Source organism: Bos grunniens, chromosome 7 (assembly GCF_055505025.1).
Source record: "Bos grunniens cultivar Pamir isolate PY7600 chromosome 7, Bosgru_T2T1.0, whole genome shotgun sequence".
Classification (NCBI taxonomy): Eukaryota; Metazoa; Chordata; class Mammalia; order Artiodactyla; family Bovidae; genus Bos; species Bos grunniens.
The window spans coordinates 62,372,175-62,433,455 of record NC_141171.1 but is presented as its reverse complement, the minus strand read 5'-3'; the positions used below and the strand labels follow the sequence as shown (position 1 = coordinate 62,433,455).

The 61,281-nt window shown below is 46.1% G+C and overlaps 1 protein-coding gene across 3 annotated transcripts; it reads left to right on the top strand.

Moving 5' to 3' along the window:
- Positions 1-16,461: 16,461 nt before the first annotated feature.
- On the top strand, positions 16,462-51,867 carry CCDC69 (coiled-coil domain containing 69). 3 transcript variants are annotated; one of them, XM_086412507.1, is made up of 9 exons: positions 16,462-16,625; positions 32,068-32,137; positions 37,195-37,301; positions 37,824-37,911; positions 46,230-46,303; positions 47,216-47,317; positions 47,807-47,926; positions 48,854-48,951; positions 49,585-51,867. In XM_086412507.1, the coding sequence occupies exons 1-9, from the start codon at positions 16,578-16,580 to the stop codon at positions 49,760-49,762; spliced, it is 885 nt and encodes a 294-aa protein (XP_086268633.1). In that variant the 5' UTR covers positions 16,462-16,577; the 3' UTR covers positions 49,763-51,867. The 3 variants fall into 3 exon arrangements, with proteins under 3 accessions (XP_086268633.1, XP_086268635.1, XP_086268634.1); XM_086412509.1 differs by lacking the exons at positions 16,462-16,625; positions 32,068-32,137 and adding exons at positions 34,340-34,398; positions 34,986-35,043; XM_086412508.1 differs by lacking the exons at positions 16,462-16,625; positions 32,068-32,137 and adding an exon at positions 34,943-35,043.
- Positions 51,868-61,281: the final 9,414 nt, after the last annotated feature.

Here is a 61,281-nt window from a genome sequence, read left to right as displayed (position 1 = left end):
CCGCTCAAAATAGTCTGTCACCGTTTCCATTGTTTCCCCATCTATTTGCCATGAAGTGATGGGACCAGATGCCATGATCATAATTTTTTGAATGTTGAGTTTTAAGCCATCTTTTTCACTCTCCTCTTTCACTTTCATCAAGAGGCTCTTTAATTCTTCTTTGCTTTTTGCCATAAAGGTGGTGTCATCTGCACATCTGAGGTTATCAATATTTCTCCCAGCAATCTTGATTCCAGATTGTGCTTTACCTACCCTGGCATTTCACATGATGTACTCTGCATATAAGTTAAATAAGCAGGGTGACAATATACAGCCTTGACATACTCCTTTCCTTATCTGGAACCAATCTGTTGTTCCATGTCCAGTTCTAACTGTTGCTTCTTGACCTGAATACAGGTTTCTCAGAAGGCAGATAAGGTGATCTGGTATTCCCATCTCTTTAAGAATTTTCCACAGCTTGTTGTGATCCACAGTGTCAAAGGCTTTAGCATAAATGAAGAAGAAGTAGATTTTTTTTGAAATTCTCTTGCTTTTTCTATGATCCAGCAAATGTTGGCAATTTGACCTCTGGTTCCTCTGCCTTTCGTAAATTCAGCTTGTACATCTGAAAGTTCTCAGTTCATGTACTGTTGAAGCCTAGCTAGGAGAATTTTGAATATTACTTTGCTAGCATGTGAAATGAGTGCACTTGTGTGGTACTTTGAACTTTCTTCGGCATTGCCCTTTTTTGGGATTGGAATGAAAACTGACCTTTTCCAGTCCTGTGGCCACTGCTGAGTTTTCCAAATTTGCTGGCATATTGAATGCAGCACTTTAACAGCATCATCCTTTAGGATTTGAAATAATACAGCTGGAATTCCATCACCTCCACTAGCTCTGTTTGTAGTGATGCTTCCTAAGGACCACTTGACTTTACACTCCAGGATGTTTGGCTCTAGGTGAGTGATCACACCATCGTGGTTATCTGGGTCATTAAGACCTTTTTTGTACAGTTTTTCTGTGTATTCTTGCCACCTCTTCTTAATATGTTCTGCTTCTGTTAGATCCATACTATTTCTGTCCTTTATTGAGCCCATCTTTGCGTGAAATGTTCCCTTGGTATCTCTAATTTTCTTGAAACGATCTCTAGTCTTTCCCATTCTATTGTTTTCCTCTATTTCTTTGCATTATTCACTTAGGAAGGCTTTCTTCTCTCTCCTTGCTGTTCTTTGGAACTCTGCATTCAGATGGGGATATCTTTCCTTTTCTCCTTTGCCTTTCATTTCTCTTTTCTCAGCTATTTGTAAGGCTTCCTCAGACAACCACTTTGCCTTTTTGCATTTCTTTTTCTTGGGGATGGTTTTGATCACTGCCTCTTATAAAATGTTATAAACCTCCATCCATAGTTCTTCAGGCATTATATCAGATCTAATCCCGTGAATCTATTTGTCACTTCCACTGTATCATCATAAGGGATTTGATTTAGGTCATACCTGAACGGCCTAGTGGTTTTCTCTATGTTCTTCGATTTAAGTCTGAATTTTGCATTAAGGAGTTCATGATCTGAGCCACAGTCAGCTCCCAGTCTTGTTTGGCTGACTGTATAGAGCTTCTCCATCTTTGGCTGCAAAGGATATAATCAATCTGATTTCAGTGTTGACCATCTGGTGATGTCCATGTGTAGAGTCTTCTCTTGTGTTGTTGGAAGAGGATGTTTGCTATGACCGGTGCCTTCTCTTGGAAAAACTCTGTTAGCCTTTGCCCTGCTTCATTTTGTACTCCAAGGCCAAACTTGCCTATTACTCCACGTATCTCTTGACTTCCTATTTTTGCATTCCAGTTCCCAGTGATGAAAAGGACGCCTTTTTTGGGTGTTAGTTCTAGAAGGTCTTGTGTGTGTTCACAGAACTGTTCAACTTCTTCCTCTTCGGCATTAGTGGCCGGTGCATAGCCTTGGATTACTGTGATATTGAATGGTTTGCCTTGGAAACGAACAGAGATCATTCTGTCATTTTTGAGATTTCACCAAAGTACTGTATTGTGGACTCTTTTGTTGACTATGATGGCTACTCCATTTCATCTAAGGGATTCATGCCCACAATGGTAGATATAATGGTCATCTGAATTAAATCTGCCCATTCGCATCCATTTTAGTTCACTGGTTCCTAAAATGCCAGTGTTCACTCTTGTCATCCCCTGTTTGACCACTTCCGATTTACTTCGATCCATGGACCTAACATTTCAGGTTCCCATGCAGTGTTGTTCTTTACAGCATCCGACTTGACTTTTGCCACTAGACACACCCACAACCAGGCATTGTTTCCGCTTTGGCTCAGCCTCTTCATTCCATCTGGAGCTATGTCTCCACTCTTCTCCAGTAGATATGGGACACCTACTGACCTGGGGGGTTAATCTTTCAGTGTCATATCTTTTTGCCTTTTTTTATTGTTCATGTGTTCCCAAGGCAGGAATGCTGAAGTGGTTTGCCATTCCCTTTTCCAGTGGACCACGTTTTGTCAGAACTCTCCACCATGACCTGACAATCTTGGGTGGTCCTACACGGTATGGCTTATAGTTTCATTAAATTACACAAAGCTATGTTCCATGTAATCATTTTGATTAGTTTTCTGTGATTATGGTTTTCATTCTGTCTGCCCTCTGATGGATGAGGATTAGAGGCTTAAACAAGCTTCCTGATGCCCTTAACTTTATTGGGCCTCAGTTTCCCCATTTGTTAGAAAGTAAGATCAAGCTAGATGATCCCCAAGGTCCCTTTCAACTTTGAGAGTCTGTTTATACATGTAGATTGAGCTTCCCTAATGGCTTAGCTGGTAAAGAATCTGCCTGCAGTACAGGAGACACAGGTTTGATCCCTGGGTTGGGGAGATCCTCTGGAAGAGGAAATAGTGGCCCACTCCAGTGTTCTTGCCTGAAAAATCTCATGGACAGAGAAGCCTGGCGGGCTACAGTCCAGTCCAAAGGGTCGCAAAGAGTAGGACTTGATTGAACACCTAAACACACATACACATCAGTGGACCTGTGGCTGATTCATGTTGATGGTTGGTAGAAGCCAACACAATACTGTAAAGCAATTATCCTTCAATTAAAAATAAATAGATTTTTAAAAACACATACATACATACCTGTAGAAAACTGGTAGGAATGCTCTGGAAGTCATTTCAATCCCCTTTGGCTAGCCCATTTTAGAGATCAAGAAATTGAAGCCCAGAGAGGGACAGACCTTGCCCAAGGCTACCCAGCAGAAATGGGATGATAATCCAGGTTTCTGGCCTCTCGCTCAGGCTCGCACCTCTGGGTGGCATTGCCAAAGCACAGCCCCTTTCTCACTTCATCCTTCTGAACCAGGAAAGCAGATGGAGGCCTGCCAGGGCCTTGGGGAGCAGAGGCTGGACTGCTCAGGCAGGCCCGGCAGGGCTGGGGAAGGTGCCGCAGGAGTACCCAGGGTGGGACGCCCCATTCAAATTTGCATTGCTTTCATTCCCCCAAATTTTCATCTCATTACAGCCTTTGCCTAGAGCTGTGATTCTCAATGCTGGCTATACACTGGAATCACCAGGAGAGCCTTAAGGAAACCACCTAGGAGCCCAGGCCCAGGCTGCACCCCAGGGTAGGACCCAGGCAGCAACATTTTTTTTAAGTAACCCCCAGATGATTCCTAGGTGCAGCCAATTTGGAGAACTACTGGACAAAAGCAGCTTTTCTCTAACAGTAATAAACATGCACAATACCTGGGATCTCATTAAAATGCAGATTATGCTTCAGCAGGTCTGGGTAGAGCCCAAGAATCTGTGCTTCTAAGAAGTTGCTGATGAGGCCAGGGTTATCCAGGAGACCACAGGGAAGCAATGTCAGGTCCAGACACTCTCTCCAGCCCTGAGCTGTAGGAGTGGGATACAAATGGAATCTCTATTTCCTCTCAAGAAAGGCGTCTGGTGAACTTACTTCCCCCTCCTCTGTTTACTGAGACAGAGCAGAAAGGACAAAGCCTCAGCCGTTGCCAGATTCTCACTCTACACCTCATTGCCCTGCTACATGTTGAGGCAGGATGGACTCCATGATGTCTGAAGGTCAATGCAGATGTAGCGCCCTTTGGTTCTGTGAAGTGTCTGGCTCCAGTGAGCTGCCCAAGGGGAGCTGGGTGGATCCAGGCAGTCTGGCCTAAAGCCTGTTCTTTGAACTGCTCTCCTCAACCTTTCCTACCCTTTCTCCCGACTCCTTCCCTGCTCCTTCACTAGCCTCCAAAGTGGCTCTCAAAATAGTTTGAATCAAACAGACCTTGGCTGTTTTTGCCAGTAACCTTCCAACCAAGGACAACCCCACTGACTTATGAGGAAGGAGGGCAATGCCTAACTGAGGGGGAGAGTATTAGGAACTTTGTCCCTTCTAAGGGCTTGGGACATGAACTCAGGGACAGGGTCACAATGCAACAAATTTCAGTTGAGCGGCACCTTGGTCAAAATCCCTGCATGTGTGCCTTTACAATTGAAATTGAGTCCCCCTAAAACTAACTCCCTCTCTATCCACAACTTTATTCTCTTTCTTGTCCTCTCTGACCTCAAGCCTGTACTAACTGAAAACTAATCAACTAGAGTCAGATAACTAAAATTGCTGTTGTCAATAACATGTTAATGTACCAAAATTACTATTGTAGATATCATTATTAATGTACAAACTCAGGTAGTTTTTTGAGGGGCAAGATGAGCTAATAGACCCCTGAGCCATGGATCACCTGGCTCGAGAATCATAAACCAGAGATATCCTGACCTCCTGAAATGACGATTAAGAAATGTCACAAGGATAATTATTCCCAACCTCTTTGTTCCTCCCCTTACAGAAACCCCTAATCAGTGACTGCACTGGAGTGGATCTCTGAGGCTCGTCTCCCAGTTCTCTACTGTGGCACCCTGCAGTAAGTGCTGTTCTTTTCTTCACTACCACTCTGTGTCAGTACATTGGCTTTCCTGCGCATTGGAGGAGCAGATCCGAGTTGGTTTGGTAATATTAATGACAGTTTCCAAAGATTTCTATCAGCTATCTAATTCATTCATTCATTCAGCAAGCATTTGCTGGGCAGAGCAATGCCAGTGTCCCAACTCTGGGATGCAATCTGCCGGCACTCAGTGTGCTCACTTCTATTGCTTCAGGCACATCACACCCTGAAGCTACTGCTGCTGCTAAGTCACGTCAGTCGTGTCCGACTCTGTGTGACCCCAGAGACGGCAGCCCACCAGGCTCCACCATCCCTGGGATTCTCCAGGCAAGAACACTGGAGTGGGTTGCCATTTCCTTCTCCAATGCATGAAAGTGAAAAGTGAAAGGGAAGTCGCTCAATCGTGTCCGACTCTTCGCGACCCCATGGACTGCAACCTACCAGGCTCCTCCATCCATGGGATTTGCCAGGCAAAACTACTGGAGTGGGGTGCCATTGCCTTCTCTGCACACCCTGCAGGGTTGGTCAGAAATGAGTAGCTGTCAGCAACTACCTGTAGTACATTCATGCCGCCAGCAGGGGGAGACCGCCACCCAATTTGGGCTCCTTGTTACCTGACACAGTGGCCCAGTGTGGACAGACCTAGTTTTTCAAGAGAAGCTGGGAGTCCAGATTTTTATGTGAATGTTTCAAATCGTTAAGGATGGGCAGAGAATTCAGATCGTAATAAAAAACTGTATAAGTTAAAAATAAGTCTTTAAGACAGATATCCCTAAATAACCCGAGTGGGCACACTCTGAAGTTGACCCCAAAGCGTGGGATCCTGAAATTCATTCAAAAATGCCAGGGCTTCACATCATTCATTTAATGCTTGCTTTTGACATGTGGGGAGACTGAGGATCAGAGAAAAGAGAGACTTGCCCAGGTTTGTTAGGGCAGAGCCAAGAGTTGGTGCCCGGAGTCCTACTTCTGGTCCAGGTCATCTTGCCTTGGGAAGCATTCCCACCAAAACCCTGAGGTCCTAAGGGAGACGAGACTGGCATGCTCCGAGAGCTGGTCCTGACCAGGGGAGCCCTGACAGGACGGGGGAGGTCGCCAGAGCCCAAGGGCAGGAGGGGGAGCTGGAGTTTATTTTTAGCTGCCTAGAATGTGCCTCTAAGCCTTATTTAGACATCAGGCGACAGAGTGAGCTGGAGGCAGCAGGGACGGGGGAGGAGAGAGCCCCCCCCTCCCTGGGCTCCTCTTACAACTGCTCTTCCCTGCCCTGCCCCTTATCATCCTTTCTGGGGGCTCTGGGGCTGCTCTAAATAGCAGCCCTTGCTGGCGTGGGTGCTGTCCTGCTCTGGCTGGCTGGCTGGCTTCCTCCTCCACCTCCACCCTTCTTCCCATTCCCCACAGTCCCGCAGAGAAATAGAACTCCAGGATCCTGGGATGTTTTTTCTTCATCTTCTGGGGTCACAGATCCCTTTGAGAAGCTGTAGTAATTTACTATGGTGGTTTAGAGCTTACATTGTGGAGTGTGATGGACCTGAGTTCAACTCCAGCACACGACCCTAAGCAAGACCTTACACTCCCCAAACCTGAGCTTCCACTTCCGTAAAGTGGAAATAGTAACCCCCTCCCACCCCTGCCCACAACCTCCATCATGGTTCCTGAAGATTAAATGTGATAAAATATGTACAGACCTTAGCCTGTCATAACAAATCCTTAGTAAATTATGGCAAGAGTGATTAAAGCTACAGATTTTCTACCCAGAAAAAACAGAATTGCTCATACATGTACAGTTGTGAATGTAATTTCAGGAGGTTCAGGTAGCCCCTGAAGCCTGCTGATCCCAGTCCAACTTTGGACCCAATTCAGCTAATTCAACCATTCATTCATTTGTTCAACAGATTTTGCTAGAGTTTACTCCATGCCTGGCACTGGGTAAAGTGTAGGGTAGGGGGATGTGAGGCCTGAGAAGGGAATGTATGTGAATTATCCAGGGTTAAAAATGGAAACCAATAGCAAGTTAAAAATTAGAATGAAAGTCTCTCTCTTTTTTGAAAGAAGTTTCTTAAGGTATAATTTATAAGCAAAATTTTTAAAAACTGTACATATTTAACCTATATGACTGAATGAGTTTGGTCATACGCATGCACCCCTGAAACCATCACCACAATCAAGGTAATAGACATGTCCATCACTTCCAAAATTTTCCTTTCTCCCCTTTGTTTTTTGTTTTTGTTTGTTTTGTTTTTGTGGCAAGAACACTTACCATGAGATCCACCCTCTTAACAATGTTCAAGCGCACAATACTACTGTTAACTCCAGACACTGTGTTGTTCCACAGAATCTCTGGAACCACCGAACTCCTCTCTGCTTCTAAGACATTATTTGAGATACCTCATATGAGTGGATTCATGCAGTATTTGTCCTTCTGTAACTGGTTCTTTTTGCTTAGCACAATATTTTCCAGGCTCAGCCATGTTGTCCCAAGTGGCAGAATTTCTTTTTAAAGGCTAACTAAACTTTGATTGTATGCATACAATCATTTATCTGTCATCAGACCTTTGGCTGATTCCAGATCTTGGCTTTTGTTAATGTTACAGTGGACATTAGGAGTACAAATAACTCTTTACCATCCTGATTTCAATTCTTTTGAAAATATACCCAGAAGTGAGATTGCTGGATTATATTACCATATTTTTTCATTTTTTGAGAAACCTCCATACTGTTTTTCATAGCAACTGTACCATTTTATATTCCCACCAACATGTACCAGAATGCAAGTGTCTTGAGTGCCAATCTTGATTTCTTTGAGGAAGAATTTCTGTGTCTGGAAAAAAAAAAATTAGTCACTCAACCTTGTCTGACTCTTTGCAACCCTGTGGACTTGTAGCCCATCAGGCTCCTCTGTCCATGGAATTCTTCAGGCAACAATACTGGAGTAGGTAGCCATTCCCTTCTCCAGGGAATCTTCCCAACCCAGGGATCGAACGTAGGTCTCCTGCATTGCAGGCTGATAGATTCTTAACCCTCTGAGCCATCAGACGGTGTCCCCATGTCTGAAAGGGGACCACAACGAAGACTTCAAGTCACAACCACAATGGATCTGAGCGTCCATTCCCTCAGCACCCCTACCCCAGCAGGCCCTTGCGTGCTTTTTCCAACATGCTTTACCTCCCAATGTTAGCCTCCCTCAATGGGGACCTCACTCACTGCCAAGCTGGACCCCTGAATCTTGGACCAGCTGGAAGGTCTTTCTTCCCAAGGAGCTGGAGCCCCAACAATCCCTGATTGCTCTACCCACTGCTTCTAGTTTTCCAGGAACACTGATGATCTTCAAGTGCTTGAGATGCAAAAGTGCCTTGAAAAAGGCACAGTGGCAGTGGGGTGACCTGAAGATCTGGTCTCCTTCCCACTTTGCCCAACTTCCAAGACCTTCCTGACCTCGGGCTCCCCCAGCAGTCCAGGTTCCAGCTCCCTCCCTCTGCAGCTGCTTCTTTAAGACGCATCATAGGAACTGGTCCTGCTACTGTCCTTGGATCCTGTCCAGGGCCCTGATTTAAAAGGTATTGCAACGGTTTGAAAAAAAAAAATATGTGTTGTAACCCAAGGCCCTGGTAACCACAACACTGCCGGCTGCTACAGCCGCCTCCTAGGCGAGAGGAGAGGAAACTGCTCCCCGCCTACCCGCCTACTACGGGACAGACACTCATGCTCAGCCTCCGTGCAGCTCCCGCCTCCCTACCATATTATCTCTGGCTGGAAGCTCAGCGGGGGCGGGACCTGAGCCGGACCCGGGGGCTGCAGGCCTTCTGGAACCTAGTGCTTTTGGGAAGCGCCCCCGTTCCCTCCTGAACAGTTCCAGGAGATGTTTGAGAGCTTCGGAAGAGCACTTTCTGTCGGCTCTCCACCTGAGCCTCTAGAGTGACCGTGAATAATAACACCAATCCGATTGCGCCGCTCTCACTGTCCACATGATTAAGTAAGAACGTCTTGGCCAAGATGTCAATGTTCTCTGGTCTCTCTCCGTCCCCCACACTCCTTGCTCTCGCCAGACACACGCAAAGCAGCCGAGCCCCTCTGAAAACCCACCCAGCTCTGTGCACTGGGCACGCATGTTCTTCCCCACTTTCTTTTCATTTTATACATGTATGCTGCTGCTGCTGCTAAGTGGCTTCAGTCGTGTCCGACTCTGTGCGACCCCATAGACGGCAGCCCACCAGGCTCCACCGCCCCTGGGATTCTCCAGCCAAGAACACTGGAGTGGGTTGCCATTTCCTTCTCCAGTGCGTGAAAGTGAAAAGTGAATGTGAAGCCGCTCAGTTGTGTCAGACTCTTCGCGACCCCATGGACCACAGCCTACCAGGCTAGATTGCAGAAATATCAGCACAATAAGGTTAGTTAACGCAGCCATCTCCTCACAGAGCTATACTTCCTCCCCACTTTTTTGATAAGAAGAATCCGTGCTTAGTCTACATAGCTCAGGTCAAATATGACATCCCTGGGGAAGCCTGCCCTTCCTTTTCCTCCCAGATAGTGTTGGCTACTCCTTTTGCTTCCATGGTATTTTTCCATACCCCTTGTTGCATTATCTGCCTACCTAGACTAGAAGAGATGTAACCGCCTGAAAATATTTTCTTTAGTTTGCCTGATGGTGTGTGTGTGAGAGAGAGGAAAGAAAAACCAGATTTTAAAAATCCCCCAAGATTTCTAGTTTCTCTTGAAAAGGAAGGTCAGGCCAGCTTGGGGTTTCATTTCCTTCTAACACCATCCACCCCAACACATCCACTTGTGCTTCTTTTAGAGGGGTATGTGGTCCCTGATATACGCCCCCTCCCTGTCTTATGCCTCTCCTCATTTATGTACCTTCCCAGTCTCGTAGACAGGTTTTAAGCCTTGGAGCTGGATCATACCTCTCATATGTTCTGGGTTACTCCTGTTTACAAAATATTCTGCATCCTTGTCCCCATAAACCATTTGGATGCCCTAGAAATTCCAGTATGTTGGCAAAGAGTAAATGAATAGAATCAGGTAAATAAAAAATGTACATGTCACAAATTCCTTTGCTAAATCATGTGTTCCAATTTTTGACTCAGAAAACAGTCCCTGCTTCACCATCTTCCAATTCTTGCTCCTGTTAGTTCCCTGTGGGGAAGATGCTCCCATTGGAGTTGAGCAAGGAAGGAGGCATCAGGGCAGGAAACAGATTTTCCAGGAAGGAGGGATTTAGGGCAAGTTATCTGTTAGAAAAGGATTGCTTAAATTTTGATTACATAGCAGGTGACATAGATGAGAAAATATGGAAAACGGGGCACCACTCGTGGACTCAGCCCTGGACCCCACTCAGTCTCTCGTCTCTGTGCCCATTAAAAAATGGATGTCAGGAAGACATAAGGTTGAAAGCAGTTCAAACGTAAGCACACATCAGAATTATCTGGAGGATTCATAAAACACAGATTCCTGGGTCCCCCACCCAGAATTTCTGATGCAGCTGGTCTGGGTCAGAGCCCCAAAATTTGCATTTCTAACCATTTCCCAAGAAATGCTGATGCTTCTGATCCCCAGACCACATTTGAGAACCACTGATGTTAAAAAAAAAGGGGGAGGGGGTTGCTACTGTTCATTACTAGCAGCCTGCAGACCCTAGAAAGCACTTAAAGAGGTAACGTCTATTAATAACTTTCCCTGGACTCCCTTGGCGATGCTGTCTACCCTCCTACTCTGCATCACCAAAGAAGCCCCTTGAGGCCCCTTGAGGACCTCCATCCAAACTTCATCAAACAGAGAAAGCAGCAACCAATGATGATTGCTGTTGTTTAGTTACGAAGTCATGTCCAATCATTTGCAAACCCCGTGGACTGTTCAGGCTCCTCTACCCATAGGATTTTCCAGGCAAGAATACTGGAATGGGTTGCCATTTCCTTCTCCAGGGCATCTTCCCACCCCAGGGGTCGAACTTGCTTCTCTTGCATTGGCAGGCGGATTCTTTACCACTGAGCCACCAGGGAAGCCCCTAAACGATGATTGTGGCATGAAATCATTCTTGGTTTAAAGGAAATGGTAAAGTGAATCTTGTTGCCTCTCCCAAGGCAGCCCCAAGTCCCAAACCACTGGTCTTCTGGGAAAATAGGCAGGGATGGCTTCTTGCTAATTATCATTACTCAGGCTCACTTCTCCTTTCCAAGGAACTCCCCATTAATTCAGTTCAACCCAACTCAATATGATTAATGTAGCAATTCAATTCCCTGGAGAGATGACCCACCACAACCATTGGAGCAATCAGGTTCAAATTTTAGTGTGAAAATGCCTCAGACTCAGCCCTGCAGAGCCTGACTAAATAGATAGCAAAAGGATCCAGATGATTCTGTAGCACACGAATCTGCCCACGCCTTGAGAAACACTCCAATGGAAGCCTAAGAATTCAACAATTTTAGGACCCCTCTCATTTATTTCTCTTATATATATTTCCAAGAGGAAGCTGTCAAAACTAACATTTCTGTCAATAGTCTGGCAGATCCAGGATACCTTTTCAGCAGGTCCTCCTGTTCTGCCCCTCGAACTGAAGCTGGGGTACATGCAGTATCTCTAAGAGTAAACTATTCTAATTAAATTAAATATAACAAACTTTAATTAGTGACTTATGAACTGATTAGAAATGGCATTCTACTGCAGAATCTCAGTGGCAGTAGCTTAAACAAATATTTTATTTATTCTATAATGTGATAATATTAGGAAGAAATTGATCAAAGCTGGCCCTGAGGCTGCATCAATTCAGAGATCAAGGCTCCTTCCACCTTTTTGCTCAGGGTAATAAAATGGCTTCTGTAATTCAGCCATCATGTCTATTCCAAGCAGGAAAAGCAGGGGCAAGGAAAGGGGAGTCCTGCTCCCAGCTGAGTCATTCTTCTATGACATGTTTTCCTGGAAGCTCCAACCAGTAATGTCCCCTTACCTATCACTGACTAGCTGAGTAAGTAACGTGTTCTCCCAGCATACGGCTGACCCAGAGAATATCCGGATTCCGTCACTAAGGGAGGAGGAAGAATGGAAGTTGAGTAAGGTGACTGGAAGTCTCTGCCACGACCCACTAAGGAGCAGGGGGTGTGAGGAGGGAGGAGGCAGAGCTGTGTGACCTGTAGTCCCTTAGGGAGGACTCACAAAGCACACAAACAAGAGTTGTAGGGCAGGAGCTGTAGGGCTTTGGGAAGAAGAGGGGATTTGAGCTGCTTGCTGCTGTGCAGGTAGAATGATAACCACACAGACAGATGGTGAAGAAAGTCACTCCCAGGAGACAACATGTTTGGGAAACTACTGGGCCCAGTCGGAACCCACACAGAGAAAACTTTCAGGGCTAGAATGTGGTTAGCGATCACTGCATTGAGAGGTACTTAACCCAGTATCCACACACAGCCCCACTGTGTGTGGGCTGCAGGGAGCCCTGAGCTTCCTGAAATTCTAGGCAAAACTTGTTATGTGTGAGTATATTGTAATTTTCATATGAAAGATGTTCAAGATAAGTCCCATATCGGTCTTTCCAGTCTTTCCCCAAAATTGTTCACTCCAGTCTCAGCTTTTGTTTCTTTACACCAAGTTAGTCACCAACACATTCCTCCTTCCCCAGCTCCCCAGCCTCCACATTTATCCTGACTTGACCCATGCTCTTGATCCTCCCCTTTTTTTTCCTCTCTTTTATTTTTTAAATTATGAAAGTATGACAACACGTTTACAGGAGATATGGAAAATGCAGAACAGAGTTATTTATAGTTCCACTGTATATTACAGTTATTTTAAAGTAGATAAAATAAGATTTTTAGTTAGAGTTTCCATATCAAACTCTGAAAAATTAATAGAATGAATATACAGGAAAGTAGACGGACATAGTAGACCTGAAAAGCACTGTGAACCAATTCATCATAATTAAGAATTATACAATTCTCACACAATGGTAGGATACAAATTCTATTCATGTTCCCAAAGACTATAAGCTGATCCTCCCTCTTGTATTTACTCCTTCTTGCTTCTCCTCTTCCCCCTAGATATGGAAAATAGGTAATCACTGGAAGTATTTTAATGTAGACTTCACAAACACAGTCAGAAGGGTAATTATAGAACAGAAATTATAAAAAAAGATTTATCTGAGTTGCAAGCAATGAAAGCAAAGCATCAGATTCCATCTCAACCTGAGACTCTAGGATTCCTTTTGCCATGAAAGCCCTTTGGCTTTAGTGTTTCTCCAGGAAATGCCCCTTCCCCATCCCCATCCACCATGGTCTCTTATCTCCTTATAATTCTAACATTGCCCATGTGGATTATGCCACTTTACATTTGCTTTATAACCTGTTTTTATATTTTCCATCTTTTACTATGTATAGGTCTAATACCAAGAAAATAGGTTATAACTAATTCAAGACAAAAACTGAGTCTTCTCTATGCCTTGCCATAGGGTGACCAACCATTCCAGGGTACCTAGTACTGAGTTTCCTGGGTTGTGGGACTTTGAGAGCTACAAGTGGGAAATCCTGAGCAGACCAAGATGAGCTTGCCCAAGAAATGGGCACATCATAGTATTTGCTTGTTGACTGCTGTCTATGATAGACATCTCTGCTGTTCACCAGTATTTCTGGTTCTCCTCTCCCTCGGGGCACACATTACACGTTTCCATCCCCTTGAAGTTACCCATGGCCGTGTGCCTTGCTTTAGCCAATAAAATGCGAGTGGACTTAATGTGTCGCTCAGACCCCAGCACCACTCTCCATATACTGCCTCCTCCTGACCTGAAAAACCGTGCAGCCCTGGTGTGGGGATGGCTGCATCCTGGGATGCTGTCGAATGTCTCTGTGAAGCACAGCCCTCAGCCTCCGCATACTGGCCTCACATGGTATGAGCAAAACTCCACTTCACTCATGATAAGCTGCTGAAACTTGTATGTTTTTCATCACGGCAGCAAAACCTAACCTAACCTGACTGGCTCAACAACTTCTAAAAATCTCATTAACAGCTTATTCAAAATCAAATTCCTAAAGGGAAAAAAAAAAAATACTTAGGGCTTCTTTCTCAAGCGGAAACTTCAAAGCATGTAGCCAAAAAACCAGATTTCCCACTGGTTGTGTGAAAGTGGGAAATCTGAACCTGGTCTCCCAAGAAGTTTAAAGAAGCTGGAGGCAAGAGCTCCTGAGAACAGAGGCTTCAGAAACAGAATTTGCCTTCCTGGTTCCTACCCACCCAGCTCAAGTTATTGATTTCAACTCCTGATATTAAAATTGGAGATCCATTTTAGAAAGCTCAGTTGTTTGATGTTCAGACAGGAAACTCTCCCAAAGGAGAAACAAGAGGCTCAGAATCACGCAGGGCATTGCCAGTTAGGATCTCCCTACACATTTTTGGCCCTGTTGACCCTTTACGTGGTTTTTCTACCTAGTTCGTTCAGAATCATTGTCTATTTTTTTGAGATTTCACATATTTATACTTATCACTTGCTGGTGGAAAACTAGTCTCAATCTCATGCCTGGGTTCAAAAACATAGTTTTTAGAAAACTTTTTATCACAATAAATTTTTTTATTATAGCAAGTATGTACTCATTTTTTTAAAGTATGTACATTAAAAAAAATGAGTAATCAAAATCTCACCCTCATCTAGAGGTAATCACTATTAACACTTTTTAAGTATATATAGATTTATTTATTCATTTTTGGCTGCACTGGGTTTTAGTTGCTGCCCATGGGCTTTCTCTAGTTGCAGTGTGTGGGCTTCTCTTTGTGGTGGCTTCTCTTGTTGCAGAGTAGGGCTTTAGGGCTTGCAGTCTTCAGTGGTTGCCGTGTGTGGCTCAGTAGTCTCGACTCACCAGCGTAGTTGCCTGCGACATGTGGAATCTTCAACCAGGGATCGAACCATGTCCCCTGCATTGATTGGCACTAGACCACCACAGAAGTCCAATTTTTTTTTTTAATAAGAATGAATTTTTTACATTGTGTGACATTTTAAAACTTTATCCTTATCAGTATGTTAGCAGGTTACATGATAGTCATGGATATATCATAATTTATTAATCAAGCTCCTTTTCTTGGATATTTAGATTGTTCTAGTCTTTTGCTGGTTTGTTGGTTTGGATTTTTAGTAAATCAGGAGCATTGCTTCACAGTCACTGATAATTTAAGTAGACACTCTTTCCTCATTACCTGTTCAGCATGTTCTGCAGCAGTGGTTCTCACACTTGAGCATGGCTCAGAATCACCAGGAGGGCTTGCGAACCTGGAGGTTGCTGAGCCCCATCTCAGGTTCAGGATATGTAGGTCTGGGTGGGGTCTGAGCTTTTGTATTTCTTTTTGTAAATATTTATTTCTATTTATTTATTTAGCTGCAGTCAGCTGCGGCTCACAGGATCTTTAGTCGCAGCATGCAAACTCTTAGTTTTGGCATGTGGGATCTAGTTCCCTGAACAGGGATCAAACCAGAGCCCCCTGCACTGGGAGCGTGGAGTCTTAGCCACTGGACCACTGGGAAGTCCCGAGCATTTGTGTTTCTCACTAAGATCTCTGGTAGTGCTGATGCTGTTGACTTGGAGGCCACACTTTGTGAATCACCATCTTCTATTATTCTTCTTTCCAAGGACCTAACATAACCTGTGTCCTCAGTTTCCTTTCTTGGAACCTACTGTGATTGGTCTACTCTGGAGGGGAAGTTCTTTTGGGGCCTCACGTTCTTTTTCCATTCCCGACCGTAAGTCCCTTTCATCAACACATCTTTCCAAGTGTCTCTGGGCTGTGTATCATTTTCTAACATACACACTCACACTGACTTTCAAAGTTGCCCTGCATTGCCACTCCCAGAAACCTCAGCTAATAACAAAGCAAGGGTAAACAGAAGTTCTTTTTCCTAGGTTCTGACATTGTATGTCCCTTATTCTCCCTGCATCTGCCTATCTACCTCACAGAGTTGTTGTGATTGGTAACCTCTATTCAAAATGGATACAGTAGAATACTACAGATGAGTGTGAGCTGGAAAGAGTTATGGACCCAGAGTGAAAGATCATTACAATTAATTTTCACATTATTATGTATTTGTAGGGAAATGGCTGAAAGCTTAGGTTCTGGAGTTAGAACTGGTTTTTATCTGGGCTTTGGTTCTGACTAGTTAGGTGAGTGTAAGCAGATCACATAGCTGAGCCTCATTTCCCTCACGTGTAAAGTGGAGGAACTAATAATACCTATGTGGCAAGGAGATGGCAAGAAACAGAAATAATATGTGCAAGGAAGCCAGGACAGAAGCAACTCTTTAAAAATGATAGCTGTTTTGTTTACTAAATAGTTGTTTTAATTTTTTTCCTAGCCTTTTCTCTGCTGCGAGTCTGGAAAGAAATCCATTGTTCATTGGGACCTTTTCGGCCCTGACCCGAGTTTTCTGTCATTTACTAAGTTTCTGATCACCTGTCTCAGGCGGCAGCGCAGCGAGCCCCACGGGCTTCCCTGAGGCCCTGCTTTTCGGGTATTTACGGCACACGGCCGCCCCAGCTCCGGCTCAAGTCTGCGCTTCCAGGTTCAGTTTCAGGGTCTCGCCGGCTGCCCCGGCCGGCGGGCGCCAAGCGGGCAGCGGGGCTTGGACGGCAGGGTTCTCCGGGGGCCCCAGAGTTGGGAGGCGGAGTCCGGGAGCCCCCGGAGGAGGATGGGCTGCGGACACAGCAGACTGAGCTGCTGCAAACCCCCCAAAAAGGTAAAGGGCGCCGGCGGAGAAGTTTGCCTTCGGAAAGGAAGGCGGGTGCGGAACCGCTCCGCTGCTGGGGACCCAGGGCGCCCCGGGTGTACTGGGGATGCCGGGCTGTGAACACTTAGAGGCCGGCAGGCAGGGAGGCGGGTAAGGCTCGGCCGGGCAGCTCTCTCTTCCTGATCCAGGGCTGAGCCACGCGGGGCAGCCGAGTTTACAAACACAGCCCCAGGGCCGGGACAGGCAACTGATCCCAGCTGGCGGAGGTGGGAACTGTCTAGCAGCAGCTGCAGCAGGTGCCCTTTTCCGTTGGTCAGGCGCTGCTCGCTTTGTGGCCATGGACGTTTGACTTGACCTCTCTGGGCCTTTGGCTTTCCTACCATTAAGAGGCAGATTCTCTCTAGGGCCGCTACTTGCGCGGCAGAATGGCCCACAGATTTACATCATCGGCATCACCTAGGACTTGCAGAATCTCGGGCTGTGTTCCCGACGTGCTTAAATAGAACTTGTCTTTTAATAAGATGCCCAGGTGACTACAATACGCTTTAAAGTTTGACAAGCGCTGGCCTAGAGCCTCTTCAGGCCCTAGAGCCGGTGCATGTGGGCTGTCCGCGGGGGAGCTGGGAGGGGCAGACCAGGGAGGAGATTTGCGGCCTTCTGCTGCCCTTCCCTCCCTTCCTGTCGCTCCCCCAAGGGGCCTCCGAGCTGGGTTAGGGCCCAGGAGACACTACTCGGGTTTCTAGCAGTGGGACCAGCTGCCCCTTGGGTTCTGACAAGCCCAGAAGGTCAGAGCCTAAAGCCAGAGGATAACCTGAGGCACAGAGAGGGAAGGGCGGACCCTCAAGTCCTGAGCCTTCTTCTTACTTCAGTCAGGTGGGAAGAGGTGGTCCTAGGAACTTGAAGATCAGTCCCCTGAGGCCCCGAGAGGCCCCACACTGTGACACTATTCAGTAATTTTTCACTGAACTTGAGCCTCTGCTGCTTTGCTTGCGCCTGAGCCCAAGCTTTTCTGCCTGTTGGGCATGCAGTACTGTCCCGAACCTGGATGATTCTATTTCTGCTCTGTGCCTAGTCCAGGGAGAAGGACTTTTGTCCCAAGTACAGCGCCTTCCCCCTTATCCTTGCTCCTCCTTAATTCCCAATTCAAAATACCTCATGGAGCTTTGACCCAGAAGCCCTCCTGTCTTCCTGGCTCCAAGAGGGAAACTGAGGCTTGCCTCCATCCGTGGAAGCAGAAGTCTGGCTGATGGGATGATGAACAGATACACCTGAGACCTGCCTGAGACTTATAACAAAGCTGGTGATCGATTCTCAGTGTTAATCCTGGCTCTGCCACAAACATGCCCATAGTGCTCTCTGTGCCTCAGTTTCTCCCTCTATATGGACAGGGAGGGCTTTGAGCAGGGTGATTTCTAGGAGTCAGAGAGCCTGTGTTCTCTGCACCTGTGTTAACCACTCAGCTTGCAAAGTCCGCCAAGGGTGAATTCCATCTACTCGGTGGCGGGAAGAGACTGGAGTAGCCCTGTTCCAGGCCTTGACTCTTCGGTAGTCTGGGAAAGGAGCCCACAGTGAGCAAGGATTCCCCTGCCTGTCTGAGAGCCTTGCCAGCTGTCCCTGTCCATCCCTGGCACAGCCTGAACTGGACCCCCTGTCCCAAGCTGTGAAGGAAGGGCAAGTACAGTCAGCAGAGACTATCCCAGAGGGAAAGGACCTTGGGTACCACCTGTGCTGATGCACGCAACATGCAGCTGGGAGGTTAAAGCCTGGAGAGGGAAGGGTCTTGACTGAGGTCAGAGAACAACTTAGAGCAGAACCCAAATTCCCAATCCCCAAGCCCCGTGTCCTTTGTCTCTGCCCCTACTCAGTGCTTCCAGTGGCTTCTTGTTGATTCCAAAGCCCTTTGGCATTAAAGCCTTTGCCCTGTTGCCTCAGAGCAGCCTGGCTTGCCTTTCTGCCCCGTCAGTGCCAGGCTCCTGCCCCTGAGTGGCAGGATTTATAAGCTGATTTTGTTTAAAGTTCATGGTAGTTTCCATCCCTCTGTGCTATGCTTCTGCCTGGTTTCTCATCCAGGTGACAACCCCTAAAAGGCCTAAACGTCCAAGCTCACCCCCAGCAGGTTGTCAGCCCCCTAGGAGAGAGGAAACCTCTGAGGATGGGATGTACAAAAATGAGCTCAGACCCCCGGAGGCTCAAGTCACGACAACAATGACTCACCCTGAATGGCAGTTTACAGGGTACTTTCACATCCTGCCGACCTCACTAAAGCCTGGAAGTCAGGCTGAGCTGTGGGATCTTCTCCACTTTATAGATGAGGAGACTGAGGTTCAGGGAGGAGTGATGTCATTCAGTAGGTTGGTAGCCAAACCATGTAATGGAGCCTGGTTTTTCTGCCCTCCCCGTTGGTACTTACTGCCTTGCACAGAGCCCAGAGCTGGTGCCTCCTAAATATTTGAGTGTGAATAAGGGCCACATCAGAGCTGGACTAGAAGTTAACCCAGTGTGCAGCAGGAGTATCTCATCTATCCTTGAGAGACACAGGATGGCCTCTTGGCTGAGGGCTGGGCATGCCTTGGCTGGGTGATGAAGGTTTGGTAGGAATGACCCAGTTGAGGCAGAGAGGACAGCCTGAGTGGAAGCTGAGCCGAAGAAGCAGAGTGATGGTGCTGGTTGCGGAGAGTGGGAGTGGCCAGCCGTGAGGAATGAGGCCAGGGCTTTCAGGGGGGACTTGCCCAGCTAGGGATAGGGGCTTGACCACTAGGACTTCTCAAGGTCCCTTCCAGGGGCCAGGCCCTAAGGGTTTGCTGAGTCCTGTGGTTGGCAGTGCCAGTAGCCTTAGCTGGCCAGCTGTCCTAGACCCCACTGAGAGGCCTGACCTGGGGCCAAGTGTTACTGGGACTTTTGGTGACAAGTTGAAATCCTGGTGAAAAAATGAGTGGAGATCCCTAGCAGGTTGGGTGTAGATACTGAAGAATCATCTGTGTGATATGGTCCTTCCTAAACCCTTTTTAACAAAGACTATGGCTGTTGTGGCCACATCAGGAGGATGTGGGAGAAGGCCAGACAGAGAGGGCGTGGCCAAGGAAACAAGCCCTCCGTGGACTTGCCTATAGGATGACATGGAGGTTTTTAGGGCCCTTCCATCCCCCAAAAGTTACCAGCCCCATCTGGGCCAAGGTGGGAAGGGAGACCTAGCGCCTCATGGTCAACCCTCTGAATGTGCCTCGTGTGGCCCAGGGTTCAGAGCTTTGGCTCTGGCCCCCATGCCACAGCCCTGAGCACCACACCTGAGACCTGGGCTCAGTACTGCTCCAGAGCGGGGCCTCGGGCAACAGGTTCTCTGGGGTCAGTATCCCTTCATGAGTGCTTCCAGGCAGCAGGCCAGGTGAAAGAGGCAGAGATACAGAAGTGAAAGACATGGAAGTTTGGCATGGGCACAACTAATTCCAAAACAAAACCGTGGACACTAAGGGCCTGGGCTTTAGCACTGAGTCCACGTATTCATTTATTGGAGCATCCCTGGTGGCTCAGTGGTAAAGAACGCCTGCCAGTGCAGAGAAGCAGGTCCAATCCTTGGGTCAGGAAGATCCCCTGGAGGAGGAAATGGCAACCCGCTCCAGTATTCTTGCCTGAAAAATCCCGAGGACAGAGGAGCCTGGGGGGCTACAGTCCATAGGATTGCCAAGAGTTGGACACAACTGAGTGCCTGAGCACATTCATTTATTAACTCTGCTCTCCAGACTCTGGGCCAGGTGCCACTTCAGTCCTGGCACCATCGTGGACCCATTAAGTGACCCTGGAAGGAATTTGGGTTTTCCATGCCTCGATTTCCTCATCTGTAAAATAGACGTGATGTAGCTCCTGAGTCATAGGGTTCTGAGATTAGATGAAAGAATGCATGTGGTAGAGTCCCTGGTACACTGACTGGTTAGCAGGGAATGTAGGTGAGGGACATCACCACCTGGATTGGACCCAAGGAAAGCAAAAGGGATGCGGGAGAAGGCGGCCATGAATGTACTTGGAAGGCCGTTTGGGGTTGTGAAGATAAAGTCTGGAGCCTGGCCACTGCCTTCCAGCCTCTGAAGTGTTGTCAAGCGGCATGGAGTGCAACCTGGTTCTCTGTTGACTCCAGAATGCAGATTGTGGCCAGTGAGGGGAAGCTAAGGGGAGCCAGATTCTACTCACCAGGAAGAAGGGTAGTGAGTTCCCCATCCTGGAGGAGTTCAAGCAGAGGTCAGATGTGATTGCGACAGAAATAGAAGGGGGGCGGGGAGGAATAGAAGAGGTGTTGCTAACCTCGGAGTAGGAAGTACTAAGATTCCACTCGACACCTAATTATTGTGATTATTCATAATGTTTGAGGCAAAATTTAAAATTTGGTAAAATATAAAGAAATTTTAAAATAGTTTTTAACCCCACCATGAAGAGATCACCTCTATGTACACTTTAGTGTCATTTTTCTTCTGTTTTTCCTCACTAGTATGCTATATGTGAGTGTGACTATTTTTGTAGAACTAGGGATATATTTTAAACGATTATATTATATTAATAGTTATTGGGGTGACTAAAAAGTTTGTAACATCTTACAGAGAAACCTGAACAAACTTTATGACCAATCCTATACCTAATATTTTGCTGGGGGCAGTCTCGCATGTTAAAAGTCTGTGGAAATGTGATTTTTAATGGCCATCTAAGGTTCTGTGGATGTTCTGTGGCTTTTTTAACCAGTTTGGACACTTGGTTATTTACACTCTCCACTCCTACCCTTGTTATTCATGAGTATCCTTGTGTTATCATCCTAATCCTGGGAGAGTGTGCCTTTTGGTTGAAGGGAAGAGGTGGGGGGAGGGAAGGCCTCCAGAGAAGAGATGGCATCTTGGCTGGGTTCTGAAGGTGGGTGGGGGCCAAACACTTGTATCAGGGTGACTGGGGTACACAAGATGCAGGGTCCCTAACACCTGATCCGTAGGAGTAGGGCAAACTTGAATTTTTAACTCATTTTAGACATAGGGTCTGTGAAAGAAAATGGCCTTTGCAAGGCACTGAGCCCCCTGTCCCAAACACTGTGGGGACACTCGTGTGTATGTGGCTTCTAAGCTAGTGAGTTTTGCCCAGCTCAGTTCAGTCACTCAATTGTGTCCAACTCTTTGTGACATCATGGACTGCAGCATGCCAGGCCTCCCTGTCCATCACCAACTCCTGGAGCTTACTCAAACTCATGTCCATTGAGTTGGTGATGCCATCCAAGCATCTCATCCTCTGTCATCCCCTTCTCCCGCCATCAATCTTTCCCAGCATTGGGGTCTTTTCAAATGAGTCAGCTCTTTGCATCAGGTGGCCAAAGTATTGGAGTTTCAGCTTCAACATCAGTCCTTCCAATGAATATTCAGGACTGATTTCCTTTAGGAATGACTCCTTGCAGTCCAAGGGACTCTCAAGAGTCTTTTCCAACACCACAGTTCAGAAGCATCGATTCTTCGGTGCTCAGCTTTCTTTATAGTCCAACTCTCACATCCATACATGACTACTGGGAAAACCATAGCTTTGACTAGATGGACCTTTGTTGGCAAAGTAATGTCTCTGCTTTGTAATATGCTGTCTAGGTTGGTCATAGCTTTTCTTCCAAGGAGCAAACGTCTTTCAATTTTTTGGTTGCAATCACCATCTGCAGTGACTTTGGAGCCCAAAAAAATAGAGTCTGTCACTGTTTCCACTGTTTTCCCATCTATTTGCTATGAAGTGATGGGACCAGATGCCATGATCTTTTATGTAGCTTCAGTAATTTAGACCTTTATCTAGGTATGAAGTGAAGTGAAAGTCACTCAGTCATATCCAACTCTTTGCTACCCCATGGTCTATACAGTCCATGGAATTCTCCAGGCTAGAATACTGGAGTGGGTAGACTTCACCTTCTCCAGGGGATCTTCCCAGCCCAAGAATTGAACCCAGGTCTCCCTCATTGCAGGCAGATTCTTTACTAACTGAGCCACCAGGGAAGCCCTGGTTTTTGCCCAACCCACAATATAATGTCCTCTCATCCCAGTTAAAGCCAATACAAGCTTTCATACGTATGTGCTGTGACATATATAGGTCTGACAGAGGGACGAACCAGGACTCCACCGCAGGCAGAGAGAACGAGCAAGAGAAAATGAGAAAAATCCATCCATCTTTAGCATAGATACATCTAAATCTCTCCATCACCTGCAGACAAGCCATGTGACTTCTCTCACCAGGTAAATGTGAATCCCTAAAAATCATTTATCTTGTGTCACTTTATTTTCAAGACTGAATCTTCCAGAATATCTAGGCCAAACGCCTCATAATACATCCATCCCACACATCCCACATCCCATGCTTTCTCCCCAGATAAGTGATGTACAGACTGGCCTACTTCCAATTCTTCTTCCCCCCCCCGGGAGTGAAGTTCTTTTTCAGAGTGTACAACAAACTTTGTCGTTCCTCCTCCACCCTGTGAACTCTACCCCCCTCCTTGAGGAAACAGCTGTGACATCAGAAAAGTTACCTGTAGTGGGCTAAATAGTGTCCCCCCACCCAACTCATGTACACCCAGGACCTGTGAGTATGACCTTATTAGAAACAGGGCTTTTGCAGATGTAATCCGTCAAGATGAGGTCATACTGGGGGATGGTGGGCTTTAGTCCAAGGACTGATGTCCTTGTGAGAGGAAGGGAATGTGGACAGAGAAGCACGGGAGAAGGCCATGTGCTGACAGAAGCAGAGATGGTAGTGATGCGTCTGCAAGCCAGGGGACGCCAAGGGTTGCTGCGACCACCAGAAGCTAGGAAGGACGGATGGAGCAGAAATTCCCTCAGAGCCTCCAGACTGACCCGATCCACCTGACACCTTGACTCTGGACTTCTCGCCTCCAGAACTGGAAGAGAAGAAATTTCTGTTGTTTTAAGTCACCAACTGCATGGCAATTTGTTACAGCAGCCCTAGGAGATGTATATATTTTATTAATTCCCCACCCTCTCTAACCCCTTCCTGACCTGGCCACCGGTTGAAATGGGCAGGGGAGACCCAGTGCCTCTTCTTTGGCAGCAAAGTAGGGAGCACGGCACACAAGGAGGTGCTTGGACACGGCCCCAGTGCTTTCAGACCAGCTGCAGCATCTGCAGGGGAAAGACCACTGGGCCGGGGGTCAAGAGTGGATCCTAGTCCTTCCTGGTTCACTAACTTGCTGTGTGATCGCTACCCAGGCCTTGACCTCCCCACCTGTAAAATGACGCCCTTGGCTGCTTTTAGGTTCCAAGAGAGGTATTGATTCTGTCTGCTGTTCATTTCTTTGTACATGAGTCAAACTTGAATACTCCGTTGTTTTAAAAATTCTAAGAACTTAGGCAAAACTGCGGCTCCCCCTCCTTGACCACAGTAATTCTAGTCTTTTCTCCAGAGATGATGACTGACTGCCCTTGGTGTGTGCTTTTCTAGGTAGTTTTTCCTCTGCATGTTTGTACCATAGAAATCATTTATTTTGCTATTGATATTCTACCAAACAACTTTCCACCTTTGTTGGTAAATACCTACTTTGTTTTTTTAAACAGATGAGTGGCCTTGCATAGTGTCATGTATGGATATGGAGCCAATGCCCCATTGTAGATGTGAGGCTGGTTTCCAGTGTTTCCCTGTTCTAAGTGACCCTGCCCCAAGCACCCTGCAGGGGCCGTCGTCCTCACTAATGGATGCCTCTTTCTCTGCTGGCAGTTCTGAGGCAGGGCGCTTGCCGCCTGTACTTTGCGTGGTGGCTGCTGGGCTATGTCCTCCTCTTCTCTAGGCACTCCAGTCCCCCCTTTTACAGCTTCCCCACAGGGGCTGCTCAAGAACAGAGGGTGGTCTGAAGGGTTCAGGACACTCCCCCCGCAGGCCCTCCTGAGCAAGTACCCCTCCTGCCTTGTCCTGCAGAGAAGCCCTCTGCATGAGGGGGCTGATCGCTGAGTGTGTGCAGCCACCAGCCCTGCTGTGCTGGGAACCAGCTAGCATGACAGGACTGATGGAGGGTGAGGTGTCAGAATGAACTCACTCTGCCGCTTCTTTTGCGTCCATAGCATATCAAGGCTAGAAGGGCCATGATGTATCCCATTGCCCAACTCCATGCCAGAGAGAGGAGGAAACAGAAGCCCAGAGAGGGGAGGGTGCTCCCCCAAGGTCACACAGCAAGCAAGTAGCAAGTCAGGGCCCTGACTCTGGACTCACACTGCGGGGTTTCCCATTGGGTTGGTGAGACAGGCGGATATCCGGCCGTGTGTCTGCGTCCTCAGCCTGTCTCTTCTCCCGTGGTGGCTACTAACACCACTTTCTGTCCTGCTAATTCAGGGTCCTTCTCCCTGATCGGCTGACCCAAATGCCAGAAATGCTGCTGAGTGCTTCTGCCAGCTCTGGCCCCTCCCAGGAGATCAGAGGAGGCAGACCCATGCGAGGCTGATACAGGACAGGAGAAGGTGGGCTGTAGGGAGGAAGGAAGGGCTATGGTGTATTGGAAACCCTTCCCTAGGCCTCAGTCTCTCATCCGTGCAGGAGGGGCTGGGCCCTGCGCTCACTGTCTGGCCTGGGCGGTCTCAGCAGGTGCTTGGGGGGAAGTGGTTCTGTCCTCCCCTGAGACCTTTCATCGCCTGGTCAGACAGGAGGGATGGAGACCACATCCGCCCCTGACTCGGGGTGTTCTGGGGGCATTGCAGGTGTTTGGAGAATAGGCAGGGCCTCCTGACACAGCCGGGAAGAACCTGCGGTTGCTCCTGCCTTTCATTTGGTGGTGTGGTCACGTTGGTGTGTCCCAGGCAGGTACTGGGTGATGCTTGACACTGTAATGTGTAAAATGAACAAGTCAAAGTAAATCTTTAGCTGTCCTGGCTGCGTGAAAATAAAATCACGTTCAGGCATTACTTGGCAAAATACTTCTGCCCATCTTAGAGATGTGGAAGCTGAGGCCAGTGATTGTGGTATTCTTACCTCTGAGCCTCTGTATTCTGGGTGTGAAGGCTAACATTTCTCAACAGCTCTGAACATTTAGGCCCCGCCTTTCCTCCACCCCAGGCCCTGGAGGGAGCCCCTTGGGTCTCCGCCCCCACCTCCTTCCTGCCTCTACCCTCAGCCAATGGGCTCTGCCTGTGGTTGTTCAGATCCCGAAACCAGGGCCCCACCCATGCACGAGTCCTGACACCGGAAAGGCAGCTCTGATGTTGCAAAGGAGTGTGACCTGAGTCCCTTGAGGCTCAGAATTCCCTAAATGTTGGATTACTTGGATCAATCTGGCGTATGCACGAAGGAAAGGGAAGGGCTCTGGCTTAAGTCTGGACTCCCAGGAGGCTCTGATCCTGGTTTGTGGCCCCTCTGACAGGCCCTGCCCACTCCACCTCCGGGCCTCAGTTTTTCCATCTGGAAATAGAAGGTGGGGATTGGATAAGCTGTTTACAGGATCCCTTCCAACCCTATCTTCTGGGTCCCAGTAAGCCTTCCACAGCCAAGGAGCTGGACAGAACTACACGGCCAAGGGAATCCAGGTCTGCAGTTTATGGGGACAGTGGAGGAGCTTGGTGAACTCTCAAGGGTCCTTTGATCACTAAATTCTCTAAGCTAGTCAGGGATAATGAGGCCATAAATCACACCACTCAGTCAGAAATGCACAATGCCTGAAGGGCCATGAAAAGGATGATCGCATGATGGTCTCTAAAGCAAGGTGAGACCAAGTGTCTTCAGGAAAGGCTGTGCCATCCTCAGGGTTCGACTTCCATCCTGGTAGGATCCCGGAAGGAGAGAATAGCTGGGCAGCTTCTATCCAAGTTGCTTCTGCCTTCCTCAGTCTTTCATGGTGTAAGAAATTCCCAGCTCAAGTTTGAGGGAAGTTGAGGAGTCTGTTCCTGATGCTTTAGTATAAGACTATGAAAGTTCACCCTGAATTCAACTTGAATAATACTCAGCAGAGCCCACTGAGACTCTGATACTATTGATGGGTCTTTCATACCATCTGCACTAGCTAAACACTTTGTTTAACAGAGATATTTACTTCTTAAACGTCAAGGATATCTTACAGAATTGGATTGTTGGAGTTTAGGGACCTCTGAGATCAGTCAGTCCAACCTGCAAAATGAAGTTTGCTTCTTGCATGCTACCAGTGATGGAGAGCTCACTACTGCCAGCCCACTCCACCCTCCAAGACAGCAGCCTATCTCTGGGACCATTCTGAGATCCTTCATGTCGCACTAAAGCTTCTTAAAACCTCTAGTCCTTGGTCACCATCCTGTCCTCTGAGGTTGTGGGCCACACACTAGCAGCCTTTACCTCATGGTGGTCCTGCAGAGATTTGGAGCCAGAGTCCAGAGTCTTTGTTTTTCACATTTTTTATTTTTCAAGCCTGATCAACCATTACTAGTCCCTCCTGTTAATTTACCCTCCAAAATGCAAGCAAGGTTGAGGGGGTCTTGCCAGGACCAGTCCAAGCTTGCTGCTCTTCCCGCCGCTCTGGGTGCTGTCCTTTTGCTCTGCCTGGACTCTGTGTTTGAAACCATGTTCTGCCACAGACCAGGTTTACCTCCGGTTGACCCCAGAGCAGGGCTCTGGTCCTTAGCAAGGAGCTGGGCCCCAGAACTGTGCATGTTCCCAAGACGAAGAGGCCCTGTTTCCAGCCCTCCTGGTCAAAGGGCTGCCCTGGAGCCCATAAGGAGTGAGAAGAACCTCTGTTCCAACCCTGACCCATCAAAGAGGGTCCAGAGAGGGGACAGCACTTCCCTAAAGTCACACAGTGAAGCTGAGACCTGGGTGTGCTGGCCTTCCCCTCCTCCCAGGTCCATTCTGTGCTGCTAGCAGCCACCTCATAGTGTTCTTCTCCCAAGTTTCCATTGACACAGGAAGCCTCCAGCCCGCTTCCAGAGCTCAGCCGGATGACCCTCTCAGCCTGAGGCCTGCCCCACTCTGCTTTTGGCAGGGGAAATCCTTGTGAGCCCCTCCCAGCTCCCGTCCCTGCCCACTGTAGAGTGAACTCTGCTCCATGACCTCTGAGGAGAAAGCAGCCAAGGCCCCGCCGTGGGAATTTTCCATGCAGTAGTTGCTTATTGATTCCTGCTCAGTCCTGGGCTATGTGTCTTCAGGAGCCTCAGAATCACCTGGATGGGGTGGTAGATCGGAGCTTCCCAGACCGCACATACACCCTCCGATTCTGTAGGTCCAGAGCTGGGCCTGGGAGCTGTGTTAAGCAAGTGCTTCAGATAGTCCTGAAACAGGAGACCTTCTATTAGGCCTCAAAATCCCTAGAAATACTGTCTGGGCATCACAACAGGCATCAAATCCAAAGTCAGTTTCAAAATTGGTCCCTGTCCTCAAGGAGCCCCCTTGGATTAACAGAAGCACGGGTAACTGGGGAACTAATCGCATGGGTGTTTGAACCGGCCTGCTGATAGGAACTAACTCAGCCCTGGGGAGAGACCAAGTAGAAATTATATATGAGCTGGGCCTGGAGGCCTGAGAAATTATCGACCATATGTCATGCTGGGATGGTCTTGAGCAACTTGGGATGGTGTTGAACACATGGTTGTGCCTGTTGGGGCCAGGAGTACAGTAGGTTGTTTTTGGTTTGGTTTTGGCTTAGCAAATTGATCAACATTAAAAAAAAAAAAAAGACACTAGTCCATGTTGGCAGAGTTGTAGTAAAACTGGCCTTCTGTATGCTACTAGTAGGTTAGTTAATTGGTAGAGCCTTTTTGAAGTGTAGAGACAGTAACTTTAGATGTGTAAAAGTCTTACAATCATTATGTTCCCTAAGGCATGATTTGAAAATTTAAAAATGAAAATAATGTAAATATTCAACAGTGGAAAGTGAAAGTGTAAGTCACTCAGTCGTGTCCAACTCTTTGCAACCCCACAGACTCCACAGGCTCCTCTGTCCATGAGATTCTCCAGGCAAGAGTACGGATTGGGTTGCCATGCCCTTCTCCAGGGGATCTTCCCTACTCAGGGATCAAACCCAGGTCTCCTACATTGCAAATGAATTCTTTATCATCTGAGTCACCAGGGAAGTCCATTCAACAGTAGATTATTGATTAAATGATTAAATTCATCATACTGAAGTCATTAAAATTAATTATAAAATATTTAATGCCATGTAGTAAATGCTTATATTTAAAAAAATGAGAGGTAAGAGAATATATATAAATTCCAAAAGTGAATAAATGTGTATTCTTTATTACCCCTATATTTGGAAAAAGATGTTTATCAATATTTAAATGTTAATAGAGAGAACAGTAGCATGAGGACTATTATAATGAGTCTTTTTTAATTATTTAAAAATATTTATTTTATTTTTCAAATAGTTATTTATTCTGTGGAGTTGGGCCCTAGGTGTGGCCTGTGAAATCATGGGCTTGAGCTCTCCAGCTGGGGTGTCCCACATCCCCACATTGCAGGGACCTGGACCCCCAGGGATGTCCTAAGATGAGTCTTGAATGCCTTGATTCTGGATGGTTATCCTGGGGGCAGAGGTGCTGTCAGGATCTGGAGACTCAAGCACGAGGCCGTGTCCTGCCTAAGGTCTGGAAGCTGTTAGTGGAGAAGAGTTTTTCACCTTCCATGGTGGTTGTTTGGGAGAAGTTTATCATGAGCTTTATGATCTTATTTCAGGCAACCTGAGGCCAGTGGCAGCCTAAGCAGTCTAGCAAAGCACTGTGGTCTTAGATCCTGCCATGCTTTTTCAGATATAAAGTGATAAAAGTCATCATGCCATGTTTGAGCTGTTAGAATTATGGAGTTATAGGTGCTTTATCTTAGCTAATCCTTAAAATAACCTTGTGAGGAAATCAAGGCTTGGAGAGGCAGTGTGGTCACACAGTGTTAAATTTAATGTTTGAATCCAGATCTGGGTGATTTTAGAATCCAAGAGTTTTTTCTTTTTTTTTCCTTTTCCTTTGCTGTGTTGTGTGGCATGTCGAATCTTAGTTCTCCAACAAGGGATGAAACCCATGCCCCCTGCATTGGAAGCATGGAGTCTTAACCACTGGGCAACCAGGGAAGTCCCTAGAATCCCTGAGTTTTTAACAATACTGTTCTGGTCTCTACTCTTCTGAGACCTGGTTCTCATGCTGATTTTGACATCCAGGCCGCATATGACTGTCTTACCTCCCTGAGCTCCAGTCTCCTCCCTCGTAATAACCCTTATCTCTCAGCGCAGTTGAGAAGAGCTGAGATCAAACACTCGGAGTTTGAATACCATGGGCATTGTTGAGTGAAAGTAAGAACGCCTCACACCTCCACTTCCTCTGCAAAGGAGAAAGCGGGAGCCCAGAGGAGGGAAGAGATTTGTCCGAGTTTGTAGAAGAGCTGGAACTGGAATTCTGGAAATCTCACTCCCATAAAAACATTGACCAGATTGAGTGTAACCAGGAGTGGCAACAGGGACAAGGCCATCAACCTTTGGTGTTTGTCTGCCTCCTTCCTCCAGCCCAGGGAGAGAGGCTGGCTCCTGTCATTACCCCAGAGTCCTGTGTTGACAGCTTGTTCCTGGGCCAAGCGTCCCCTCTCCCCTGGGCGGGAAGAGATGAGACTTCACAGGGTGGGTGGAGGAGGGTGGCTGGGTTGCCAGCCACTGAACAGACCCTGGGGACCAGGACCTGGGGGAGACACTGTTTCTTGCTCAGTTTGCCAGGCTCAGTTTGCACCAGGCTCTGTGGTGGGCATTGTGGGGCAGGAACAGAAGGTTCTAGAAGCCTTCCCTTCTCATCCATCCCCAACCAGAACTATGCTTTCTAGCAGCATTTCATTCATTCTCGAGTTCAGGAAATTGTTAGTAATTTTCATTCTATTAATCACTTAATCTATTATCACAGTAAAAAATAAAGTTTTTCTTTTACAGTGGTAATTCACAATTGAACACTTTCATAGTTTTTTCATGAGTTGACTTATCTAAGTATTTTCTAAAATGAGGCTTAGACTATCTTTTTTTAAAATCAGAAAACTCTTTTGAGGTACAATTGAAAAATAACATACTATTTCAGATGTACAACCGAATGATTCAATATTTGTACACATTGTGAAATGATCACAGTAAGTCTAGCTAACATTTTAGAACATTTTGAAAAGTATACAAAACGGCTTAAATTTTTTTCTACCCCACATCTTGGTCCAGTGACCAGTGCTGGACTTTGACCAACTTTTCACATCTCTGGGGTGAAATGAGAAAATTAAAGGTGTTCATTGTGTGTAACTTTGAGTAAGATGTTATTTCTCCTTTCCTGAAAGAACTATCTCGAGCTTTCCTTAGTAGATTTTGAAAGGTTAAAATGTCTTCTATTTTATGAAATGATAGTGGTAGTCTGCAAATTATTTTTTTTCAGCATTCTTGCTTGTCAACCCATACCAAATCTCCTATTTGAAAATATTATTTATGAAAACCGAAATCTTAGAGCCACTGACACTGTTTTGTGGTATGGAAAACCCTTTTGGGATTTCCCGGGTGGCCAGTGGCTAAGACTCTGTTCCCAGTGCAGGGGGCCCAGGTTTGATGGCTGGTCAGAGAACTAGATCCCACGTGCCACAACTAAAAATTCGCATGCCGCAATGAAAGATCCTGTGTGCTGTAACTAAGGCCCAGTACAGTCAAGTAAATAAACATTAAAGAAACAATTATTTCTAAAAGTTATTAGAGAAAGCCCTTTTGCATCAGTTCTCTCCTCTGATTCAACCCCCACTGACCAAGGTTAAAGTGCTTACTAGGTATGGGTCAAATACTTGACTCTGCCAGATGTCCCCTGATCTGCCTTGATGGAATCCTCTTTTGCCTCAGCCTTCTCATTTTTAAATTGGGGGACATACATATTTCCGGGGTTCTTCTGAAGAATAGCTGAGATAGTGCCTGGTATGACCTCGCTGCAGTATTTCACCTCCAGCTGTCACATTATATACTGCCACCTCCATATAGTTGGGGAAACAGCTCTTCTAGCAGAGAAGAAGCATAGTAAAACCACGGCTTGACGTGTGATGCTCTGGCTTCACTACAGCGAACTTGCTGAAAGTTGTGGTAGCCAAGGGCCCTGAGGAAGAAGGGGAATTGTCTCTAAACTGGGGGTTGGGAAGTTTTAGATACTTAAAGGCCATAACTGGGATGAGCGGAATAGCATAACGTCTGGCCAAGTCCATGGAGAAGGAAGATAAGGGCAGGGAGGGGCCCATGGTTGGTAGCTGAGCCAAAGTACAAGAATCTAAGGAGACGTCAGCCAGCATCAAGCTCCCCCCTGAGGGGTTCCCTGGCCAAGATGAAATCCTATCTGAGAACCCCTTCCCCACAGAGCGGGTGCTGCCTTGGGACTGTGAGGAAGAAAGCCTAAGGGAACTGGGTGTAGTGCAGGGGCTGGCACAACTGGAATTCCTATCTTGCCTTTGGAAGAATTACCATAGCATCTATCCTCACATTCACCTCCGACCTTCATCCTCACTGTTATCTCATTTCTTCCAGAGGCGCCAAAGACCAGATCAGCCTCCCAAACCAGAGCCTCAGGAACTGGGTCCCCTCAATGGTGACACAGGTGAGTAGTCAGCCCTATAAATGTCCTCTCTGACATCTGTGAGGCTTCCTACTTTATAATCAACAAACACGATATGGCTATTTAATTATCTCCTGAGATTTTACTTCGGTTACTTTAATAGGAGTATCATTTCTAAGATCAGGGAGGTGATAGTTCTTCCCTGATCCTGGCTATTGCTACCACACCTGGAGTGCTGAGTTTATTTCTGAAAAGTACATTTTCAGAAAAATCTGGAAAAGGAGAGACTACAGTGGAGAAGAATCAGGTTGATGAGGAATCTGGAAACCATGTCCTTTAAGGAACAGGTAAAGAAACAGAAGATGTTGCGATAAAACACAACAGTTCTCTCCAAGTGACTCACAGAGAAGAAAGATGAGCCTTGTTCAGTGTGACCCAGAGGTCAGTACCACAGCCTGAATGTAGCCAAACACACTGGCAGAATTCAGTTCAGTCTCAAAGGAATTTTTTTTGTCTGGTTGATGCTTTAAAGTCATCAGAGCTACTGATAGAATGCGCTCTCCATCTCTGAAAGTGTTTAATTACCACCTGGAGACTATCAGGATATTGCAGATGAAGTTAAAGTACCAGATAAGCAACTGGGTCAGAATTTAGATGTTCTCCAATCTGACTATACATAAGAATTACCTGGGGTAGATTTTCAAAAATACCAATTCTGAGGCCCCACCACAGACCAACTAAATTAGGATCTCTAGGAGTGGGGCTGAAGACTCTGCATTGTTAGTTAGCTAGCTAGTTCAGTTGCTCGGTCATGTCCAGCTCTTTGTGAGCCCATGGACTGCAGCATGCCAGGCTTCCCTGCCCATCACCAAGTCCTGGAGCTTACTCAAACTCACGTCCATCATGTCAGTAATGCCATCCAACCATCTCATCCTCTGTCGTCCCCTTCTCCTCCCACCTTCAATCTTTCCCAGCATCAGGGTGTTTTCCAATGAGTCAGTTCTTTGCATCAGGTGGCCAAAGTATTGCAGTTTCAGCCTCAATATCAGTCCTTCCAATGAATATTAAGGACTGATTTCCTTTAGGATGGACTGGTTGGATCTCCTTGCTGTCCAAGGGACTCTCAAGAGTCTTTCTCCAACACCACAGTTCAAAAGCATCAATTCTTCAGCGCTCAGGTTTCTTTACAGTCCAACTCTCACATCCATACATGACTACAGGAAAAACCATAGCTTTGACGAGATGGACCTTTGTTGGCAAAGTAATGTCTCTGCTTTTGAATATGCTATCTAGGTTGGTCATAACTTTCCTTCCAAGGAGTAAGCGTCTTTTAATTTCATGGCTGCAGTCACCATCTGCAGTGATTTTGGAGCCCAGAAAAATAAAGTCTGACACTGTTTCCCCATCTATTTCCCATGAAGTGATGGGACCAGATGCCATGATCTCAGTTTTCTGAATGCTGAGCTTTAAGCCAACTTTTTCACTCTCCTCTTTCACTTTCATCAAGAGGCTCTTTAGTTCTTCTTCACTTTCTGCCATAAGGATGGTGTCATCTGCATATCTGAGGTTATCGATATTTCTCCCATCAATCTTGATCCAACTTGTGCTTCATCTAGCCAGCATTTTTCATGATGTACTCTGCATATAAATTAAATAAGCAGGGTGACAATATACAGCCTTGATGTACTCCTTTTCCTATTTGGAACCAGTCTGTTGTTCCATGTCCAGTTCTAATTGTTGCTTCCTGACCTGCATAGATTTCTCAAGAGGCAGGTCAGGTGGTCTGGTATTCCCATCTTTTAAAGAATTTTCCACAGTTTATTGTGATCCACACAGTCAAAGGCTTTGGCATAGTCAACAAAGCAGAAATAGATGTTTTTCTCGAACTCTCTTGCTTTTTCAATGATCCAGCGGATGTTGGCAATTTGATTTCTGGTTCCTCTGCCTTTTCTAAAACCAGCTTGAACATCTGGAAGTTCACGATTCACGTATTGTTGAAGCCTGGCTTGGAGAATTTTGAGCATTACTTTACTAGCGTGTGAGATGAGTGCAATTGTGCGGTAGTTTGAATATTCTTTGCCATTGTGTTTCTTTGGGACTGGAATGAAAACTGAGCTTTTCCAGTCCTGTGTCCACCGCTGAGTTTTCCAAATTTGCTAGCATACTGAGTGCAGCACTTTCACAGCCTCATCTTTTAGGATTTTAAATAACGCAACTGGAATTCCATCCCCTCCCCTAGCTTTGTTCATAGTGATGCTTCCTAAGGCCTGCTCGACTTCACATTCCAGGATGTCTGGCTCTAGGTGAGTGATCACACCATCGTGATTATCTGGGTCGTGAAGATCTTTTTTGTACAGTTCTTCTGTGTATTCTTGCCACCTCTTCTTAATATCTTCTGCTTCGGTTAGGTCCATACCATTTCTGTCCTTTATTCAGCCCATCTTTGCATGAAACGTTCCCTCAGTATCTCTAATTTTCTTGAAGAGATCTCTAGTCTTTCCCATTCTATTGTTTTGCTTTATTTCTTTGCACTAATCACTGTGGAAGGCTTTCTTATCTCTTCTTGCTATTCTTTGGAACTCTGCATTCAAATGGGTATATCTTTCCTTTTCTCCTTTGCTTTTCGCTTGTCTTCTTTTCACAGCTATTTTATTTGTAAAGCCTCCTCAGACAGCCATTTTGATTTTTTGCATTTCTTTTTCTTGGGGATGGTCTTGATCTCTGTCTCCTGTACAATGTCATGAACCTCCATCCATAGTTCATCAGGCACTCTGTCTATCAGATCTAGTCCCTTAAATCTATTTTTCACTTCCACTGTCTAATCATAAGGGATTTGATATAGGTCATACCTGAATGGTCTACTGGTTTTCCCTACTTTCTTCAATTTCAGTCTGAATTTGGCAACGAGGAGTTCATGATCTGAGCCACAGTCTGCATTGTTAGTGATGGTAAGTCCCTGTAGTAAGTAGCACCCCGCACACAAGTTGGGACCAGTTTGGTACTGCTGACCAACATTTGAGATCTTGAGCCAAATGGTTTATGAGAGCCTGGAACTCCATGATCATGACCACTGCCTCCTCTCAGCCCCCCTCCCCGACACCCAGGGCTCCTATCTGATGGACTGACCACAGCCTCTTTCTTCACACTTCTCACTGTACCTTGTAACCAACCTGGCCTATGAAATTCTATAATAATATTATTGCTACATTTATAACAATGCTAATCTAAGCCTCCAATGCTGTCATGAGCCCTGAAAAACATTTAAAGAACAATGAAGAACATTTTTTTGCCACATCACGCAACACGCAGGATCTTAGTTCCCTGACTAGGGATCAGACCTGTGCCCCCTGCAGTGGAAGTGTGAAAGCTTAACCACTGGACCATCAGGGAAGTCCTGAAGAGCACTCATTCAGCACCTCCAAATGCCTGGCGCTACACCTACTGCTTTAGTTTTTTATTCATTTGTTTGTTGTAGTTTTAGATTCCACAAATAGGTGATTACCTACAGTATTAGTCTTTCTCTGACTTAGTGTGCTAAGCATAATACCCTCTAGGTCCATCCATGTTGTTGCAAATAGCAGCATTTAATTCTTTTCTATGGCTGAGTAACGCTCCTTTGTATGTGTAGACGTTTTTTGTTGTACATCTTATTTATTCGTTCATATGTTGAAGATCCTTAGGTTGCCTCCCTGTGTCGGTACACTTACTGCTTTGATGCATGAGCAGACAGAACAACATGGTAGTTCAGAGTGTTTGCTGTGAAATCAGCTTGCGCAGGTTCACAGCCCCTTACCCCAGTTGTGGGCTGGGTAATCTTGGACAGGTTGCATAATTTCTTTGTCCCTCAGCTTCCTCATCTGTGAAATGGGAATAATCACAGCACGCACCGCTCTGGGTAGCTCTGAGGATTCAGTGAGTAATACCTGGGAGACACTTGGAGCAGATCCGGGCATGTTTCTGAGCATAATAAGCTCCTGGTATCCTTTGTTATTGTTGTTTTTGTTTAGTCTCCACATTCTTTACATGCTGTTGTTATTTTCATCGCCGTTGTTTTCTGACTTAATCATCTCAATAGCCCTATGAGGTAGGTATTATTATTATCCTGATTTAATGTATTAGGTAACAGAGGCCCGGAGAGGGTGGATCCCCGCCTTAGGTGAGACCCAGAGCCTGCTGGACTCACCAGAGTGACATCACCAGGCCTGTTTCGCAGTTTCCCTCATCAATGGCTAGATTTCCTGTTTTCAAGGTCTTCTTCCTGCTCACAGCAGCCTTTCTGCGCTGTGAGGTGTCACACAGACACAGTGCCCAAATAGCCCCTTAGTGAGGAGAGGAGAGGTGAGGACGGTGGTGCACGGCAGAACCACATCCTGGATGGAGGGGGAGGCCGCTGTTCCTCAGGCCAGCTTCTGCTGGACACTGAATCACACACTGCTACTTCTTTGGCTTCTTCAAGAAGAGTTGGAGGACTTCCCTGTAGGTCCAGTGGTTAATAATCAACCTGCCAATATAGGGGACACAGGTTTGATCCCTGGTCTGGGAACTAAGATCCCTCTTGCCACAACTGCTGAAAGCCGTGTGCCCTGGAGCCCCTGCTCCACAAGGAGAGGAGCCACCACAGTGAGAGGCCCCTGCACTGCAACTAGGCATTAGCCCCTGCGCGCCACACCTAGAGAAAGCCCACACAGCAATAAAGACAATAAATAAATAAATAAAAGCTTAGATCAGGACTTTTAAAAAAAGCTGGAAATCTGTAGGATTAAGTCAAAGCTGCCCAGTTATTAAGTCAGCCACTGTTTTTTTAATTTAGACACTGGATGGAGCAAACAGCACCTTTATAGGCTGAATGTGTTCAGTGAGTCACCTGCTCTCCTGTAGATCTTAGGGGCAAGATGAGGCCTCTGGCTCCTCCACTTCATGAAGGAGGGTCTCCAAAGGCAGGGAGATTTAAGGAGCTGCCTCTAGAAGTTGATCCCCCAACTGAAACTATTTTTGAGGGGGAAACCAGGCTCCCCACACCGTAGCTCCTGCCTCCCACACCCTCTCCATTGGGCCTGGACCCAACCTCACTCTGTGATTTTTTTCTCCCTCACCAATAGCCACAACTGACCATGTATGTGCATCTGAGGAGGCTGAGCAGCACCAGAAGGCTATCACCAGAATCCTCCAGCAACATGAAGAGGACAAGAAGAAATGGGCGCAGCAGGTAAGTCCCAAGCTGTTTCTTTTCCTCCTGCTCCACTAACTTCATTAAATTCCAGAGCAAGACCAACTTTTGGTTTTATCATTGTTGCAAGTATCTCTTACTCCTTTTGCCCAGAAAAGAGTCCTATATCTGTTGAACAAATATTTGTAACTGTGGGCATATAATTTGTTTTATTTATTCTATGCAATAAAAGTGGGGAACCACCAACATAGCAAAGGTCCTTCTGCCTTCAATGGCATCAGGATTAGAAGATTCCAAAATCTCTTTCCACATGGTAAATCTCTGGAAGCCCCCTCTTAAGCCCTAAAGAGGGAGAAGTCAGTCACATCAGCTATGTCTTGGAGGCCTTGTGCCCTCTCTGTGCCCTCATAGGAATGTACACATTATTTCCATCACTCAGATCAGCGGGGCTGGGGGGACTCTGATCACCAACCTCCAAAAGGCTCCAGGGGTGATAAGTGGATAAGTCAGGCTGCCCTGAACCTACTGAATCTCATTCTGCTCGGGACCCTCTGCCTTCAGGTGGAGAAGGAGAGGGAGCTAGAACTTGGAGAGAAACTGAATGAACAGCGAAAAGTCCTAGAGGGAGAGCATGTGGAGGCCCTTCGAGGTAAGGACAAGATGCACTTGGAAGGCTGTGGACCAGACTCCTTCTGTTCCACCTGCCGAGCTCACGTGGGACTCCCATTTTCCCCTCCCACCCACCTCTGGTCCCTAAGCAATTGTCACTTCAGGACTGGAGTCTGCAGGGTCCTAAGACTTGTCCTTTCAGGCTTACAATATTTGACCCCATGCTTTGTTTTACCTTAGTTGAGAGGTGTTTTTCCTTTCCATTTTAAGAAACAATCTGTATTCATTATAGGAAAGTTGGAAAACCTAGACAAATAGGAGAATATTTAAATACCCATGTTTCTTCCCCACAATGACGACAGCTCTATGCTTCAGTTTAGTTCAGTTCAGTTGCTTAGTCGTGTCTGACTCTTTGTGACCCCATGAACTGCAGCACGCCAGGCCTCCCTGTCCATCACCAACTCCTGGAGTTCACCCAAATTCATGTGTATCGAGTCAGTGATACCATCCAGCCATCTCATCCTCTGTCGTCCCCTTCTCCTCCTGCCCCCAATCCCTCCCAGCCTCAGAGTCTTTTCCAATGAGTCAACTCTTCCATTCAGGTGGTCAGAGTATTTGAGTTTCAGCTTTAGCATCAGTCCTTCCAATGAACACCCAGGACTGGTCTCCTTTAGGATGGACTGGTTGGATCTCCTTGCAGTCCAAGGGACTCTCAAGAGTCTTCTCCAGGACCACAGTTCAAAAACATCAATTCTTCGACACTCAGCTTTCTTCACAGTCCAACTCTCACATCCATACATGACCACTAGAAAAACCATAGCCTTGACTAGACGGACCTTTGTTGGCAAAGTAATGTCTCTGCTTTTGAATATGCTATCTAGGTTGGTCATAACTTTCCTTCCAAGGAGAAAGTGTCTTTTAATTTCATGGCTGCAATCACCATCTGCAGTGATTTCGGAGCCCCCAAAAATAAAGTCTGACACTATTTCCACTGTTTCCCCATCTATTTCCCATGAAGTGATGGGACCAGATGCCATGATCTTAGTTTTCTGAATGGTGAGCTTTAAGCCAACTTTTCCACTCTGCTCTTTCACTTTCATCAAGAGGTTTTGAGTTCTTCTTCACTTTCTGCCATAAGGGTGGTGTCATCTGCATATCTGAGGTTATTGATATTTCTCCCACCAATCTTGATTCCAGCTTGTGCTTCTTCAAGCCCAGCATTTCTCATGATGTACTCTGCATATAAGTTAAATAAGCAGGGTGACAATATACAGCCTTGATGTACTCCTTTTCCTATTTGGAACCAGTCTGTTGTTCCATGTCCGGTTCTAATTGTTGCTTCCTGACCTGCATACAGGTTTCTCAGGTGGTCTGGTATTCCCATCTCTTTCAGAATTTTCCACAGCTTATTGTGATCCACACAGTCAAAGGCTTTGGCATATACTTAGGTTGACTATTTTTTTCAAATACCTTTCTTTCCTTTTATATGTGATAATGCTTATCATAAAAAATTTAGAATGTATGGATTAAAAAGATGATCTTGTAATGGCTGGAGCTCAGGCTCTGCAGCCATGGTCTCAGGGTTTGAATCCCAGCTTCACCACTTATCACCTGTGTAACCTTGAAGAAGTCAGTTAACTCTTATTCATAGGGTCTTTTACAGAGTCAAACAATTTAATTTACAGATGGATAGATAGACAGAAAGAAAGGCAGATAGTGAAAGAATCTAGAACAGTCCCTGATATTTTGCAAGATACTTAGCAAGTATTTATTAGCATTTATTGTTTTATTACTGAGAAAATTAAAATTGTGTGTAATTCCACCCAGAACTAGTCACTGTTACCCCTTTGATATAGATCCCTTGTACTTCTTTAGTGTGTATTTACCTAGAATATACATCTATACACACACCTACTTTGGGGGGAGGAGATAAATTGATTTTTCACTGTGCATTGTATTAACATCTTGTCATCAAACTCCTGTAGCACAACTTTTAGTAACTACATAGCATTCCAGTGTGTTCCCTTGTTCTTTTAACTAGCCCCTTGGGTTAGGCATTTCAGCAAGTTCAAACTTTTACCATTGCTTATAACATCAATGATACACAGTGAACCCCATTTTGTAAAATCTTTGCCACATTCATGATTTTATCATTAGAAAAACATTCCAGTAGGGTTGGTATGACAAAGTTTATGTACAAATATCTTTTATTTTGGTAAAATAAACATAAAATTTACCATTAGTGACATTTTGTCTAGTCACAGTCCCCTGAAACCATCACCACTGTACCCTTCCAGAGCTCTCCCATCCTAAAAGCAAACTCCATACCCACTAAGCAGTCACTCCCCAACCCCACACTCACCCTTCCAGCCCCCCAGCAACTACCAATCTGCTCTGAGTCTCATGACTTTGCCCACTACAGACACTCATGTGAATGGAATCCCACAGCCCCCACAGCTGGCTTCCTTCACCCAGCATAAAGCTCATCCATGCTGCAGTGTGCATGGACACTCCATTCCTTTCCCCAACACCATTTAAAAAATTTATTCCATTCCTTTTTGTGGCATGTAATATTCCATTGCCTAGGCACCCCACACTCTCTCTTATCCATTCATCTGCTGATGGATGGGCTGTGAACAAATGCCTTCAGTACAAGCCCCTGGTTGATCACCTGCTTTCAGTTCCCCTGGCTGTACCCCCAGGAGTAGAACTGCTGGGTCATTTGGTAATTCTATGCTTAACTTTTTGAGAATCCACCAAACTGTTTTCCATAGTAGCTGTACCATTTTTCAGTTCCAACAGCAAAGCACAAGAGTTCCAGTTGTACCGCATCCTTGCCAATGCTCATCATTGTTGTTCTTCTTATTATTGCCATCCTAGTGAGTGCAAAGGGGTATCTCACTGTGGTTTTGACTTGTATTTCCCTAATGACTAATTTTGCTGAGCATCTTCTCATGTGCATGTTGATTATTTGTATAGCTTCTTTGGGGAAGGTTATCTAGATTTTTGATGCTATTGAAATTTACCTCAAAAAAGTGATACCAGTTTTTTTTCATCATCAGTATTTTTATGACTTTCCCCCAGAATTTTTTATCTTTTAAAAACACAGTTAAGATTATTTTATATGTAAAATGTATATACCGTTCTTTTTATTTAACATTGTGACAAACATGTTTGCAAGTACTTCGTCTGCTGCTAAAATGTGTGTAAAGTCTAGACCACTGCACACATGGTTTTCCTTATTTCCTGTGAGTCTAGACATAAAGATTTTAACTACTGTTTAAGTAATACTGCACTAAATGTGTTTTGCCTAAAGATGTGCCCGTATTTTACATTATATCCTTAGATTTCCAGAAATGGAATAACTAGAACAGAGGTCTGAACAATTTTAGGAATCTTGAAACATATTGCAACATTAGCATAAAACGTTTTGAAATAGAACTGAAGCCTTTGCCCTGGGAATTTGAAGGGTACTAATGTACCCTGTGAAACTGGGCCTGTCAGTTGACCTCAGTTCACTTTCTACAGTATCTCTGAAACTTACTTTGAATCTCATTTCAGTATCTATATCTCTAAAGTCCTTCCCTCCTTCTCAAAGCTATTATGGGAAAACAGCTTTCTTCTCCAAGCAGAGCATTGACTTGATACTAGTTTTAGTGTTATAAAGATATTAATAAGACAATTTTCCTATTGTAGAAACCCAGAGGGGAAGGGACTGCCTGTCTTGTGTTCTTCCCAACAGTCAGAATTCTTTCATAGTTATTTTTCAGTTGCTTGGCACCTGTTAGGTGCTGCTTAAGGCCTGCCTGGTGGCTCAGTGGTAGAGAATTCACCTGCCAATGCAGGAGATGCGGTTCGATCCCTGGGTTAGAAGGATTCCCCTGGAGAAGGAAATGGCAGCCCACTCTAATATTCTTGCCTGGGAAATCCCGCAGACACAGGAGCCTGGTGGGCTATAGTCCATGGGGTTACAAAAGAGTCAGACACAACTTAGTGACTAAATGACAACAACAAAGTGAAAATTAAATAAATGACTAGAAATATACCATGGGGGAAGTGTAACTGGGAAAGGCTAGTGGTGGTTTTTTTAACACTTGATGACACTTTATTGTCTTTTATTTTCTATTTTTGTTTTTTAATTATTATACATTCAAATGGACTTTCTGATGTAGTTTCATAAACTTTAACACATATATAGATTAATGCAGCCACCACCATAATCCAATATAAAACAGTCCCATCACCCCCAAAATACTCTCTCAGGCTGCCCATTTGTATTCACATCCTCTCCCACCCTAACCCCTGGGAAATACTGATCTGTTCTCCACTCATGGTTTTGTCTTTTTAAGATTATTACAGAAACAAAATAATACAATATAATATTTAACACTGGCTTCTTTCCCTCATCATGGTGCATTTGAGAGTCATCTAAGTGACTGGTTATATCAGGAATGCCTCCTATTTCGTGGCTGAATTGTGATCCATTGTTCACTCCTCCCCTTGTCCAAGTGGGGACAGGTCATTTCCAACTGGAGGTAATTATGAATAGTGCTCTCCTCAACATTTGTGTAAGGTTTCTGTGTGTTCTTAAGTTTCTTGGGTAAATATCTAGGAGTGGGATGGATAGGTCACGTGGTACATGTATATTCAGCTTTGTGAGAATCGACTAAACTGCTTTCCTAAGGGACTGTCATTTTACCTTCCCATCAGTGATGAGTGAGTTCCACTGTTCCTTTTCACTGACACTTGTCAAGACTTTATTTTTTTGCTGCTCTAATAAATAGGTAGTGATATCTCATTGTGGGTATAATTTACATCTCGATAATGATTAATCATGTTGAGCATCTTTTCTTGGGTTTATTTGCTGTCTGTATAACCTCTTTGGCAGAATGTCTGTTCAAGTCCTACGTATCTAATTAGCCTGTTTTGTTCTTACTGTTGAGTTTTGAGAGATCTTTATGTATTTTGGATACAGGTCCTTTGTATTTACAGATATTTTCTCCTAGTCCATGTGTGTGTGTTTAAGGTTTGTTTGTTTTTTCATTCTCTCATTAATGGTTTTCACAAAGCAAAGCCTTTAATTTTAATAAATTCTAGGTAATTTTTTCTTTTATCAATTATGCTGTTGGTATCATGTCTAAGAACTCTTTGCTGAACTCTAGGTAACAAAGATCTTCTCTCTTTTCTTCCAAAAATTATATGGCTTTAAGTTTTACATTTAGATCCATGATCCATATAATCATGTGATTTTCCTTTTTTATACTGTTAACATGGTAGATTACATTAATTTGAGCCTTCAATTTTTGAACTTGCATTAACAAAACCTCTCTTGGTATTTTTATATGTTGCTGAACTTGATTTTCTAATATTTAATTGAAGATTTTTGTCTGTGTTTATAAGGGCTACTGGTCTATAGTTTTCTTGTACCATCTGTCTGGTTGTAGTATCAGGGCAAAGCTTGCCTCATGGAACGAGCTGGGAAATGTCCCTTCTTCTTCTATCTCTGAAAGAGATTATAGAGAGTTGCACTATATCATTTTAAAATATTCAGTAGAATTTTTCAGAGAAACCTAAAGATTTAAACAGATATTTGACCATGGAGGATACACCAGATAAACACAAGAAAAGACATGCTTGGCCATTTCTTTTCTAGGCAGTATTTAAGTACAAATTTAACTTCAATGGGCTTCCCTGGTGGGTCAGCTAGTAAAGAATCTGCCTGTAATATGGGAGACCTGTGTTCTATCCTTGGGTTTGGAAGATCCCCTGGAGAATGGAAAGACTACCCACTCCAGTATTCTGGCCGGAGAATTCCATGGATTGTATAGTCCATGGGATCACAAAGAGTTGGACATGACTGAGTGACTTTCACTTTTCTAACGTAAGCCCTTAATGCTAAAAATTTCCCCCTAAGCACTGCATTATCTGCATCCTAGAAACTGACGTTTTATATTTTTTGTTCAGTTCAAAATTTCTTCTAATCTCCCTCAAGACGTCCTCTTTAGCTCGTTGACAATTTAGAAGGGTATTTCCTTCTAAGTGTTTGGACGTTTTCCAGTTCTCTTTTTGTTACCGGTATCCAGTTTGATTCCTTTGCAGTCAGAGAACATAGTTTATAGTTCATTCCTTTTTTAACTTGTTACAGCTTATTTTATGATTCAAGATATGGTCTATCTTATGAATGCTTCATGTGCCCTCAGAAAGAATGTGTATTCTGCTGTTGAGTACTTTATAAATTAATCAGTTAAAACAAGTTGGCAGTATTGTTCAGGTCTATATTCTTACTGATTGTCTGCCTATGTTTTCTATCGAGTATTGAGGAATGTTTAAGTCTTAACTGTACTTGTGTATTTGTCTGTTTCTCCTTTCAGTTCTGTCGGTTTTTGCTTCATGTAATTTGAAGAATAACTATACTTGTATAGATATTTAAGGTTGTTATGTCTTCCTGGAGAATAGACCCCTTTATCATGATGTAATGTACTTCTTCATCCCTGAAAATCTTCCTTATTCTTAAATGTTGCTTTTTCATTCTTTTACTTTTAACCTACCTGTGACATATTTAATGTAGGTATCTTCTAGGGATTAAAATGAGCTAGTGAACTTTTGAAGATCCATAGAAATTACCATAAATCTGAACAAAAGCCAGAAAGATACTGGAAAAAAAAATGGACAGAGCCTCAGGTATCCGTAAAATAATCCTAAGATGTCTGACATTTGTGTCAGACTCAGAAAGGATGAGGTGCAGAAAAACTATTCGAAGAAGGAATGGTTGGACGCTTCCCAGATTTGGCAAAAAATCATCCTACAGGTGAAAGATGTGTATTGAACCCCAAAGCAAGCCCAAGAAAATCCACACTCAAACATATCTCTTTTTTTAAACTAATGACAAAAAAATCTGGAACAGAACCAAAGAAAAATGGTGCATTACGTAGAAGAAATAAGTTTGAATGAATTGTGGATTTCTCATTAGAAAGCTTGGAGGCTACAAGGAATAAGAATATTTTAAAAGTGCTAAAATAAAAGAACTGTAAATCAAGAATCCTATCTTCAGAAAAAAATGTTCTTCGGGAAAGAAGGTGAAATAGAGACATTCTAGATGAAGAAACACTAAAAGAATTCATCACCAACAGACTCTTTTTTATGTCATCTCTGTTCCTCTATTGAGCCCCCCAAGTGAGTTTTCACTTCATTTTTTTTTGTTGTTGTTCTAAAATTCCCTCCTGGTTTTAATGTTTGGTTACACTTTCTAATTTTTCATTCTTTGTTTTCAAACTTTGTTTTCAAAGGTTTTTTCACCTTTGTTTCAGGGCTTCTTTATATATATAGTGGCTTCCTTAAGGTCCCTTCATAATTCCAACGGGCTTCCCTTGTAGCTCAGTCAGTAAAGAATCTGCCTGCAATGCAGAAGACCTGGCTTTGATTCCTGGGTCAGGGAGATCCCCTGGAGGACGAAATCTGTGGCACCTCAGTGTTGGCATCTGTTCAATGTCTTTTCTCAGGAGAGATGAGATTTTCCCACTTTGTATGCTGAATATTTAGAGTTGTCACCTGGGGAATTTTGGATTTGTATGCTGAGCAATTTTGTATTGCATTCTGAACATTTTGAGTATTTGAATACATCAGATTCTGGGTCCTGTTTAAATTAAATAAATACCTTGGTTGAGCAGTGCTTTGAATTCTGATCTTCTTGCCCAGTCTGCCTGCCACAATTTACTGTTCAGAGTCTGAAAATAGTTGTGCCATTCATTCTGTCCTGGTTTTATAGCTAAATTCAGGAGACCGGATGGCATGTGCTCCCTTCATCTTACTTGGAACCGAACCTGTCTTGGCAAATTACCTGTCCCATAATTTATCAAAAAGTTTTAAATTCGTTTTTATAACAATTTACATAGTTTTTCTAAAGCTGACCTTATCCATTTTGATAGCTCTATCACATTTATATTACTGAGCATTCTCTTCCTTGTGTCACTGCCGCTATGACCCAGGCCCCTTGCATCCCTGGGCTTTCGGCTGTATTACACTTTCCTGTTCTCTGTCCTGTTTTCCATCCCACCCAGTGACTGGTCATTTCCCTGTTGTCTTCTTTCAATTGAGACAAGGTTGGAATTTTCCGAAAGGAACTTTGTAGAGGAGGCAGGATGCAAGATCTTCCCAGGATCTCATTTGTTTCCCTTTCCATGAGCTTCTATTAAATATCTGCTATAGTTCTAGTTCAGCCCCAAGCCCATGAGATAGAAAGATGAATACAAGCACTCTCAGACTCTTGACCCCTATGGTCCCAAGGGGTCACCTGGGCTCTCTGGCCCTGTGGGGTGAAGTATCAGGGCTCTGAGCTCACTGCGTCTCCTTTCCCTCCAGTCCTCCAGGCCTCCTATGAGCAGGACAAGGAAGCCCTTACCCACTCCTTCCAGGAGGCCAAGGCGGCCCTGCAGGTGAGAAGGGTTGGGCCGTGTGAGTCTCTGTGATGTGGCCACCCTGCTGTCAGCTCAGGAGGTCTTGGTCTGAGATGAGGGTTGGCCTCTTTTTCAGGGATGGTTGGGAGCATCTTGGAGACGTCGTGGGCCTGGGGCCACGGTATGATTAGAGCCGAGGGTGGCTGCGCAGTGAGCTGTGGAAGAATGAAGGAAGGCCTCTGACCCAGATTGACTGGTCAGGGATTTTCTAGAGAGGGTGAGGTCTAAGCTGGAATCTGAGGGTGGGTTGGGATTTTTCAGATGAGAAAGGGTAGGAAGAGTGCCTTAGCAGAAAACAAACATACAAAAAACACGTGTTTAAACGCATGGAGGAAAGGGGAAAAAATACAGAGTAGCTGTGGAACTGAAACAAGTCCAGGAGACCTGGGTATAGAGCATGAGGGGGAAACAGTGGAGGCCAGAGAGGGAGGCAGGGACCAAACGATGGGAGTCTGTGAGCCCCAGTAAGGGGGTGCCCTATCCTAGAGGCGACGGACAAAGTATAGGTGGAGGAAAATCCTTGACAGGAGAGCAGTATGGAGGCAGGCATGTACCTGGCAGCTGCAAGAGTGATGTGATGTTGGCTGCAGGAGAAGGCATGTAGAGGGAGCAGTGAGAGAAGAGACAGAGCAAGGATGCTGAGCCTGGCTTGCATGTACTTTGAATGCCAGTCTGCCACCAGCCGTGAATACCCTGACATCATCCCCAAGGGTATGGAGAGCTGGGGCTGTATGTTTTGAACAGTGGTTGAAGTAGCTTAAGCCTGCAGTGCTGGGTAGAGCAAAGACAGAATGAAGAGGTCAACACTGACCCCTCCCCAAGGGGTAGAGAAGTCCACCTCCAGCCTTATGAGCCAGGCTTGCATCATTTCCTGTCTGCTCCCCCCTCCAGGAGACCATTGACAGACTGACCGCACAGCTAGAGGCCTTCCAGGCCAAGATGAAGAGGGCAGAGGAGTCCATCCTGAGCCGAGACTACAAGAAGCACATCCAGGTAGGTGGCAGTCCCCACAGCCTGTCCTCCTTCAGTCTCCAGAAAGGTCCAGGTCTGGGCAACAGGAAAGGCCAGTCCCTCTTCCAGGTTGGGGCTAGAACTGATGCTGTTACCTTAATGAGGGTCTGGAAGAAACAGTGTCCCCATGTCACTGAGGGGGAACGTAAAGATCAGAGAGAAGCACGTGGGTGGTCAAGTGCTCATGCTCTGGACTCAGAATGAAGTGCCAAGAGCAGACCTACCACGTAGCAGAAGCAACTTAACCTCTGTGAAACACGGTTTCCTCGTCCGTGATGGTGCGGGCGCAGCAGGCACTGTTGGAATAGAGTAAGATACAGCACGTTAAGCACTTGCCACAGGCCAAGAAGGGGAGGTGACTTGTCAAACACCGTTGGGGGCAGAATGGGGAGGAGGGAGGTAGCCCACTCTCCCCACTGCTCTCCCCTCCCCATGCTGGCTGGTCTAAGGTCACTCTGTGTTCCTGTCTAGGAGCACGGGAGCCTCAGCCAGTTCTGGGAGCAGGAGCTGGAGAGCTTACACTTTGTCATCGAGATGAAGAATGAGCGAATCCATGAGCTGGACAAGCGGCTGATCCTCATGGAGACAGTGGTCCGTGGCTGGCAGCAGCTGGGATGAGGGATGGGGAAGGGGGCTAGGGGAAGGCAGCCTTACGCTTCCACTTTCTGGGTATTTCCTCTGTCATGTGTGCAGAGGGTAGGTACTGATTATACTCTGAGGAAGGCCCAGCCTGGTCCACACCAGCTTTGACCTGCCGCCCATGCTGGCCCTTGAGTCCCTGGGGCTGGTCTGGGCCCAGCAGTGGCTCCTTCTCATCCTGGTCTTGTACTTTTTGACTATGCGCGATGCTATCACTTGGGTGACACCAGAGCAAGTAGCCTGGCTAACCAGGAGGGCCTGGAAGATGTCACCGGTCTGGCAAGGGTTGAGGAAGGAGTCAATGCCGGAAAAAAAAAAAAAAATCAGACAGATATGGGAAATCAGAGTCAGCAAGGACGGGCCTGGGCAGTGGTGGGCGTTAGGGACACCGTGGCTTTGTCTCCAGAAGGAAGGCCTTGGGGGATTTAGGATTGAATCCAAACAGATTATGTTACATTGTCCTGGAAGAAGTTCCCTGGCCTCTTGTGTGCCGCACAACATAAAGTTAGACCATTTCAGTGGACCCTTATCCATTTTGTTCAACCATTTTTTGTGGATTAGCATAACAGATACACTTACATTTATATACATTATTTATTTCTGTCTTTTGGAGAACCAAACTATTTTTTTTCTCTTGGGAACTGATGGAGATTTTAGATGGTAGTGGCTGTCTTCTTTTTTTAATACTCATCTGGCGAAGTGAAAAGTTGGCAGTCCTGTGTTCACGCCTTAGTTGCATTGTTCCAAGTAATCTTAGTGCCTCATGAAATGTAACATTTGGTCTAAAGTGAATCAGTGTTTTTGGTGGCCACGGATAAGAGGGAGGTGATAGCACACGTTGTGCCGGGGGCTTTCTGAGCTCACTCTGATTTGTTATAGAAAGAAAAAAATCTGCTGTTGGAGGAGAAGATCACCACCCTACAGCAGGAGAACGAGGACCTCCACGCCAGAGGACGCAACCAGATGGTTGTGTCAAGGTAGCTGCTCCCATGCCCTGCTCCTCCCACCCCACCGCTTATTTTTTGTGAATTTCCAGTTGGGAGAGTCTGCAGGAGGCCCAAGCCTGTCTGGGGGAGGAGGTTGGCTCCTCTTTGCTTGGGGGTCAGGAGTCCCAAGGGACCAGCTCTGCCCGGAAACAGAAGTAGCAGGACTGATTAATATCTGTTTATCCCCATCCCAGCTGAGTGGGCTCCATGGGAAAGCCCAGTTCAGGAAGAAGGAACAGGAAGCTTAGGGTTCAAGAGGCCAAAAGAATGACTGAATCAGTGGTAAGGGGTCGGTCAATGACAGCTGAGATCATGTGTCAGATGTAATTTGTTGACAACATATTATCTCATCTAATCCTGATCATTATACTGACTCTGAGAGCCGGTCCTGTTAGCATTCCCATTTTGCAAGTTTGCCCAGAGTGAATACCTGGGGCAGAATTACACTTCTTAGAGGTGGAGCAGATCTGAACCCAAAGCTGAGGGCCACCTTGGTCAACAGCTGGAGTTGCCTTTTCAAGTGCGGCCACCGGGCAGGCTTTCTGGAGGAATGGGCTGGTCTTTGCAGTTGCTGGAGGCCCTGAGAGGTGGTCCCCTCAGGCAGCGCCGGCTTTGTGTCCACAGGCAGCTCTCGGAGGACCTGCTTCTTGCCCGTGAGGCCCTGGAGAAGGAGTCGCAATCACGGCGGCAGCTCCAGCAGGAGAAGGAGGAGCTGCTGTACCGGGTCCTCGGGGCTGACGCTGCCCCTGCCTTCCCTCTGGCCTCTGTCACCCCCACTGAGGTCTCCTTCCTGGCCACATAGGGCCTGGGCCTCTAGGATGCCTGCGGTCACAGCTTCCTCTCCAGGACCTAGTAGAGAAGGCAGCAGGGGCCTCTTGTCCTTTTCCCAGAAGGGGATCAGGGCAGGAGTGACACGGGGAGCCAGGGTGTGTGCCCAGCAGGCCCTGGGGGCTTGGGCCACACAGAATCACCTGGGGGCTGCTTAGGCCCCGAGCAGCGCCCTCCCTCGAGCCGGTGCAGAGGACAAGCGAGAGGAATCCTTTTGTTCCCCGCCCCACCCCGACCCTTCTCTCTGTTCAGGTCAGGGAGTACTGAGGCTTTCCCCAGGGGCAACCGTGCCACACTGGGCATCCGACCAAGAGGGAACACACCCCTGGTCCTAACTTGTCAGCTTTGCTGCCAGCTCCTCAGTGACCTAACTTGCCCCAGCCACCTCACCCCGCCTGGCCTTTCCTCAGCCTGTAAACCAGTTAGGGCAACTGAACAGACCGCCCTTGAGTCACTCACTGTTCCATTCTAGACTTGTCTGAAGGTCAGACTAGGGGCTGGGGGGTCAGCAGGGAAGGGTGGAGACCGCACGCTGTGAATCAAAGTGGGGAGGCACTGGAGTCCCTTGCCCCCTGGGCAGAGCATCGGGCACGCCACCGGCCCCAGGCCCAGAGTCTGGTCCATCCAAGGGCTAAGGCCAGAGCTCCTCCTCCTGGACCAGGCAGGGTTCACTTGGCACCTTCCTGCTCCCGCAGCCTCAGCACCATCAGGACTCGGGTGCCCCCTAGTGGATCTAAGTACCCTCAACAGCCAGAGCTGGAACCTCATCCCCGTGCAGATGAGGAAACCGAGGCGGGGAGAGGGACCCAGAGCCAGGACTGGGGCTCATCTGTCATCTGACCGTACTTTGTCTTCCTCCCTGAAGTCTAGGAGGTCAGGTATGAGACGTGGTCTTTCTCCTTGCTCTGTTTGCCCCACCCTGACCAGTCTCTCAGTCCTGCTCTCCACTCAGTCCCTTCTAGCACCCCGACCCCAGGCCTGTAGATCCTGGCCCTCAGCCTCCCCATCAGTGCAGAGGGGTGGCTGGAGGAACTAACCTCGGCAGGCCTGTCCAGGCCTGACCATCTGTGGATTCAAGATTCTTCTCAGGAAGCACTGGGTCATCTGGAGACAGTAACAATCCCGTCTCTGTATCAGCATTTTGATTAAATGCCTTCACATACACCTCGCTCCCCTTCTGTGAAAGATCCTCAAAGCAGCTTCTTTCCAAGCTTTAGCAGAGGGCACACTGAAATCACAAGATCCAGTGGGCCTTGCCTGAGGTTCCCAGCCCCCAGGGGCCAGCGTGTAGGAAAGGTCGACTCATGGGAACAGAGGTTTCCTGCATCAACCCAAACCGCTTTCTTCATTCCCCTCCATCTGGGCTTCATCCATTTCTCCTTCTAGGTATTCAGATGTAACTCTGCTTCTCCAAACCTGTGCAAACACATTATCCAGGAGCCTTGGGGACAGCTCTGGATGTGAATGGTCACAACCGATAAAAGAAGGGGTGGCCAAGTAATTTGGGAAACTCTAAGTTCACTCAAGTTACACAGCTCTGCTGTTGGCTCAGACAGCTAAGAATCCACCCACAATGCAGGAGACCTGGGTTCAATCCTTGGGCTGGGAAGATCCCCTGGAGGAGGGCATGGCAACCCACACCAGTATTCTTGGCTGGAGAATCCCATAGAGAGGAGCCTGCCAGGCTAGAGTCCATGGGGTCGCAAATAGTCAGACATGACTGAGCAACTAACCACACAGGTTCACTCAAGTTACACAGCTCTGCAAACTGCAGGACTTTTCAGATCCTTTAATATGCTAATGTGCATTGCAAATTCACAAAGAAGGAGCCGAGAGTCCAGCGTCTCTTAAACATCTTTAACCAAGTTTCTCCCCCAACCTGAGCTCTTCAGGCTGCAGAATGCAAATTAGAAAACATTGTTCTAATTGAGAAGTGCCGGGCCAGGCTGGAGAAGGGGCAGGTTGAGGGAGGTGGGGTTTCCCTCGTGTAGCCCGTGGTGGCTGTGAAGAGGTGAGCTGTGGTCATACCTTCACCCTGGGGCAGGCAAGCTATGGAAAATAAAAACACGTGATACTGCATTCATCTGGCCTTGCTTTCCTGGGAGAGAGAGGAAGTGGGTCTTTACACAAAGCCTCTGCTGGGGGCAGCGTTCCTTGCTGAGTAAGTCTTGGGAGCTGAGGGACTCGCCAGCAGTTCTGGACTTCTCAGGAACTGGCATCCCATGGGCCCTGGCCTTACCCAGGCTTGGTGTTGGGGCTGAGGCTGGAATAAAGGCTGGCTCAAATGCTGCCTGTCAGAATAGGCCAAGGCTTGGAGTGAGGCCCTGAGGCTGAAACAAGATGTGAAAGCACTGATGGGCTGGCAGAGTGTAAGGGTGATGGTGAAGGTTCTTTCTGCTTTTTAGGGGCACCTCCTAGAAAATCCCATGGACGGAGGAGCCTGGTAGGCTGCAGTCCATGGGGTCGCTAAGAGTCGGACACGACTGAGCAACTTCACTTTCACTTTTCACTTTCATGCATTGGAGAAGGAAATGGCAACCCACTCCAGCGTTCTTGCCTGGAGAATCCCAGGGACGGGAAGCCTGGTGGGCTGCCGTCTATGGGGTCACACAGAGTCGGACACGACTGAAGCGACTTAGCAGCAGTAGCAGCCTTGGCATCAAAACCACCAAGGTTCACACAGTTACCTACCCCTGCTTCTACCCACTGCCCTACACCTGCATGCCAGGGGTCAGGGTGCAGGGGGACACAAGGACATGGGTGGTAGCTGTCCCCACACCCTGGGGTTCCTGGCCTGGCAGGTATCAATGGCAGCATCCCTGGCCTAGGTCTTTTCCACACAGAGGGTGCTCCCTGCATCCCACCTGGCTCTCCTAGCACATCGTGTATCGCTGTGGGCCTGGCGCTGACATCAGGGGGTCGGCCCAGCTGCAGGGACAAAATTTTACTGTCTATCAGCTGCCCCATGTGCTGTCTCTGAATGGGGCATGGTGGGCAGGTAAGAGGCACAGTGAAAGAATAGTGAGTTGGCCACCGTCACACGTCAGTATCAGAGCACCTGAAAGGCCAGGTATCTGTGGACAAAGATAAGCTGTTCAGGTCCCTGGAGAGAAGCTGAGGGCTCCTCCCCAGTGGAGGAGAGACATAAGGTAACTCAGTACTTCCTGGAATGGGTTTTGTCGCACTCTTCTGTACCAAGATCGCTGAAGCTCGGATGGCGGGTTTAGGGGAGAAAAAAGGGTCTGCCATGGAGAGAAGGGGAGAGACATGGGTACACACATGTTGAACTGATTGTTAGAATGGTTGGAATAAAGATCTGAGTTGGAGCCTGAACAAAATAGCTGGGTATAAGGACATAGAGCTCACCTTCCCCCACAAACACACCAAAAACACATCTACGTGTGCAATAAGCCTCTCAGAATTCTATCTGGAAACTGGAAGAGTTCCTGTGTAACCAAGGCTACGAAAAGATTCCCACAGAATCAGGTAGGATGGGAAGAAAAGCACTGGGTGAGCACCTGTGACCCTGGAAGGGGACTGAGAAGGAAATCTGATCACACAAGTGGACACTCATCCTGGGGAGTGAGCGGGTGGAGCCACAGACTGGACATTCCAGTCCTAGGGTCCCACACAGAAGGGACAAGCCCTTGTGGCTGCCTGGAGAACCAGTGGGACTGACAGAAATGCTGGCAGAGCCTAGACTCCACTCATGAGGAGTACATGGGTGCTGACCTGTCAATAGACAGGGCAGAGAGGTCTGCCCTAGCAACAACCACCTCACCGATCTGAGCGAATGCCCGGCCCCACTCAGTCCACACCACAGCCTGGCACTGGGTCTAGGACAGCCAGGATCTGGGAACAGAGCGTCTAGGGATGCAGAGGCGACCCGGGGGCCTGGAGTGTGTGTGGTCCAGGTGGGGCAGCAGTGGCCACTGTGGCACCTGCTCTAACAGCATCACATGGTCTTATAATAGCTGTAAATGGAGTACAATATGTAAAAGTTTTGATTCACTATGTTGTATGCTTTTAACATGTCATATACTAACCATACTTCAATTAAAAATTATGAAAATGAAACTTTAAAAGAGGGAGACATTGGTCCCATCCACTGCCACCTCTAAAGTGGGGAACTGAATGCAGTGTCCCCTAGGCCAGGGGGTTGCTCATCTGACAGGGAAGCAGAACTGGCCGATAGCTGCACAGCTGTGCCATCTCATATAATCCTCCCTGAGGATGAAGAAGAGCTCCTCTCGGTCTGGAAGGAGAGAATAAGCTTGCCTGACTTCTAGCTTCCTGATGTTCTACCACTACCTACAAGCAGGAGGTCCCTGGTAGGGACTTGAAATCCCGCTTTTCCTCCCCATCCCCATTCTCCATGCTCCTTGCTCTCTTATATGGGGTCCTGCACTGAAGACTAAAAACCAGTTTACCAGTTTCGGTTTGTCATCAGTTTGCTGTGCATCTGCAGTCTCCCTCCCTTTCTGATCTTAGTGTCTTCGTTTATACAATGACGGTGTTCATACCAGTTGGTCTCTAAAGGGCCTTTTGTGAAAAACATCACTGGAAGTACTGAACTAGAAGTCCAGGTTTCTGATTTGATTCCAAACCTTGCCACCCGCTAGCTGTGGGGGACCTTAAACAAAACCCTTTCTTCCTGTGAGCCTTGGTTGTTTATCAAGTGGAAGCAATAATCCTACTCTGGCCTATTTTGCAGAGCTGATAAGAAGCAAATGAGATACTGGATATGAGATCCCAGGCCTGTGGGAGGCAAACATTTGTCAAACTCTTTCATGGTACTCTGAGCAACACAATCTCAAATCAGATTCTTCGGTACATCATGGTGCAGTGAGTAGGAATTATGAATATCTGGGGACCAGTTTTCTAGAGCAGTGCTACCAATAGAACTTTCTGCACTGGCATCTGTGTTGCTGAATATGTAACCACTACTCACATGTAGCTATCAGATCAGATCAGATCAGTCGCTCAGTCGTGTCCGACTCTTTGCGACCCCATGAATCGCAGCACACCAGGCCTCCCTGTCCATCACCAACTCCCGGAGTTCACTCAGACTCACGTCCATCGAGTCAGTGATGCCATCCAGCCATCTCATCCTCTGTCGTCCCCCTCTCCTCCTGCCCCCAATCCCTCCCAGCATCAGAGTCTTTTCCAGTGAGTCAACTCTTCGCATGAGGTGGCCAAAGTACTGGAGCTTCAGCTTTAGCATCATTCCTTCCAAAGAAATCCCAGGGCTGATGTCCTTCAGAATGGACTGGTTGGATCTCCTTGCAGTCCAAGGGACTCTCAAGAGTCTTCTCCAACACCACAGTTCAAAAGCATCAATTCTTTGGCCCTCAGCCTTCTTCACAGTCCAACTCTCACATCCATACATGACCACAGGAAAAACCATAGCCTTGACTAGACGAACCTTTGTTGGCAAAGTAATGTCTCTGCTTTTTAATATGCTATCTAGGTTGGTCATAACTTTCCTTCCAAGGAGAAAGCGTCTTTCAATTTCATGGCTACAGTCACCATCTGCAGTGATTTTGGAGCCCAGAGAAATAAAGTCTGACACTGTTTCCACTGTTTCCCCATTTATTTCCCATAAAGTGGTGGGACCAGATGCCATGATCTTCGTTTTCTGAATGTTGAGCTTTAAGCCAACTTTTTCACTCTCCACTTTCACTTTCATCAAGAGGCTTTTGAGTTCCTCTTCACTTTCTGCCATAAGAGTGGTGTCATCTGCATATCTGAGGTTATTGATATTTCTCCCAGCAATCTTGATTCCAGCTTGTGTTTCTTCCAGTCCAGCATTTCTCATGATGTACTCTGCATGTAAGTTAAATAAACAGGGTGACAATATACAGCCTTGACGAACTCCTTTTCCTATTTGGAACCAGTCTGTTGGTCCATGTCCAGTTCTCACTGTTGCTTCCTGACCTGCATATAAATTTCTCAAGAGTCAGATCAGGTGGTCTGGTATTCCCATCTCTTTCAGAATTTCCCACAGTTTATTGTGATCCACACAGTCAAAGGCTTTGGCATAGTCAATAAAGCAGAAATAGATGTTTTTCTGGAACTCTCTTGCTTTTTCCATGATCCAGCGGATGTTGGCAATTTGATCTCTGATTCATTCCTCTGCCTTTTCTAAAACCAGCTTGAACATCAGGAAGTTCACAGTTCACATACTGCTGAAGCCTGGCTTGGAGAACTTTGAGCATTACTTTACTAGCATGTGAGATGAGTGCAATTGTGCAGTAGTTTGAGCATTCTTTGGCATTGCCTTTCTTTGGGATTGGAATGAAAACTGACCTTTTCCAGTCCTGTGACCACTGCTGAGTTTTCCAAATTTGCTGGCATATTGAGTTCAGCACTTTCACAGCATCATCTTTCAGGATTTGGAATAGCTCCACTGGAATTCCATCACCTCCACTAGCTTTGTTCGTAGTGATGCTTTCTAAGGCCCACTTGACTTCAAATTCCAGGATGTCTGGCTCTAGGTCAGTTCTGGGTCGTGAAGATCTTTTTTGTACAGTTCTTCTGTGTATTCTTGCCACCTCTTCTTAATATCTTCTGCTTCTGTTAGGTCCATACCATTTCTGTCCTGTAGCGAGCTCATCTTTGCATGAAATGTTCCTTTGGTATCTCTGATTTTCTTGAAGAGATCCCTAGTCTTTCCCATTCTGTTGTTTTTCTCTATTTCTTTGCATTGATCACTGAAGAAGGCTTTCTTATCTCTTCTTGCTATTCCTTGGAACTCTGCATTCAGATGTTTATATCTTTCCTTTTCTCCTTTGCTTTTCGCTTCTCTTCTTTTCACAGCTATTTGTAAGGCCTCCCCAGACAGCCAGACTCCCCAGACTCCCCAGACATGTAGCTATAGGGTTCTTCAAATGTAGCTAGTGCAACTTGGGAACAGAATTTTAAGCTTTTAGTTAATTTGGATTTAAATAGCCACATCTGTTAAAAGCCTTCTGTATTGGGTGAAGCAGCTCAGAGGTAGACAAATGCATAGATTTCTTAACTTTGGCTGCACAGTAGAGTCACTGAGGTGCCTGTAAGATAACCAATTCCTGGGCCCCACCCCCAGACCAAACCCATTGGAACATGGCTTGAGGTGAGGATTTAGTGCCAGTAGTTTTGAAGTTCCCCAGTTGGGGACTTCCCTAGTGATCCAGTGGCTAAGACTCCATGCTCCCAATGCAGGAGCCCAGGTTCAATCTCTGTTCAGGGAACTAGATCCTGCATGCTGCAACTAAGAGTTCACATGCAGCAATGAAGACAGAAGATCCTGTGTGCCGCAACTAGGACCTGGCACAGCAAAATAATAAATCAATAAAAAATATTAAAAAGAAAACTCCCCAGGTGACCCTACTGTGCAGCTATAGTTGAGACACACTGCTTATCAAATCTTCCTGAAGATTGAAATCACCTATAGGACTTGTTAGGCTTCTAGAATCTGTCCAGACTTAATGGCAGGGGGGGTCTAAGAATCTGTTTTTAACAGCCTCCCAAGTGATGCTGATAGTCATGGTCAAGACCTTCTAAATTGGATCATCGTTACTGTTACGGTTGGAATTGAGTAAGGGAGAGACACCGTTGAGTCTAGAAGAGTCATCTCTTTCCTCTGTTGGACAAAGGTGGACTCTGACTCCCCCGTTCCACGTGGAACTAGCCATAAATCCCAGAATGTCACAAGAAGGATCTTAGAGAACCGCTAGTGCAGCTCCCTCAGTTTACAGGTGGGTCTAAGAAGAGATACTTAAGGCAGGTGTGAAGGACTTTCTGAGTTGAGGTTCTTGGAGACCCTGACTCCAGGGCCCTTGTGAAGATGCAGGTCTTTCCCTGGTGGCCCTCTCCTTCTGCATTTGTGCTGCCCTGGCAGTGCAGAGCCCAGCAGCTGTATTTCCCTGTGTCTGTACCCACGGAGTCTCTCAGCTGAACTGACTGTGCTGGCTTCATTCTGGGGTGCTAGCTTGGGTGGGCAGGGGATGGGCAAGAGCTGAGACACCTAGTGAGCAGCATTTGTTCAGCTGACAGTCCCCTTCCCCAGCTTTTATCACTCTACCCACTCAGTCTTCCCCTCGTCCCCAGTCAAGCTGTCGGGATTTGTATTGGTCTCTGGCCCTACCCACCATGGCTTGCAAGATCTTAATTTCCTGGCCAGAGATGAACCCAACACGCATGGTGTCCTAACCACTGGATGGCCAGGGAATTCTCCCCACCCACAGTTTGACCAGCTCTCCTACCCCACTGGCCTCAAGTGCAGCTTCTAAGTGGTCCATCTACCACTCCCCTCCCCACCACCATCATTGACCTTGCCCACACTTTGCAAATGGAATTTCACAAATCCCTTTGCCCTTCTTGGCTTCTTGCTTGTGTCCCTTTGTTCAGGCCAGCAAATGCCCTCTGAATACCTCCATCTGCCAAAACAGGCAGAGTCCCAGGAAATCTTATTTTAAGAGACTCAATCGAGAGAGGAGAAATCTGAACTCAGTCTTTATTTCCCAGCCTCTGCCCAATTTTCCCCTGGACTCAAAGGGGCAACGCTGTGGGACCGATTTTGCCTTTATTCCTGCCTTCCCTGTGATGGAGTCCTTGACAGAAGGATGTCTCCAGCCTGGCATCCAAGCACCGACAGGTCATTCTTCTTGGCCTTACCACTGCCACATTTCTCCCTACAGGCAGTATTTGCTGCCTCGAGCAGATACGCTGCTGGTGGAATTACCACGTGCACACAGAAACTAGAGAGTAGCCCCAGCTCTCTGGAACTAGAAAAAAGCCCTTGCAGGATATAAAGCCTCAAAAGAAGCCTACGCACCTATGGTCAATTAATCCATGACAAAGGAGGTAAGATTATACAATGAAGAAAAGATAGTCACTTCAGTAAGTGCTGCTGGTTGCACTGGACAGCTACTTGTAAAAGGATGAAATTAGGACATTCTCTAACACCATACACAAAAATAAACTCGAATGGATTACAGACCTAAATATAAGACCAAAACTATAAAAAACTCTTAGAGGAAAACATAGGCAGAACACTCTTTGAGATAAATCACAGCAAGATCTTTTTTGATCTATCTCCTAGAGTAACAGAAAAGCAAAAACAAACAAACCGGACCTAATTAAACTCAAAAGCTTTTGCACAGCAAAGGAAACCATAAACAAAATTCAAAGACAACCCACAAGATGGGAGAAAATATTTGCAAACAATGGGACCAACAAGGGATTAATCTCCAAAATTTACAAACAGCTCATGCAGCTCAATAATGTTATAATTATATTTTTTTAAAAAATCAAAAAATGGGCAGAAGATGTAAACAGACATTTCTCCAAAGAAGACATAAAAATGGCCAAAGAGCACATGAAAAGATGCTCAACATCATTAATTATTAGCAAAATGCAAATCAAATCTATGATAAGAAATCACCTCACACCAGTCAGAAAGGCCATCATCAAAAAGTCTACAAACGAATGCTGGAGAGGGTGTGGATAAAAGAGAACCCTTCTACAGTGTTGGTGGGAAGGTAAATTGGTGCGGCCACTATGGAAAACAGTATGGAGGTTCCTTAAAAAAAAAACTAAAAATAGAGCTACCATATGATCCAGCAATCCCACTCTTGAGCATACATTTAGACAAAATTCTAATCCAAGAAGATACATGTGCCCTCAACATTCTTAGCAGCAATATTTCAATAGCCAAGATGTGGAAGCACCTAAGTGGCCATGGACAGAGCAATGGATACAGAAGATGTGAGAGGCAGTGGAATATTACTCAGTCAATAAAAGGAATGAAATAATGCCATTTGTACAACATGGATGGATCTGGAGATTATCACACTAGGTGAACTAAGTCAGATAAAGACAAATATCATATGATATTGCTTATATGTGGAATCTAAAATAAAGGCTACAAATGAACTTATCTGTAAAACTGAAATAAAGTTACAGATACAGAAAATAAACTTGTTGTTACTGGGGGTTGGGGAGGATAAATTGGAAGATTGGGATTGACACACACACACTACTAGATAAAAAGAGATAACTATTGAGGATCTACTTACAGCACGAGGAACTCTACTTAATACTCTGTGATGACCTATATGGGAAAAGAGTCTGAAAAAGAGTGGATATATGTATTCGTATAACAGATTCGCTTTGCTGTACACCTGAAACTAAGACAACATTGTAAATCAACTATACTTCAATTTAAAATTTTTTGTGGAGGCTTCTTCATGTAGACATCCTCCATCAACTCAGTCTCCAGCCCCTCTCTCCTTCCCAGAGGACACGGGTAGAGCTGAAAGTTCCAAGCTTCTAACCATGGTTTGCTCTTTCTGGTGACCAGCCCTCATCCAGGAGCCCACAAGAGTCACCTCGTTAGAACAAAAGACACTCCTGTCACCTGGGAAATCCAAAGAGCTCTAGGAACTCTGTTGGGAACTGGGATCAAAGACCAAACATTTTAAGACGCTTCCAGTGCACCTATCACTTGGGAAATTCCGAGGGATTTTAGGAACTGGTGTCAGGAACTGAGGACCGGTGTATATTTTTTTCTGTTATTTCACTACAGTATAAAAGGTCTCCCTGGTGTCCCTGGTGGGTTAAGTATCCTGGGAGCCCCTCCTAGCCTTGGAGGGAAAGGATGTTGCAATGGTTTGGGGAAGTCTTGGTACTTTGAAGAGGTTTATTCTGAATTACTTACATGGAGAACACTTAACAGTTCAGAGAATTTTACCACCCACATTCTGGTTTAAATCTTGCCATAGCCCAGAAGAGCACCCAATGAGCATTATGACCCTCTTTTTACAAGAAACTAAGCCTCTGAGAGAACAGTTGGACTCAAAATACTGAAGAGGCGGCCTGGAACTGTGCTCCCCAGCCTTTTTGGCCTAGTGGACCGGTTTCGTGGAAGACGATTTTTTCACAGACTGGGAAGTGGTGGGGGTGGTTTCAGGGCGATTCACGCACGTTACTTTTATACTGCACTTTAAGCTAATGCTGTTACTGATCCGACAGGAGGTACTGGGGACCAGAGGCTGGGGACCCCTGGCCTAGACACTGAGGTCTGGCATCTGAAAACAAAGATTCCCTGAGGAGGTACTCTCTAAGCCACTCCAGATAAGCAGAGGTGAGCCTGGACAAGCTGATGGTACATGGCGTTTAGAGCTAGAGGTGTTAGACTTTGAATCTTTGCTCTGCTACACACTAGCTGTGTGACCTTGGCCAAGTCACTAAATTTCCCTGAGTCCCATTTTCTAAATTTAGAAAATGGGAACAAGAACCCCTGCTTTATAGAACTATTATATGTATTAAGTAATAAATGTGAAACACTTAACACAGTGCCTGAAATATGACAGAAGTTCAATAAAGAGTTATCATGAATAATTTATTCATTTCCTACTGGTGCTGTAACAAACTCAGTGGTTTAGAATGACGTAAATTTATTATCTTATAGTTCTGGAGGTCAAAAGCCTGAAATGGTTCTCATGGGAC

Excerpts from the sequence above, each read along its gene's own strand:
- CCDC69 (XM_086412507.1), top strand. The coding sequence starts at position 16,578 with ATGGGCTGCGGACACAGCAGACTGAGCTGCTGCAAACCCCCCAAAAAG. Across the intron at positions 37,302-37,823 it reads AGAAGAAATGGGCGCAGCAG|GTGGAGAAGGAGAGGGAGCT; the intron begins GTAAGTCCCAAG and ends CTCTGCCTTCAG. Across the intron at positions 37,912-46,229 it reads GCATGTGGAGGCCCTTCGAG|TCCTCCAGGCCTCCTATGAG; the intron begins GTAAGGACAAGA and ends CTTTCCCTCCAG.